At 38.1% G+C, this 72089-nt stretch overlaps 2 protein-coding genes across 3 annotated transcripts; both read right to left on the bottom strand.

Annotated features, from left to right (window-relative positions):
* Nucleotides 1–20011: 20011 nt before the first annotated feature.
* Nucleotides 20012–34140, bottom strand: RSL24D1 (ribosomal L24 domain containing 1). 2 transcript variants are annotated; one of them, XR_005008958.1, is made up of 6 exons: nucleotides 33804–33852; nucleotides 30844–30957; nucleotides 25136–25208; nucleotides 22496–22559; nucleotides 21280–21365; nucleotides 20012–20483 (listed from the first exon to the last, which is right to left on the bottom strand). XR_005008958.1 is itself a non-coding variant. In XM_036735463.1 (6 exons), the coding sequence occupies exons 1-6, from the start codon at nucleotides 34092–34094 to the stop codon at nucleotides 20410–20412; spliced, it is 492 nt and encodes a 163-aa protein (XP_036591358.1). In that variant the 5' UTR covers nucleotides 34095–34140; the 3' UTR covers nucleotides 20012–20409. The 2 variants fall into 2 exon arrangements, 1 of the variants encoding a protein (XP_036591358.1); XM_036735463.1 differs by lacking the exon at nucleotides 33804–33852 and adding an exon at nucleotides 34014–34140.
* Nucleotides 34141–42303: 8163 nt separating this feature from the next.
* On the bottom strand, nucleotides 42304–64465 carry RAB27A (RAB27A, member RAS oncogene family). Its single transcript, XM_036769636.1, has 5 exons — nucleotides 64301–64465; nucleotides 62269–62354; nucleotides 59984–60087; nucleotides 56595–56718; nucleotides 42304–45093 (listed from the first exon to the last, which is right to left on the bottom strand). Exons 1-5 carry the CDS (start codon nucleotides 64451–64453, stop codon nucleotides 44895–44897), a joined length of 666 nt encoding a protein of 221 aa, XP_036625531.1. The 5' UTR covers nucleotides 64454–64465; the 3' UTR covers nucleotides 42304–44894.
* Nucleotides 64466–72089: the final 7624 nt, after the last annotated feature.

The following is a 72089-nucleotide window of genomic DNA, read 5'->3' as shown; positions in this document are numbered from 1 at the left end:
ATTGATTTTCACAAGAGTTTGAATTACAAATTTTCTCCCCATTTCCACCCCCCCACACTACAAGATGACGTATATTCTGGTTACCCTGTTCCCCAGTCGGCCCTCCCTTCTGTCACCCCACTCCCCTCCCATCACCTTTTCCCTTCCTTTCTTGTAGGGCAAGATAAATTTCTACGCCCCATTGCCGTGTATCTTATTTTCTAGTTGCATGCAAAAACTTTTTTTAGGGGTTTTTGAACATCTGTTTTTAAAACTTTGAGTTCCAAATTCTCTCCTATCTTCCCTTCCCACCCACCCTCCCTAAGAAGTCAAGCAATTCAACATAGGCCACATGCGTATCATTATGTATAACCCTTCCACAATACTCATGTTGTGAAAGACTCACTATATTTTGCTCCTTCCTAACCTATCCCCCTTTATTGAATTTTCTCCCTTGACCCTGTCCCCTTTCAAAAGTGTTTGTTTTTGATTACCTCCACCCTCATCTGCCCTCCCTTCTATCATCCCCCCCCCCTTTTTTAATCTTCTTTCTTCTTTCCTGTGGGGTAAGACACCCAATTGAGTATGTATGGTATTCCCTCCTCAGGTCAAATCTGATGAGAGCAAGATTCACTCATTCCCCCCTCACTTGCCTTCTCTTCTCTTCCTACAGAACTGCTATTTCTTGCTGCTTTTATGTAAGATAATTTACCCCATTCTATCTCTCCCTATCTCCCTCTCTCAATATATTCCTCTCTCATCCCTTAATTTGATTTTATTTCTTTTAGATATCTTCCCTTCATCTTTAACTCGCCCTGTGCCCGCTATCTCTCTCTCTCTCTCTCTCTCTCTCTATATATATATATATATATACATACATACATACACATTCACTTGTACATATATATACATAAACATATATATATATATATATATGCATATTCCCTTCAGCTACCCTAATACTGAGGTCTCATGAATCGTACACATCATCTTTCCATGTAGGAGTGTAAACAAAACTGTTCAACTTTAGTAAGTCCCTTGCAATTTCTTTTTCTTGTTCTTCTTCTTGATTACCTTTTCATGCTTATCTTGATTCTTGTGTTTGAAAGTCAAATTTTCTATTCAGCTCTGGTCTTTTCACTGAGGAAGCTTGAAAGTGCTCTATTTTATTGAAAATCCGTATTTTGCATTGGAGCATGATACTCAGTTTTGCTGGGTAGGTGATTCTTGGTTTTAATCCTACCTCCATTGACCTCCGGAGTACCATATTCCAAGCCCTTCAATCTCTTAATGTAGAAGCTGCCAGATCTTGGATTATTGTGATTGCGTTTCCACAATACTCAAATTGTTTCTTTCTGGCTGCTTGTAGTATTTTCTCCTTGATCTGGGAGCTCTGGAATTTGGCGACAATGTTCCTAGGAAATTTCTTTTTGGGATCTATTTGAGGAAGCAATCGATGGATTCTTTCAATTTCTATTTTGCCCTGTGGCTCTAGAATATCAGGGCAGTTCTTCTTGATAATTTCTTGAAAGATGATATCTAGGCTCTTTTTTTGATCATGGCTTTCAGGTAGTCCAATAATTTTTAAATTATCTCTCCTGGATCTATTTTCCAGGTCAGTGGCTTTTCCAAGGAGATATTTCACATTGTCTTCCATTTTTTCATTCCTTTGGTTCTGTTTTATAATGTCTTGATTTCTCATAAAGTCACTAGCTTCCACTTGTTCCAATCTAATTTTTAAGGTAGTATTTTCTTCAGTGGTCTTTTGGACCTCCTTTTCCATTTGGCTAATTCTGCCTTTTAAGGCATTCTTCTCCTCGTTGGCTTTTTGAAGCTCTTTTGCCATTTAAGTTAGTCTATTTTTTAAGGCGTTGTTTTCTTCAGTATATTTTTCAGTATTTTTTTGGGTCTCCTTTAGCAAGTCATTGACTTGTTTTTCATGGTTTTCTCACATCCTTCTCATTTCTCTTCCCAATTTTTCCTCTAGTTCTCTAACTTGCTTTTCCAAATCCTTTTTGTGCTCTTCCATGGCCTGGGACCAGTTTATGTTTTTCTTGGAGGTTTTTGTTGTAGGCTCTTTGACTTTGTTAACTTCTTCTGGCTGTATGTTTTGGTCTTCTTTGTCACCAAAGAAAGAATCCTAAGTCTGCGACTGAATCTGCATGTGTTTTTGCTGCCTGGCCATATTCCCAGCCAACTAACTTGACCCTTGAGTTTTTCAGTGGGGTATGACTGCTTTTAGAGTTTAGAGAACTATGTTCCAAGCTTGGGTGGATGTGCTGCCACACCAGCATTCCTCCTTGCCCAAGAACCCCCAACCCGGACCGGACTTAGATCTTCAGCAGGCTCTGCACTCCTGCTCTGATCCACCACTCAATTCCTCCCACCAGGTGGGCCTGGGGCCAGAAGCAACTGCAGCTGTACTTCTGTAGCTGCCCCACCTCCGCTGCCCCCGGGGGCGGTAGCCGAACTGCAAACTCCTTCTACTCCCGTAGTTTTTCTCACTAACCTTCTCTGTTGTCTTTGGTGTTTGTGGGTTGAGAAGTCTGGTAACTGCTGCAGCTCACTGATTCAGGGTGCTAGGGCACGCTCCGCCCCACTCCTGGTCTGGTTGGTCCACGCAGCTCACGCTGCACTCTGCTCCGCTTCGCTCCCAGCTCGGTGTAGGATAGATTTCACCCAGAGACCATCCAGGCTGTCCTGGGCTAGAACCCTGCTTCCCTCTGCTGCTTTGTGGGTTCTGCAGTTCTAGAATTGGTTCAGAGCCATTTTTTATAGGTTTTTGGAGGGACTCAGTGGGGAGCTCACTCTAGTCCCTGCTTTCCAGCCGCCATCTTGGCTCTGCCCCTTGAATCTGATTTTTTTAATGTTAATAAAAAATATTTTAATTGATATTATGTATTTCTGCTATTGCTTCCTACAAATGGGGCATCACTCTTTTGTTTTTAATGTCCTCTCCAAGATTCTTCAGAGATTCATTTTTTGTAATAGGTTACCTAGCCCAAGAGAGACATCAGATATTTTTGAAGAAAACAAAAATTGATGATTTTTTTTCTCATTTAGGAGTCAAGTGTAAGTTCCAGACCTAATGTACTTATAACTGAGAAAAAAATACGTACATGGTAGTTCTCCCAGCCACACTGTCCTAGGTCTTAGTTATCTTCACTGATCAGGATTTTTTTTTTTGCATTGATGATTTTTCCTTACCAGCGTATAAAATCCCCCTCTGACACTACCCAGAGAGAGAGAGAGAGTGACACAGAGACAGACAGACAGACAGACAGACAGACACACACACACACACACACACACACACACATACACAGAGAGAGAGAGAAAGAGAGAGAGAGAGAGAGGGAGAGAGAGGGAGGGAGCTCATGAGGACTTTGTTCTGGCATTGAAGATGTCCCCTTGATAAAGTGTGAATTCCTTTCCTTGTCCTAGTTTGCCACACTGACACCACCTTGAAGATTATTGATTGATTCACAGCTAATCGCTTGCCCACATCCTTGGACTTGGCCTCTAAAAGAGAGAGAAGAGTCACAGAGAACAGAGAAAGGAAAAAGAACTGGAAAGTCAAATAGAAATAACATTTGTGCAAACATAAATTAAATTCTCTGAAAAGGAGCCCATGTGATCCCTTCATGAAAAAGTATGTTCCAGGAAACCATATATCATGGAGTTCCCAAACCAACAGAGGAATAAATACCTGAATCAAGTGGGAGCTAGAGCTAAGAAGTCACAAAGTACAGAGCCATGATGTGGGAGCAAGTCCAGACTTTGTCCTTCATCCTTCCAGAGGGGCCCCTTGGGTTACAACACCACCAGGCTCTATCTAAGCTTGCCTTCACACAGGGCTTCCTGTGGTCCTTAAGATGCACCAACACCTCATGGTCAAGTTGCCTCCTGGCCAGGATTCAAAGCGTCCCCCAGGACATAATAATAATGATAAGCCCCAAGGGAGGCAATTGAGGGCTGTGCTGAAGCCTCCAGGTATAAAGCCAAGACCCTGAAGCTTCTAATCATTTGCCTTCATCGTAAGAACTCCTCCCACTCATTGATATTTTACCTATAATCATTTCCCTAATGGTTAGTATGCTCTTGCTCTCCTCTCCTTAGCCTAGTGAACCTGGAACTACCAAAGAACAAACTCTCCTCCCCAACCCCAGCAGTCTTCTCCCTCATTCTCATACACTTCAAACCTACCCTAACAATGCACCACTCCAGATCTGTCTGCTCCTTCCACTGTGCCCTCTGGGAGTCCCTCTCTATAATTAATAAACTTCCTTTCATTTTAGACCTTTTCCTCACCTGTTTGTTGGGTTTTTTTTTTCTATTTACTGAGTATCCATTGAGACCTGGCTTCCCTAGATGACACTGAATACCTGGCCATCCTTTCCAGTACTTGTTGCACACTTTCTCATACACCTGACTCATTGGTAGCAAAAAGAGAGGTGGAATACTCCTTACTTTCCATTATCACTTCTGGATCCTCCATCTTCTGCCATCATTCAGCAACTTATCCTTTGAAGTTCACTCTATCCAAATGTTATGCCCACTCCATATCCTGGTGATTGTTATTTCCTTTCTTTCTCTCTTCTTTTTTTAATTCTTTTTAAAAATTTTTTCAACTTATCCAGTCCCCAAAAAGGATTTCCCCATAGAAAAGAGAATAAGAAGATAGGATTAAATGTGAAGTCAAGAATCTGCATCATGAATAGCTTGCTTTTATTTTTAAGTGTAGATGCCACACTAGATGGAGCACTAAGCCTAGAATCAAGAATACTGGAGTTCAAAGACGGCCTCATTAACTGTGTGATCCTTAGCATCACTTAAATTGTATGCCTCAGTTTCCTCAACTATAAAACGGAGATAACAATAGCACCTACCTCCCAGGATTGTCTTGAGGATCAAATGAAATATCTGTAAAACAGTTAGTACAGTGCCTGGTACATAGTAGGCACTTGGTAAATGCTGGCTGTTATTAACATTATTATAATTATTATTAAGTTTCCCTCAACATGTTATTTTCAAAGCTATCCTGCTTGTCTGAGTTTCCCACTGACCTGTGTTCTACTCTCATCTATGCATTTTTAAATGTATCAATGACTCTTTTTTCTTATTTTTCTTTCTTTTTTTTATTTTGGTAAACCCATTCCTAACCCCCTCTTCCATTTCCAATTCTCCCTCCAAAATGAAAGAAAAATAAATCTCTGTATCAGAAGTGCATAAAGTTAAACAAATGCCCGTGTTGACTTTGCCTGAAAATATATGTCTCATTCTATGCCCTGAGTTCATCATCTCACTGTCAGAAAACAGTAATCATGTTTTATCGCCTGTCTTTTGAAATTATTTTTGGTCATTGCATTGATCAGAGTTTTTGAGGTTTTCAGAGTTGTTTTTCTTTACAAGGTTGTTGTTCTTGTATAAATTATTCTCATGGTTCTTCTCATTCTCACTACCAGTTCATACAAGTCTTCCCAGGCTTGCCTGAATTTAGCCCTTTCATCATTTCTTACAGTAAAGGCATATTCCATTGAATTATTATACTAAGGATTTGTTTAAGAAAGGCCTTGTGTAAGAGGTAGCTATAAGGTAAACCTTGAAGGAACCTAGGGATTTTAAGAGGCAGGATTAGAGAGATAGTACATTCCAGGCAGAACAGCAGAAGCAAGAAATGTAATGTCATATTCAGTCATGGACAATGTGAAGTCAGTCTGGAAGAAAAAGTTAGAGTCACATTGCAAAAGGCTTTAAATGCCAAACAGATGAGTTTGCATTTTATCCTGGGGTAATGGGGTCACTCAAGTCTTTTGAGCAAGAGAAAGTGGATACATTAGAGAGAGGAGAGACCAGATGACGCAGACTAATTAAGAGATTATTCCAACAGTCCAGGTAAACAGTGATAAGGGCCTCAAACTAGACTGATATCCATTTTGGGGAAAGGGATGGATTTGAGAGATGCCATGGAGGTAGAATAGATAAGCTTGGTAAATGATTAGATGATCAAACCACACTGCTAGTGAGATGGGTACAACACTGTAGTTAAATTCAGAATCCTTATGACTATCACTCTCCATTCCCCCATCCCCATCCATGTTAGCTCTATCTCTCCAGTGTCCCTATTACACTTTGCCTTTCCCTTCCATTGTGTCCTATGGAACTCCTCTTCTAAGCTTAGCAAGCAGCCCTTCCTATTAGACTTCTTCCTGTCACGCACCTTCCACCTTCTTGAAGTCAGAAATAAATGACTCCACCTAGAAGACATGCATCTTTGTCCATTCTCTCTAGTATTGGAAATAGCTTCACTCATTTCCCTAAGACACTAAGGAAGGAGGAAGATTGGATGGATGGATAAATGAATGAATTTTAAAAAGCATTCATTAAACACTTACAATAAGCAAAGAACTGCGGTAAGCATTGAACATACAAACACAAAGCTGAGACCATCAATGCCCATTAAAAGCTCAAGTTCAAATGGGGAGACAATACATATAAGGATGGTGGTGATAGGGAGAGGTGACTTAGGAAGTCACTGCAGAGCTAAATGGCTCACCCTTTCTAGGAACAAAGGAAGTACCAATTTGATTATGGCAAGGTCCCTATGGTCTAGATAAAGGTATAGTAACATGCAGGGCAAATGGCAAGAAAATGGCTGGGGTGGAATGTGAAGCGTAGCAGCAGGCAACTAGACAGAGTAGACCACAGGAAGCATTTATCAATCAGGAGAACATGAAAGGCCCTAGGACAGTGGTTCCATAAATGAGAAGATAGAGTCACCCAGGGAAATACAGAAGGGAAGTAGTAGGCATGCTTCTTGTTCGTCACTGCCACTTCCAAACTCTCCTTCTATCACCATCACTCAGAAGCCTCTCATTCTTTAAGGCTGAACATCCAGATCTATCACCCAAGCCAGAGTACCCTCTCTTGCCTCCTCACCAGGCCATCATCCCTACTGTGGCCTCACATTTCCTTCTTCAGAATTTTGACTTATCCAATTCAACTTTACAACACCTTGTATCACTGAGATCCTTACATCCTACCAATCAAGGGTGAAAGCACAGGTCATGTAGACCAAGGATTGCAAGTTCAAATCTCACTTGGGATATTTTAAAAGGCATCATAACATAGTTAATATAGTGCTAGATTTGGAGGCAGGAAGACCTAGATTCAAATCCTACCTCATATATTGACTAGCTGGGTTGTGTGATTCTAGGCAAATCAGTTAACCTCACTGTAAAATGAAGAGAGGGAACTAGAGGGCTTTGGATATCCAGTTCTAACTCTATTAACCTATGACCCCTTTCCAGACTCAAACTTGGTATTACTAATACCATCCACCTTCATTTTCACTTACCTTTCCAAGTCCCCCATCTTCTTGGTGCCTTCCCTCTGAGATTACCACCCCCCCCCCCCATTTATCTTGTCTCTATTTTGTTTGTACTTAGTTTTTGACGCGCTGACTCCCCCATTAGGCTGAACTCTGAGAGCAGGAAGTGGTTTTTTGCCTTTCTTTGTATCTCTGTTGCTTGGACCAATGTCTTGTATATAACAGGTGCTTGATAAACGCTAGTTGACTGACCACTAAACATCAACAGGGGAAGTCACCCAACCATGTTAAAAGGCTCCAATGTAAATTTATGTTTTGTATTAGCTAGGCCCTTACTACTACACGCCAATCCACGATTAACCGTCATATTTGTCACATTAGTAAGTATCAAAGTAGATGATGATTTAGAGGGTCCTATCAAGTTCTTTGTAGAATTTCCCTTCTCTTGAAATCTCATGGAAATATTTTTGCAGATACTTCTCACAAGCACTTCAACACAAAATGAGAAAACGTCTCATGAAATTATGTTTCTTACTACCTTTAGATGCATGATAAGAACCAACTACCTTATTCCCTTCTCGAATATGAACCTAGGAGGCATCCTTCCACTTTAGCTACAACTTTGTGGTTTCACTTATAGGGAGAATATTGATTGATATGATTCAGTTTCTTCAGGTCACTTGTTGGTTGTTGTACAATTTATATTTATAATATCAAGAATTAAAGTCTATAGAGTGTACCACAAGAATGATGTGATCCTTAGCATTGTCAGCCCACTTCCTTCCCGTACAGTTGCATGTCAACCTCTCCTAGGTATTTCTAGAATTATTTTCACATGATTTTTGAGAGTATCAAATTAGATAATTTACATAAAACCTAGATGCAAACATATTATTAACAACTTACTTCATTGACAGAAACTTCATTATGAAAGGTAAATACATTTTTAAAAAATTCTGAAGATACATCGTAGGAGATCAAAAAAGATGAGAGTACAAAAATACTAAAATAAATTCAATATGAGACAACATATTGATTGAAGTTCATTAACACTAAAGTGTAATAAATTAACCAAAAATCTTCGAAAGTAAATGATTAATATTGGATAAATTTCTATTTTGAGAGTAAATGGGGGCTATACAAAAATCTCCTGAAGTACAGAGAGATAAAGGAAAAGTAAAGGGGAATTTGGAAATGCCTGAGTCGAGTATAAGCAATTGGTGTCCGAGCCTAGTGGGCTATTAAGTCAGGAGAATGAATGCTACCTGAGGAAATGTGTGCAAAACAGACACTGAAGGCAGCCTCTACTGACTTCACAATTTTGGTAAGGGCTTGTCCCTTTTACCCCGACATTCAGAGGTTGCCTAGGGAGGCATTTATGTCACCTGGACAGAAGCACAGCTTAGCGAGAACTTTTGCCCTGCAACACATGTGCTTCACATGAGCTATGAAGTTTTGCTTTTTAATAGGGTTGAATTCTTTATAAAGAAGCCTTGTTCCCAAAGGATTCTTTGAGGCATCATTATATTATTAATCAAGGCCGTGATTAAAGATGAAATGCTAACCATGTGCTGAGCCTTGCGCACAAAAAAACTTACTCTGCCCTCGGCTAAATCTTCAGATCCATAGAGGATAAGGTTAAATGAAATTTAAATAATGACTTAACTTAGACTATGCAATGCCTTTAAAAAAGGTCAAGATCCAAAAGGCAACTAATATATATATAATGTATTATATCTATAATGTAATATATCTATAACACATATCTATAATGTATTATATCTATAACGTAATATATCTATAATGTATTATATCTATAACGTAATATATCTATAACATATATCTATAACGTATTATATCTATAACGTAATATATCTATAACGTATTATATCTATAACGTAATATATCTATAACGTATTATATCTATAACGTAAGATATCTATAACGTATTATATCTATAACGTAATATATCTATAACGTATTATATCTATAACGTAATATATCTATAATGTATTATATCTATAATGTAATATATCTATAACGTATTATATCTATAATGTAATATATCTATAATGATTAAAAGCCTTAGAGATCCCAGGTGCCATTTTGGGGTCCACCCCAGAAGCTTAACTGATGGGAAGATAGATTTGGAGATGGGAAGGGACCTTATAGGCCATAAAGTCCAACCTTCTACAAGAAGCATTTCCTGAATCCTCTTAATGCTAGTTCCTTCCCTCCATTGATCATCTCCAATTTATCCTGAAAATATCTTAGTTGTACATAATTGCTTTCATGTTGTCTCGCCTGCTAGACTGTAAGGTCTTTGAGAGCTAGGACTATCTTTTGCCATTTTTGTATCCACAATGTTTACTTAGCACAGTGTCTGCTACATAGTAGGCATTTAATAAATACTTATTGACTTACTGACTGACACGGTATCCAAAAAAGATCTCAGCTGACTGGCACAGACAAGATTAAATACAACAGAGAAATAATATGAGAAACAAAGTGGTTCAGCTACAGGAATAATGCATTTGAGAGTCAGAGAAGTTGGGTTCAATTAACACCTCTGAAGCTTAGAGACAGTAGGGGGCACAGTACACAGAACTCTGGGCTTAGAGTCAGGAAGATTTGAATTCAAATCCTACCTCAAACACTTACTAGCTGCGTGGCCCTGGGCAAATAACTTAACCTCTCTCAGTTTCCTCTAGAATGAGGGTGTTGGACTCAATGTCCTCTAAGTTCACTTCCTACGAGTTCCTTGCTTACTACCTGTGTGACTTTAACCTCCCTTTAAAATGAGGTAACTAGACTAGATGATTTCAGTGGTCTCTTCTAGTTCTAATTCTATGATTATAAGGCTTTGAATTTCCTTTTTTAAATCAATCAATAAAGAAACATTGATTAAGTGCCTACTTTATGCCAGGCACTGTGCTAAGCACTGGGGATACAAAAAGAGACAAAAGATAATCCCTGCCCTCAAGGAACTTAAAATGGAATGGGGAAGACAACAAGGACACAAATATATACAAAGCAAACTATATACAGGATGAACAGGAAATAATTAATAGAATGAAGGCACTAGAATTAAGAGAAGCCTTCCAGCAAAAGATGAGATTATAGTTGGGACTTAAAGGAAGCCAGAGAAGTCAGCAGGCGGAGCTGAGGAGGGAGAGAGTTCCAACACAGGGAACAGCCAGAGAAAATGCCCAGAGCTGAGAGATGGAATGTCATGTTCATGCAACAGCCAGGAGATCAGTGTCACTGGATTTTGATACATGTAGGGGAGCAAGGCATAAGAAGACTGGAAGGGTAGGAGGGCACTAAGCTATAAACGGCTTTGAATGCCAAAAAGAGCATTTCGCACTTAATCCTGGAGCTATAGGGAACCACTGGGGTTCACTGGGTTTATTAGAGGGTGAGGTGACATAATCAGACCTTTGCTTTAAGAAAATCACTTTAGTAGCTAAACGTAGGATAGATTGAAATGGGGACTTGAGGCAGGCAGCTCCACCAGCAGGCTACCGCAGTAATCCAGGCGCAAAGTGATAAGGGCCTATATTATTAGAGTGGTAGCAATGGTCAGAGGAGAGAAGGGGGTATATTCCAGAGACATTGCAAAGATGAAATCAATAGGCCTTGGAAACAGAATTGATAATGGGGGGTGAGAGTTAGCGAGGAGTCCAGGATGAGTCCAGTCAAATGTCCAAATGGCGGACATTTGTAACAGTGCACCGATAGTAAAGATGGAGCTAGGAAGCAATTCATGTGAAAACACATTCATGGACTACAAGCTTAATGAGACCACAGTGTGACCTGGAAGCCAAAGAAGATAATGTATTCCTACGTCACAATAAAGTACAGTATTGATTGATCAGGGCCAAGATGGCAGAGTGAAGTGAGCATTTGATTGAGCTTTCCTAACACACCCCTCTAAACAACTTTAAAAAGTTCAGGGGGAAAACCAATTAAAAGTCATTTTTGCAGCCTGGGGTAACTTAGGAAGATAGAGAGGTTTGAGGATACTGGGATGGGGGATGGACAGGAGCATGGTACAGAGGAAATAGCACTGGCTAAGGGCCTTGGAGGTGGAGACAGCAGCCCCGGCAGCACCAGGAGAACCTAGCACTCAGGGATGACAAGGAGGATGAAAAGCTGATGAGAAACATATCGCAGATATTTCAGAGCTCTCTCTGAAAGCAGACAGAAAGAAATTATTCAAATACCGATGAGCCAAAGTCAGAATTACCCAAGATTCAGCAGCTACCACTATAAAGGAGCAGAGTGCTCCTAATATGATATTCCAGAAGGCAAAGGAGCTAGGATTACAACCAAAAATAACCTACACAGAAAGCCTGAGCATAATCCTTCAAGGGGGGAAATGGATATTTAATGAAATACAGGACTTCCAAGTATTCCTGATGAAAAGACCTGAGTGAAATAGAAAATTTGACATTCAAACACAAGACTCAAGAGAAGCATAGTAAAGGCCAACATATGTCAGAAATCATAAGGGTATTAATAAGGTTAAACTGTTCACATTCCTATATGGGAAAATGACACATATAACCCATAAGAACTTTATCATCATTAGGGAAGTTATAAGGAGTCTTACTTAGACAGAGGGCATGGGTGTGACCCTTTTATGTTAAAATGATCTCAAAAGAAAAAGTAAAGGTGAGAAAGAGGGATGGACTGGGAGAAGGAGAAAGGGAGAGGAAGAATGGGGAAAATTATTTCACGTAAAAGAGGCTCATAAGGAAGAATTTTTGCAATGGAGGGGGGAGCAGTCAAGCTTGAATTTCATTCTCATTTGAACTGGAAATTCACCTTACCCAATGGGTAAGTATGGAAGCAGGAGGGGAAGGGGATAAGAGAGAGGTAGGGAGAATAATAAGAGGAAGGAGATAATAATAAGGGAGAAAGTGGTCAGAAGCAAAACAGACTTCTGAGAAGAGGACAGGGTAAAAAAAAAGATAAATAGAAGAGAACAGGATTGAGAGAAATATATAGTTAGCAATTATAATTGTGAATGTGAATGTGATGAGCTAACCCATAAAACAGAAGAGGATAGCAGAATGGATTAAAAAACCAGAATTCAAGACTATGTTGTTTATGAGCAACATGCTTGAAACAAAGACACACACAGAGTTAAAATAAGGGCCTGAAGCACAATCTAGTCAAGACCTCAGGCAAAGCAAAAGCAAAAATAGACCTACTTAAAAAGAGATAATCAGAGAAATTACATTTTGCTAAAAGGTACCATAGACAGTGAAGTAATAGCAATACTAAACATATGTACACAAAATGGCATAGTATGCTCATTAGTGCCAAGTTAATACTAATAGCTAAAGGCATTTGTAGTACACTTTAAGGTTTGCACTTTGCAAATATTATTTCATTTTATCCTCATCTTAACTTTGAGATGTAGATGCTATTACTACCTCCGTTTTACAGAACAGGAAACTAAGATAAAGTGAATTGATGAGGGTCACACAGCTAGAAAGTATCTAAGGCTGGATTTGAATTGAGGTCCTCACTGACTTCCAGTCCAATACTCTGTATCCACTACTGCCTAGCTGCTTCTTGATCTTTTCTCAGTCACTGTCCTTAACCTCTCTCTGTAGCACTTAACACTGTTTACCACTCTCTCCTCCTGGATTTATTCTCCTCTTTTTTTTCTATATACTGCTATTTTTTGGTTCTCATCATTCCGATCACTCTTTCTCAGTCTCCTTTGCTGAAGTATTCTCCATGTCCTACCCCCAAGACTCTGTCTTGAGCCTCTTCTCTTCTCTTAATATAATCTCCTTTGGTGACCTCATTAACTCCCATGGATTTAATAATCTCCTTTATGCAGATAATTCCTATATGTATATTTCAAGGCTCAGTTTCTCTTCCAAGTTCCATTCCCATATCACCAACTGCCTGGATACTTCAAATTGGACAGCCTATAGGCATCTCAAACTCAACAAAGTCCAAAACAAAAATCATTGTCTTGCCCCCTAGATTGACCCTTCTTCCAAACTTTCTTATTTATGTCAGGAGCAACACCACCCTTCTAGCGACCCAGGCTTACAACCTGCTTGGTGTCATCCTCTACTCTTCACATATCCAATTAGTTGCCAAGTTTTATTGATTTTATCTCCATAACGCCTATCACATTTCTCTGAACTTATTGACTGCCAGCCTAGTTCAAGATCTCAGCACTTCTCATCTAGAATAATAGCTTCCTAATTGGTTTCCCTGCCTCAAATCTTTCCCCGCTCTAATCCATCTTCCCCAACAGCTGCCAAAGTGATATTCCTTAAGCCCAGATCTAATCACATCATCTCTATTCAATAAAGTCCCCAGTGGCTGCCTATTACTTCTAGGGTAAAACACAATCTCCTCTTGTCAGTTGAAGTTCTTCAAAACCAGGCCCTAATCTATCTTCCCAAACTTAACATACATTACTTCCTCATTATTCCTTTTCATTCACTCTTTGGTCCCACCAAATGGGTCTTTTTGGTCCCACCAAACCGGTCTTCTTGATATTCCCAACATGCTGCATTCCAACTCTCATCTCTATCTCCCATTCCCTACACCTGGAATGCATTACTTCACCTCTACCTCTTAAAATCCCTAGTTTCCTTCAAAGCTCGGCTCAAGTCTCACCTTCTAAATGAGGCATTTCCTGATATCCTCAGCCACCAATGTATTCCTCATTAAAAAAAAAACTCTTAGGAAAAAAATGTGTATCTTGCATATTCTCACTTGTATATATCTTGCATACTGAGCCCCTTCTCTATACTCACACACCTACTATCTAAATTCAGACCCTCATCACTTCTTGCCTAGATTATTGCAATGACTCCTTAATTGGTCTCTTTTCTTCAAGTCTCTCTCCACTCCAGTCCATCGTACACAATGTTGACAAAGTAATTTTTCTCAATTAACTCCAAGCAGCTCCCTAGGCATCTCCCAAGCATCTACAAGCATTGCCTCTAGGATCAAATATTAACTTTTTCTATTTTGCCTTTAAAGACTTTAACAAGTGGTCCCCAACCCATCTTTCCAATCTTACTGTATGTTACTCTCTCCTGTCATCCAAGATCCAGCCAAGCTGGCCTTCTCTGTTCCTCACACAGAAAACTCCACTTCCTATCTCCATGTATTTCCACTGGCCATCCCCATCCTTAGAATGCTCTTCACCCTCATCTCCTTCCCAAGGAATCCCTCTCTTCCTTCAAGACTCAGCTCAAAAATCACCTTTTACATGATTTTCTTGATTCCCCCAAATGCTAGTGTCCTCCCTCCCAAATTATTTTGAATCTAATTCCATTATATTTATTTGTTCTGATGCTCTTTACAATTATTCTGCATATACTTATATATATATATATCCCTATTAGGATGTCAGCTCCTTGTTTTTGTGCTCCCAGTGCCTACCCTGATGCCTCACTTGTAGTAGGTTTTTAATAAATGTACGTTAACCGATTACTCTCCCCAATAAAAAGATCTTTAAGGGCAGTTGCTGAAATACAGTAAGCTATTAATAAATGCTTAGTTTAATCAGTATTTTTCAATTTTTCCATCCAGCTACTGAGAACCATTCTGAAACCACTGCAATGATTCCCACAGATGACCAGATCAGACATAGATCTGCTCCTTGCTTTATACTGTACAATAATGAAGGAAATCCCAAATGATTAAGCCAAAATTGATCAAACTGGTGGTGTGTACATACCAGAAGAGGTTAATGGAAACAAAATAACCTCACTAATTCTGTCTAACACCAAAAGCTGAAGGTCTTCATTAGGTTACAAACTTATTTTTAGAATCCTTAAAGAGGAATTTAGGACCCAGAATTTATATTTGATAGTTTACATGACATTTTGAATATCATTTCCAAAATAAACAGGAAATCAAAGCCCATCATGGATATTAATTAACACCAAGTTATGAATAACCTATTAAAATAACTTCTCAAATGCCTATGGGTTTGATTTCAATGAATTTTGCATGGGCAAGAACTAAGCAAATCACATTAATGCACAAAAAGAATGACAGTAAATTAACCGTAACATTGGCTTTTTGATTAACTTTCATTGTGTCAAAAACACAGAAAGGTTGGAGGTTCAAAAAAATTTATCCAAAACACGTTAGCTATGTAGCTATGGGCAAAACACTTAACCTCTCAGTACTCTCAGGCAATTCTGTGAGTATAAACTGCAGAGTTGCTATCTCAATGGAGGGAGTTGCCACATTAAGAGTTCCCTATAAAGAAGAAATCACAGGCCTAGCCCAAAAAAGTATGACTTTTCCACCTCTCTATAACATGGTATCACATTCCCACTCTCTTCACTAAATTGTGGAAGGAATTTCAATGAGAGGATAGAGAATATTTCTTAACATCATTTTAGAAATGGAAGAGAACTTAGAAGTCACCTAGTGCAAACTAAACTTATTCATTTTACAGATGTAAAAACTGAGGCCCCAGAGACATTAAGTGACTTACAAGGGTCACACAGTTAATGGTAAAGCCAAATCACTAATGGGAGGGTAAATGTCCTCAACATCATGCAAATTGTGTCAATTATTTCAATAGCCAGTTAAACCATCAGATGCAGAGAGATGATTGCCCTTTGCTTAAAGATGTCTCTCATTACTTCAGTTTAAAAGTCTATTTTATGACAGATCTAGGATACCTTTTAACATGGTTTGATTCTAAAAAGTAATGATGCTTTGAATCAATTTCACTTCTTTGTAGCAGATCAAGGCCCACTTTCACTAGTATGCATGATATTTCTAACATATCTCCCTTTGATATCTCCTCTGTGCTAAACATGATACCCCTTAATAAAGATGTCCTTCACTAAAGTGCTACTTTCAAGGCTCAGCAAGGATTACAGGTGATCCTGATTTCTCAAAGTCTATGGCAGCAGCTAGAAAGTACCAAGCTAGAAAGTACAGGGCTGAGTATCTGATATGCAGCATGTCTCCATGCAGAGAATTCTGGGGAAAATTTTCAATCAAATCATTAAAGAGATAGTGAAAATCTAGAAAAGAAAGCAGTAGTTACAAAGAGGCAGTATAATTTCCATCAAGAATGGCTTATGACAAGCTTATTTCCTTCTTTTTGACAGCTATTAAACTCCTAGGTCAGACGAATGCTATAAAAATTGATTATTTAGATTTTACAAAGCATTTGAGTAAAAATAAAACACCTTTGTACCAGTGACTAGTCTTACAGACAAGATTGAGAAGGGGCGGGGGGCTCAACAATTGTATAATCAGATGGAGTCAGAATTGGTAGGGTGCCTTAATGATCTAATATCAAGATTCAGAGTGCACGTGCTATCTTGTCTCTAAGTATTTAAAAAGGATGTATTTTTCTTGGGTATCCCCCAGGGTTCTGCCCTGGGCCCTCTTCTCTTTTTTCCTCTATGCTATCTCTCTTAATAAGTTTCACTGGCTTCCACAGGTTCAATTATCACCTCTATACAGATGATTCCCAGATCTATTTATACAGCCCTAGTCTGTCTCCAGTCCCACATCAACTACCTCTTGGACATTTTGAACTGGATATCCCATAGGCATCTCAAACTCAAAACAGAACTTATCTGACCCCCTACCTACTCCCTCCACCCCAGTCCATCCCCTCTCCAAATTTTCCTATTACTTTTGATGACATTATTATCCTCCCGGTCACTCAGGCTCAAAAATTCAGCGTCATCCTCAACTCTTCACTGGGGCTCAAGTATCCCATATAGCTAACCTCTTGTCAATCCTCATCATCTGTACCTTTTGCAGAATCTCTAGATGTCTCCACTCAGTCACCAGTACAAGCCCTTATCACTTCTAGCCTGGACTACTACAGCCTTCTAATTGTTCTCCCCACCCCAAGTCTCTCAATTCAAGCCTTTCTCCACTCAGCTGTCAGCCATTTCCATAACCTCCCCCAATAAACCTGTAGCTTCCTCTTAGCTCTAGGATACCTTATAACATCCTTTAAAGCCCTTCACAACCTGCTCCCTTCTTACCTTTCCAATCTTCTGACATTTTATTGCCGTCCTCCTTTTTCTATTCCTCAAACACAACTCTTATCTCTTATCTCCATACGTTTATGCCTACTCTCCCCCATGCCAATAATGTTCTCCTTCCTCACCTCTTTCTCCATTTGCTCCAAGACTCTGCTCAAATCCCACCTTCAACAGAAGGCTTTTCCTGATCCACTCAAATGCTAGAGCCTTCCCTTCTAACTAGTCAGTATTCTATATGTGCTTAATTATTTACACTTTGTTTCCTCCATTAAAATGTAAACTTCTTGGCAGGAACTATTTTTTTGCCTCTAGGGTCTAGCACAGTGACCGTCATACATAGTAGACACTTAATAAATGTCTACTGACTGACATCAGGTGAAGAGGATAAGCTCCTGTCCTGTTTGGCTCCAGAGGGCAGAAACATGAACAATGATGGAAGTTACAAAGAGGCAAATTTAGGTTTAATTAGAATGGGCTGCCTCAGAAGGGAATGAATTTCCCCTTCATCAAAAGTTTTAAAACAACTCAACGACCCTAGATATATTATAGAGGGATTCATTTTCAATCCATAACCAAGCATTTAACAGGCACTTGGCTGTATTTGCCAGGCACAGCAGATACAAAGAATGAAACAATCCCTATTCAAGGAGCTTTCTGTTCTAACATTCATTCCAAGTAAAGACTGCATGAGGTAGCCATTGAGGTCCCTTCCAACTATGAAAGAGATTCCCTACCTTCTCAAACAATGGAAGGTAATGAAATGGAACTTTTTTTTTTAATGGTTCAATATGAACAGTCATTGTCTAACTGTGATGCAGTACAGTTCAGTGCTTCAATTTTCCTGTCTCCTCCCAGGGCAAGCTCTTAGCTTTAAACTTTTTCACATTTTACCTCCTCACTTTACTTGACATCTGGCTCTTCCCTGAGGATACCATGTAACCCTCTCCATTAGACACTGTTCCTACCACTCCCTCAAACTCATAGGGACAGTAATGCTAGGATATTCCTAAAATCCTTAATGTCCTTTCCATACCATTCCCCTCCTACAATAGCTCAATGTTTTGGGGGTTTTTCCTGAGTTCCATGCAATGTTTTTATAACCCTCTTCCCATCCTCACTAGTCAGTCAACTAACACTTATTAAGCAACTTCTGTGTGCCAGGCACTGTTAAACACAAAAAACAGTCCCTGCTCCCAAGGAGTTCTATTAATGAAAACAAGTAAACTAGTTAGACAAGAGGTACACAGGATCAAGATTAAGGAAGACTAGGAAAAGTGTCTTGTAGTAGATGAGACTTCAGTGGACTGAGGCATAAAGGAAACCAGGGAAGCTAGGAGGTGGACAGGAGGGAGAGCATTCCAGGCATAAAGGACAACAAATGAAAAGGCTGCCAGGAAATGCAACATCATGTGCAAGAACGGCAAAGGAATCTGGCTTCACTAGAATGTTGAATACAGAGTACTTGGATGGGAGTAAGGTGTAAGGAGAGTGGAAAGGTAGGAAGGGCTTTGAAAGCAATTATCTTTGATCCCGGAAGAGGGAGCCACTGGAGTTTTTTGAATGGGGGTGATAGGGTCAGATCTTCCTTTTAAGATCTATTTGACAGCTAGGTGGAACACAGATTGGAATGGAGATGAGCCAGGTAGACCCACCAGCAGGCTATTACATTAGTCCAGGCATGAGGTGATGAGGGTGTTTACCAGGGTGGTGGCAGTGTCAGAAGAGAGAAGGGGGCGTATATGAGATATGAAATAAATATATAAACTACAAGATTTGACCAATGATTGGGTGGGGAGGGGGGAAGAAGGAGTAAAGGGCACCTAGATTGGAGGCACAGATGACTGGGAGAATGGCAGTGCCTTCAACAGTAATAGGAAAGTTCAGAATGGGGGCAGGGAGGAAAGGGGCAGCTTAGGGAGGAAGGTGAGTTCAGTTTTGGTTATGCTGAGTTGAAGATGCCCTTTGGAAATCCAGGTCAAGATGTCTAATAGGTAGTTAGAAATGTAAAACTAATGATGAAGGTTAGGGGCAGATGAATAAATCTGGGACTCATTTTCACAAATTTAACATTGGAGGTTGAACCAAACTCACTAAGTATGGGGAATCCCTAATGCTTTCTCCTGAGCCTTTCCTTTTCCCTCTATGCTGTATCATTTGGGTTCAATCACCATCAAAATTGTGTATGTAAGCAGATGCCCATTAGATAGCTTCCTAAGTCTGAATAAAATGGCAACTTACCTTATATGATAATAATTTTGCATAATTTGCATAATTCAATTTTCCTACACAAAAAAAACCTCTAGAAAAAAAAGGTATTAGGATGCTTTCTCTAAAACCATCCTTGTGCTAGAAAAATGAAACTTCTCTAACCCAGAATCCTAAAATGGGACTTGAGGACAATACAAACTGCAAATGAACAAGGCTTTAGTGATGAATAACCCTGTCTTCAACCAAGCTATCCAACAAAAGAATACAAATGGGCAGCTAAACCACAGCCAAAGCAACTAGAATATTTGTGCTCAGTTTATAAAATGAAAGTATTCTGTATTCAACTCTATTAATAAGAGAATAGCAAAACAGAACAGTAAAACTTTAACCAATAGTAAACAAATAAAATAATTTATAACCAATTACTGTACAAATTGTTAATTCAATAAACATAGTTATATTCCATTCCTATGACAATAAAGGGAAGACACTTAAAAGAAATGTTTTATTTTATACATCAGTGACTTTAAAGCACAATGTAATTATAGCATTAGATAAATGCTGGAAGTCATTACCCAAATGATACAGCCATTTTGTTTCCATGCCCTTCTGTAATTACAAATAGCACTTTCATGACTTAAGAGGAGAGTAGCCCTTCAATATAGCTTTAACCTTGACATACACACTCTAACATCCCCATAATTTGATAGTTTACAGATAATAATGTAGAAGAGATGTATATTTAATGCTCTCTCATTTTACTGAACTAATGTGAAAAACAAATCAGTAATGGACGAGAGTTCCTAGGCTCTGCAAGGTATTTTCTAGAGAAATACGAAGTGAAGGTTGCTGAACATTTTGAGATTTCTAAGAACCATCTTCCATCTCCACCTCCTGTTGTAATTTGAGCACCATCTTTTCTTCCAATTGTTTTCCTTTGCCTTAAAAAAAAAAGAGCAGGGAAAAAAATCATCTTTTGATCTCAAAATTCATAACAGCATTCTCAACAGGAATTGTGTACTTTGAAATATGTGTTTGACTATTTGAAAAAAGTTCTGTTTCTATGAAGTCAGCTAATACCAGTCAGATATTATCATCTACCAGTTATAATCTGTATTACCTAGAAGTTTTTACTGTGAACTAAGGAGACTTCAAACTTCTTGTTATACTAGTAATTTTTATAAGAATATTCTTTGAAAGGAGTGGGCCATCAACTAGGCATTAGAAATCTTGTTGTTATGCAGAAGTAACCATTGAATATTTGTTATAACAGAAGCTGACCTATGGTAGGACTTAAGCATTCTGGATTCAAACTAGAGCCTGAAAGCAAATTCCACCTGTCTTTGCCCTCTACAAATCATTTGGGGTATAAATGTATATTAATTTACCATACCCCAAATTGACCAAATGGTTCATGTAACAAACTCAAGTAACTAAGAGTAGTTCAATGAACTCAAAGACTGCAGTTTAAAATATTACTCTTTGACTAAGAGCAGATGAGCAGGCATAAATTATATTTGTATGAATATTATCAGCATTACTAAGATGTTTTGTATAATCGAGACTCTGCAATAAACATATTCTTCAAGTATCACAAGTACATCAAATTTTTACACATCAAATCCCTTTATAGATGCAACAAGAGCTCGATAAATAATAACAACCTGCCCCCCTAGTTTATCTTTCCAATAAATTCAATCTTTGCATAAAAAAGAGCACACCATGTACAGTGTTTACCTGCAAGAGGTGCCCGGATAAGATGGATGTTTTGCTTGACTTCGTTGATAGCCTGAACTTTCTGTAGTTCTTTGCTCTTCTTTAACCTAGGGTAGGAGATAAAAAAAATACCATCATAATTTGGAATAATAATTTCAGTACGATGCAGTAGTCATTATATACTGCCCAATTTTTATTAGTAAGTGAACCAACACCAACTGGGAATGCCTATTTAAGTAACATTAAATACTAACTCAGGCATTCCTGAAACAGCAACATTACTGCACTCAGGGCCTACTCCCCAAGATTCTTCAATCAGTCCAATCCATGTTGCCTGAACATTTATTCTGGCACAGAATGTTATTTAATTGTTCTATGTGGTTAGCCCTTGACTTCCAAATGAAGCGGCAACACTACCTGACAGCAATAACTGTGTCATCTTTGTGCTGTAGTTAAAACTTTATATAAACTTTTAAATTTGGCTTTACTAGCTTAAAACTGCACTAAGACTTTTGGGACAGCCTGTAGACAAGGTATTCACTAAATACTTGGTAAATAAATCTATATTGGTGAACTGTTAAAAAAAATTATTCCCACATACAGGAAACACGCTTCCTGACAATGCTAGCCTTAATGGACTTCTACAATCTTTAATTACTATTGCCCTTATATATGGCAAGACTTTAGAAAGTGTTTACTTTACCATACAATTAGAGCTTTATTAATTATTGCCCTCTTCTCTAATTATATGCACATATGATAGACTTGCAAGATTCTTATAAGGAGGGACTGTCATTCTATTTCTTGTGAAACTGCCAGAGCGTCTGAAAAGCAAACGTAAACAATATAAAAATCCTCAGTTCATGGAATGAATGACACTGTCCCCTTTCTGCTAATTCTTACAAATAAAGGCTGAAAGTGAAGTATTGTTGTTTTTTCTTTAACCCCTGCAATGAGATAACCTTTCTAAACAACATCAACAACTCAGGGAGTTTCTGCAACTCTTGCTTTCCAATACTACAGCTTGATAAACTTCAAATGATTCCTTAAAAACACACCACTTAAAGAACATAATAAGTAGCGGTTAATACCATAAGAGCAATATTAAACTTGGGTAACTGGTTACAGAAGGATTTCAAGGCATTAAAACAGAAACAGGATATAAAATATTAAAAACATTCATCAGGATAATGTTATGTAAGGTGTAGCTCTAATTACTTTATTCAAATTTTCCCACCTGTTCATTATAAATTTAGCTTGACGTTTTTGTTTGATCTCTTCTACTCTCTTCATGGCGTCAACTGCAATAAAAAAGATAAAAATATATTTACAAAACTCTAACATAAGCATATGCTTTCAACCCCTGTAAGTCAAACGCACCTATCCTTTAACACAATTTTTTGGATTATTCCTTCTTTATTCCTTCATTATCCTAATTTTGAAAGCACTGAAATTGAAAGTGAATTCAAACATCACAACCACAAAAAAACTGGATAGTGTGGGCATGTAATGACATGTTACCTATTCTTGATTAATTATTTCTCATTAATTCATCCTTTCATAAATACCATTTCTCTAATTTTTTAAGAACCTCAAAGGCTCTTCAGTTTTGATCTTAAAGAAATACTGTAACAAGGAGAAGACACACTGTAGTTGCAAAGTATGTGAAGGCCTAACGTTAAGGAGAGGTAAAGAATTTGCTTTACCAACCAATGACACCAGTATAACAAACAGAAAAAAGGGAATTATAATAAAGAATATATTTATTTATTTATGCAACAGTATGTGCACTGTTTAGCTTAAACTTGCTTCTTAATGGCATCATGAATGCTATTTAATGACCATATTCAAAAGATCTAAGTTATAAAGCATGTAAAAACAAAAATGGAGCTGCTGTCCCCAAGAAGCAGTAAGAAAATACTGCAAGGACTAACACACTGACACTGAAACCTTGCAGTACAATTTTACAGGGTAAAATGGAAGGTGTGCTGGGCTAGAAAACCACAGAAAATCCAGATTCTTGTGCCAGCTGTTGCCTACTGGCATGATTTCAGACAAGTCAACAAACCTCAGTGAGCCACAACTACCTCTTCTGCAAAATGAGGATACCTACTTGACTACCTCCAAGGATTAATGTTAAGATCAAACAATAAAAATAATATATGTGGAAAAGCTAGACTTGAGAATACAGAAGAGAGGTGAATCACCACTTAGAAGTACAAGTGAAAGTAAAAGCATTAACAAATGAGAATTCATGCTGCTATATAATTCCTGAATACAAGATTCAAAGGAAGGAAAAGCAATGCTTAGGGTAATGTACCAGACTACAAACTAAACAGTACATATTTGGGACTAGATACTACAAAAAGTACTTTCAAATTCTGCAGCCTGTTTGGTCAAAGAATACCATCTGGGATTCTGACAAGCACATCCCTCTCCCGAAACATGAGATTGAGCAAAATATTTGCAAAGCACAACCTCTAACTTCTCTTATTTTTCATTTACTTCAGATTCCTCCATCATTTGCAAGTTGTAAAAGAAACTAGCATATGTTTGGAAATAAATTGAAAAGGAAATTAACATGTGAAAAAGCACAGAAGCTGGTATCAACACAAAGTTTTCAGTTTTCTGAAATAACAACAATAACTAGCATTTAGAGCTTTAAGGTTTGCAAAGAACTTTTAAAAATTATTTTATTTAATCCTCATAACAACCATGGGAGTTAGGTGCTTTTATTATCCCCACTTTACAGAGAAGGAAACTAAGGCAAAGAGAAGGTTAAGTGACTTGCCCAGGGTCACAAAACTAATAAGTGTCTGAGGTTGTATTTGAACTCAGGTCTTCCAGACCCCAAGACCAGCATTCTATCCACCTCACCACCTAGCTGCCTTGAAGTATATGAAGATGATAAAAATGAAGCACAGAAAACTGCACAGCTCAGAAAATAAGATGAATTAGGACAAGTTCCCTGTGGCTAAATTTAAAGTGAGTGAATCTAGAAATCCCCCCTACTCCCTATTGCCCCCTCACTCATTTTTTGAAAATGAATACTTTCAAGTAACCACTTGCCATTGTGATAGCACCATGTCCAAAAGAAATAATTTCTTTTATTTTGCAAGCATTTCCAGTACTTTGGTGAAGACCTAGCTATCTTCAGACAAAAACCTTGAAATCTTGGAAAGAGACCCTAATAGGAAAGACCTCCCAATGAAAGTGCTATGAATGTGGAGAAATTCAGACATATTCACAATTCCCACCAGAAATGCCCGTACAATAAGGAAAGGGACACAACTAGAAACTGTTTAGTTTTATGACCTGTCAGATCAAGATCTATGAGCAAGGGACTCCTATTTTACATCAATTCTTTCTTGTCTTCAAAGTTAAGCCCAATTTTCCTAAAAATGTAACAAAAACTACGAACTTCTAAAAAATCATTAAGTTCATTTGAAATTTAATTTTAATGAAATGTAGCTAATAATTTTATGAACAAACCATATTATACATTTTTACACTCCTAAACTGACAAAATGGCTTTGGATCAATAAGTAATATTAAATTAATAATATAAATATTCCAGTTTTCTTCCCTCACCTGTCCCTAACCCCCGCCAAACTCAAAGGTATTTCCCCACAGCATCAAATTTCTTGTTTTAAAGAACACCTGTATGTAAATTCTCTACATTATCTACATATTTATACTTTGGCATTAAATAAATTAAGGCATTACTTATTAATTTCTCTGAACCAAAGGCAGCTAAGATATAATCACTTACTATGTCATAGAGAGGTTACAATTTGGTGGTTGAGGGAGTTCCTATGTCAACAAAGTTTTTGTGTATATATCAAATCGGTATGACTTGAAAAGCCCTGCATGTTACCTGTTTTATTCCAAAGCTCTCTCTGGTATTTGACAGGTTCATTTCTACGTTTTTCAAATTCAAATGAATTATCCTGTATAGAAAAATGAAAGAAAAATAATGCATTTATGAGATACAACGTTTACCTTTAACAAAGTTAAAACAGTGTCTTTTACAAACAGTTCAAACTATGTCAAACCAGACACATTAATTTCTTATTATATAATGACCCTAGTAGAAACATTTTTATCCATTCATGCCACTATATGTGAGACACTAGGCTAGCTATAGGCTAGCTATAGAAATAAAAAGAATAAGTCATAGTCCCTGCCCAAAGGGCTTCAGAGGAGAAGGCATTAAGACATACACAACTGAAGAAAATACAAGGAAAAACTGGAAACAAAAGGCACGGAGAAGAGTAGAAGAATACTTGCAGGATACTTTGTGCTATGGGAGAACAAAAGGTCTCACTTAAAAGAAGGAAATCTGAGCCAGGTCTTAAAAGATGGGTAGAAAAATGAACCTGGAGGGTTCATTCTAAAAGGATGGAGAGAAGGTCATTCTAAAAACAAAGAAGGAGCATGAGTCAAGGCACGAAGGCAAGAAAGCAGTAGGCATCATCTCTGGCTTCTTTCAAATATGATCTTCTACAAGAAGCCTTTCCCAGTCCTCTTCAATGGCAGTGCTTTCCCTCTAAGACTACCTTGAATTTATCCTTTACATATCTTTATATGTAGTGCTGTCTCCCCCATTTGAAAGGGAACTTCCTGAGGGCAGGGACAATTATTGCCTTTCTTTGCATCCCCAGGACTTAGCACAGTGGCACATAGGAGACAAGAAATGCTTATTTACTTGCTGACTTTAGCTAAAGTCTAGAAAGCACAAAAGGGGATAATGGAAGAAAATGCTGAGATGTTAGGCTGAACAAAACTGAAGGGGTCTCAAATAGCAAAATAAGAACTTTAGGCTTTATTTGGCAGGAAGCAGGGAGTCCAGTAACAGAATCTTTTTGAACAGAAATGCAATGGAATCAAAGCCAGACTTAAGAAAAATTAATTTGGTAGCAAATTAAGGTTGGACTAGAAGGTAGAGAAATCAAAGGCAGAACAACATTTAAAAGACTAATGCAAGAGTCTGAGAAAGAATATTAATAAAGGCTTAGGATAGTAATAGAAGAAAAAGAGAAAAAGGGTGTATGCAAAACACTTGAGGGGCAAAATCAATAGTATTTACTGACATGATGCAGGTAAGGGTAAAGTCAAAGATGATTTACACTGACATTTAAGTCTGAATAACAGCGAAGAAGGCAGTGTTATTACCAGAAAAAAAAGTCAAAAGAAGATTTGAGGGAAAGGATTTTCAGTTTGGTTTTGAAAACATTAAGGTGGAAATGCCACCAGAAGAATAAAGTAGAGATATTCAGTAATAATAATAATAATAATAATAATGAGACACAGCTCTGGAAATGAAGATCTAGAAGGCACCTACATGGAAGTATTAGTAGAGTGCTGAGCAGTAAAAGAAGACAGTATAGTGGAAAAAATATGACACATGTTCTTAGCCTAAAATGGCCAAGAAAGCAGAGCCAGCAGGAGATCTAGGCATGAACTTCAGCTCTGACCCTTACGAGCTGTTTGATCACTGCCAAGTCACTTAATTTCTCTGAGCTTCAGTTCCCTCATCTGTAAAATAGGGATGGTCATACATATGCTACCGACTTCAAACGAAAGCACTTTATAAATCTTATACAAATATAAGTAAAATATTATTCCCCAAGATCAAGTGTAAGGAAAGTGGGCCAAGAACAGAATCAGAGAGAATAATAGTATTTAGAAAACAGGAGGGGCCCACGAAAACTGGAAAAAAAAAATAAGTAGTACCAGGAGAGTACGTTATCAAAGAAGTCAAAGGAAAGAAAAATTTCAAAAAGGAGGGTCAGGTATCAGTGCTATAAAATTCAGAAGCAGGATGGAATTTGAAAAAAGACCAACTGATGTAGTAATTAGCAGTTCCCTGATGAGCTTTGAAGAAGCAATTTCAGCATGTCAAGGGAGCAGAAGTCACGTTACATCAGCTTAGTGGGGAATCAGAAGTCAACTGGTCAGACTACTCTTACAAGAATTTTGGCAATAAAGGAAAAACAAATGGAATATTTAGAAATGTGGATATGAAAGACTTAAGAATTGAGAAGAGGAAAGACTGAAAATACAAAAGAGGAAGGATAGAGTGAGATCTAAAACAAAAGGAAGGGATGGTATAGGGGAAGAGGAATGAGTTCCTCTGAGTGAGGAGGAACAGAGAAAAAAATTCTAAAGTGGAAAGGAAGTTGAGGGATGTGATAGTTCAATGTTAAAAATGTAGCTAACGCATCATTCTGAATATATTGGTCCTATAATCTATTAAAGTTAGAAAAGAACAGAGCAGAGAGCTGCAAATAAGATCAAGTCAATCTCAAAATATTTTTAAATCTTGAGAGTTGAAAAGTATGATGAAAGCTTCATTATTTATTACTAGACACTAATGTAAATACTGATATTGAAAAATAGCATTCAAAGGAAATCCACCAAGGCTAGCACTTTGCTTCTATTTGTGACCTCTCATAAATGACAAATATCATTGCTACATCCATTTATACAGAATTTAACACTATTAAAAATCTTCAATGATAAATATTGACAGGCTTAGGAAAAAGAAACATATTGGTAATATCAATTCATTGATGGTTTCTTCAGCATTAAGAAAAAAAAATTTCTAGAGAGTACCCAAAACACTGATTTCAACACAAATTGACTAATGTTTAAAAAAAAAAGGCAGGCGATTAAAATGCCTGTGACTGAAAACAGTAAGTTAGGTAGGGGAAAGGGTCATAAAAATCATTTTTTGAACAAATGGCTATCCCAGTTATACAGACTAACATACACCAAAAGTGATCCCTTCCCTCCAGGGAATTCTCACTTTGTATCTCTCACCTAACTCTATACTGTGTTTATTTGGGGACATCATACTTTCTCAACAGATTAAGAGCTCATGAAGGCAACGATAAAGTTGTCATATTCATTATACGCCCCCCGCCCCCCCCCAGTACCCACAGCAGTATATACTACATAATAAATCACAATGCATGATTATGATTCAATTCTACAAGTGGATGATTGTAACAAGTGATATCATCTGCCTTCACAGATTCAACTATTGTTTACATATAGATGAGCCCGAGTGGTTTGTGGATTAAGAGCTGACCTAGTGAAGAAGACCTAGATTCAAATTCACCAAACAACCAGGCCGGGTAAGCACAGGCAAGTCACCAAACTTGTCAGTGCCCCGGACAACTCTCTAAGCCTCTAACTTGGAGGGAAGGTGATGATCTATTTTAGGAAAGGAAAATCCTCCCAGAAAGTTCCTACATAGATGAAATCAATGAATCTGTAAAAAAGTGGATATCATCCACCCAAGTTTACCCAGGTCTCTCAATCCTACACAGTGCTGTCTAGATTGACTATTCACTGTGAACTCAAACCAAACATGGCAAATATAAAAAATGAGCAGCTTTATACCCAACCAGTATTAACATAATGCCATAACCTTCCCAAGATTCTAAAAGAATATGAACTTCAGTTTAAATGTCCTCTTAACTTTACGCATCCAGTGATTGCCAGACTCATGTTGTTCTTTTCTGTATCTTGAACATCTAGTCCTTCTATCACAAAAAGCAGGGGATTAAGAAATTCCAAGGTTTAATATACTTTGAAACTGAGGCCCCATCATCACAATATCTACAGTAAATAGTAAAATAATCAATCTAAATAATAAATCCCTATCCTAATTTTGTGTCACATGACAACATTTAATCTAAATTTCACTCGCAGGCTTACAAATGACAAATTTAATACTGCTGAAGTAACCACTACAATAATGTGCTTTTCCCAGAAAAGCCCTACAGATTTTTTTCAACTAGTTTAATTTCTGATTCTGAAAAATACAAATAATCGTAGATGAGGAGCAGCCTTGACTGGAAAGAATAATGTTTCCACAATTAAAATACGAAATTAATATTTTTTAAGAAGCTAATACAATACTGCAATTGTGCCAATAATTGGAAGCCTGGCTGAATAGGGAGAAGAAGGAATTATAGAGGATTCCCTGTCATATGTATGTTGATGGCAATAAAGTGTTGTCCACAAAATAAGCAAACTGTGCCCCAGATGAATAGAACAGAGAAGTCTTTTAGCACAGTAAAGGTTAGAAACAAACTGAATTTAGTTTTGGTCCTGTGTTCCTGTTTCCTAAGAAGGTGGTCAAATAACTTTTTTTCCCCTAATATTTTTATTCTTAAACCTTCAGACATCATGCCATACTTCACTGTCTAATTATGTCCTTAAGACATTTTAAGTGTTATTTTTAAATGAGAGCCTGTTCATCAAATAAGTCAAACCTTACTACAATCAATTTGTCCAGTGATACTTAGACAGCACTTTCAGGTTTGCAAAGCACTTGAAATACATTATCTCATAGTGAGAAGACATAGTAGAGGTATCACTTTACATAATTTACAGAACCAAATAAACAACAAAAGCAGGGCTCTGTTGTAGCACATTCTCTCTGCAAAAAAAAAAAAAAAAAAACCCTTGAGGAAGTTCTAAGGTGTGAAACAGGCAACTATGCATTTACTCCATCACTATGACTTAATTTATGTAATAATTAGGGGTCACAAATTCCACCTAAGAACAGATCAGAACTTACAATATCAACGCTTCTATGGAGAAGTTACCTTAGTTTTAGCCTCAACAATTTAAGAACTACAAGTCTGGGAACAAGTCGGGTTGGATGGAATGGTGCTCCTTCATCTACCTACCTTCTCTGTGACTGACAGGATCTAACTTCACACATTGACCTATACAACATGTATAGCCTCTAAAATGACTTTCAATTATGCTGATCCTCTTAGGTTTTTCTTAGATGTTCTTGCTAGTTCTTCATTTATTTTATTTTTTCATTTTAGAATGTTAAATGCAGAAATTCACTCTTTAGTACCTCAAGCACTTTGCCAGAAAGGCATTGTACCAATCCCGAAATCCTCACCTAATAAGAATTAGATAGGATTTTCTTTTCTTTGCTTAGGTTTTTGTTTTTTTAACCCAGATCCTTCAACAAGAGAATATCCGATATGCCACTTACTGATCTAGAAAAATTCAGCCCTAGGTTAAAACACACTGAGCTCTCTGTATCCTCACAGTAATTAGTAATAAATATCAGCAGGGTTCTTCACCAGCTTTGCCTGGTTAGAATACTGCAAGTTGCCATGGATGGACGCAACGCTCCTTAAAAATCATCTAATGTGACTCCTCCTTATCAAATAATTCCTAGAATGCAAGTTATCTAATATCAAATCTTGAACTGGAGAAATTATCTACCAAAATTAATTATCCATGCCACAGCTCCCCTCCATTTTCATAATGGCAAAGCATCTGAATTACTTTAATGACTAAATATAGCAGAGTACTCCTACATACCGTAACTTAGCTGGCTTTTATTTCTCTTATTAAGTTCTACAGAATTATAATATTTAATGATTTCTAAGAATTACAGATCATCTAAAAAATCAATAGAAAGGTAAAACTAGGCAATCATTTTACAAGAAGCCACTTGATGACCAATTCTATCACATACTACTAAAATAAAAATCAAAGTTTTGAAAAATATCCAAACTACTCCCAGCCCATTGTACTCACCACTGTAAGTTCTTTGCCAGCTGCCTTTCGGAAGGCTTTAGTCCATCTGACCTTACGAGGATTGCGCTTCTTTTTAAAGTTTTTATGGCATTTAGATTTACAAAATCTGAAAACCTGAAGAAAAAATAAAAACAAAACCAAATAAGTTAGCATTAAGGCTTCTCCTGAAACAAAATGTTATTGTCCCAAGCCAAACACATAGTAAGGTGAAACTGAGAAACAACAACTGCTATGCACTTGTTTCCTGTCACCCACTTCATTTTAAATCAATCCGGGTCTACACGCTAACATGTGACTCTCAGAAAAAAATCTAGGGAATAACCCACTGACAAGCTGGAATCACTAGAAATATGGCCCCAACATTTACTTACTCATGCTAGGCCAGATAATTATTTTTTTAAATAGTATTTTTTACACAGATTCAAATATCTAATCTGAAAACTCACTTGAGTATCTCTCATCTTAACAAAAAGCTAAATAAAATTTTAAATTAACCCATTTTTAGTATTGCTATTTTGATAAATGAGAGGCATCATAAAATGGAAAGTGAGCTAGAATCAGATTCATTAAGTCCTGGATTCAACTCCCACCTCTGGCACATACTCTTTGTCTGACACCTGGTAAATCACTTAACTTCTCAGTGCTCCAGACAATTAATTCTCCAAGATTAAACTGGAGAACAAGAGCTAAACTGTACTGGTACAGGAAGTACTTCATCTGGAGCTCCCCATAAAGACGAAATCACAAGTCCTGTTACCAAAAAAAAATGTTTTTTGATAAATGTATGCTGAATTTACATTTAAGACTGCTCATTCACAAATCTGATTTAAAAATAAACAAAATTTTCTACTAGTCTCTTAACATGACTAATAATCCAATTTACTTCCTTCTGTATTTGAACATAGACCAATGCCCCTAAAACTTTGTTAGGACATAATTTGGTAGTTTAAAAAAAAAAGTGCTATTAAAACCATTCAGTCTTGTGTCTTAAATGTAATTTGTACTACATTCTGCAGGAACAATGGCAGAAATTTTTTATATGTACTTAATTTTTGTGGAGTTTTGCAAATAAAATGAAATTTGGTTTGTTTACTGCACATTACTGAAGGCGACTCATAATGAGAATAGGTTAACAGGCAAGCAAGTAGTCATACTCCAGGAATAGTTTGAACTGGTGAATTCCAAAGTATTTAGAAGACACATGAATAGATGATATCAATCATCATACCTCTATAGCATTAATACAGAACTCTGTAATTTGAGAACTTAAAACAAACACTCCTTAGCCCTGAAACAGTCCTATCACAACAGGTATACCAGATTTTCATTCTGCATAAAGCATATCACATATCAAAAATAAAAGTTTCTTATACACAAAAGCAAAATATAACACTAAGATTTATTTCAGTTCCCAATATCAATCAACAAACATTTACTAAGCCCTACTACACCAGAAGCTGTAAGTACTAGGGGTACAAAGACAGCCCCTGCCCTAAAGGAGCTTACAACTACTGAAGGAGAAAACCACAAATAAATACACAGCAAGCTATAGACAGGATAAGTAGTGAATAATCAACAGAGGAAAAGCGCTAGAATTAAAAGGAGTTGGCTTCCAGCAAAAGATTAGACTTTAGTAGGGACTTGCCAGGGAAGTCAGTAGATGGAGTTGAGGAGGAAGAGTATTCCAGGCATGCCCAGAACTAAGAAAGTGTAACCAAGAGTCTGCATCAGGGAGTAAGGCACAAGAAGACTAGAAAGGTAGGTGGGGGTTAAGTTATGGTTGGCTTTGAATGTCAAACAGATTTTTTATTTGATGTATTTGAGGCTATGGAGTTTACTGAGGTAACGTCATCAAGCCAGAACTCTAGGAAAATCACTTTGGTGGTTGAATGGCGGATGGAGAGATGGCTTTATATTCTTAACCTTTTTCTCTCATAGAGCCCTTCTTGAAAAAATATTGCTAAGTAACTGAAGGAAATGCTACACTTCAGTTAGAAGTTAGTGAAAATAAAAACACAATTTTTCCCACTTCAAGGACCCCCTGAAATCTATGGATGTCATATGAATATAAACATGTTCTTATAACACAGAATGTTGTTAAATTTACACATGACCATCTTCCTTTCCTGCTTCACCTTCCCAATTTTACGCTCCTTTTTAAGTATAAAGAGGTGACAAGGAAGAAGAAAGAGGACAAAATGCAGGAGAAACAGTTCCACTATAATCTTCCCATCACCAAGTTTCACAAACTTGTAGGTACAAAGTGTACGTTCTCACTTCACTTCTGAGGAGGACGTTATCGTCCCCAGTGCCACCTGCTACAGGAAGCCTTTCTGCATCGCCCAGGTATTCGCACTTTCTCCCTCTTGGAAGTACTTTGTTCTCTTTTATACAAATTTTGCACTTACTTAATTGCCCCTAAACTCCTTGAAGTAGGAGTGGTTTGGTTTTTTTTGTCTTTGGTATCCCAATAAATCGACACAAAGTACATATTAACTGAATTGCCGTTTCCTCCCCCAATCTATTCCATTCCCACCCCCAAGCAGAAGACAGGCTCCTCGAGGGCAAGGTATATTCCATTTTTCGTTCTAACCCCCGCCCCTGGCGAGTGTCTCGTACAACGCAGGAACTTGAACTGTATCCCCCAAGGAGGATGTTAGTTCCTGAAGGGCCATTTCATTTTTTGTTTCTCCATTCCCTAACTTTAACCCTGTATCTTGCCCATAAAAGGGACTTGATATTTACTAAACCGAATTGCTGAGTGTTTCAATTGTCTTGTCCTGTAGCCCCAAGTGAAAATAAGAGGCTCAAAAGGAGGCCTTCTCTAACTCCGTCTCTGGGGTGGGAGGTTCCCAGGACCTGACCAGCCCGAGACTTGACCACAGCCAAGGACCTGGACACAGCCAAGATTGGAGTTCCCCAGGATCTGAAAAGCCCCGCAGACCACCGGCAGCACCCACCAGTCAGGAGTAGCGCGGAAGCCCAAACGACCCAAAATACTACGGCAAGCGAGCGAGGCCCTTTAAAGAGCGCACAGTCACGTGTGTTGGAAGTGGGGGAGGGAACCTCTGAAGGGCCGGGAGACGTACGCCAGAGCCAACACGCGCTCGCGGCAACGAGCCCACACCTCACACCACCTCCAGCCACTCGCCCGCCATCCGCGGCCTCACCTTACAGTCATTGCGGACAAACATCATGCCGTGTCCCGGGTACACCGGCCCGGAACAGAAATAACACTTCTCGATGCGCATCTTGAAGTCGAGTCGCCGCCTTTCGTAGAGACCGGGGCGCTCGAGAGGAAGTGACGATGAGGACTTTTCCGGAAGTACGTTTCTTCTTCCAGGGCTTCTTGGAGGCCGCCCCCCCCCCCCCCCCCGTCCCCCCGATGACGCGGCAGGAGGGGCGGGCCCTCTGGCGCCACCGTGTGAGCATTGCTGAGGACGACACTTGGTGGGACTCTCCTACGCTGCGCCCCCTGGAGGGAACTGCGGAAGGTTCAGCCTTGGAAGGTACGTGAATTCTAGAGGTCATAGATAGCAGAAAAAGACCTCAGAGCTCATCCATTCCAGCTTTTCAGAAGTGAGAAGTTGAGGCACAGAGATGTTATAGATTCAGAGTTAGACGGGATGGTAGAGTATCCTTCCCTCTCCTCCTCTTCCCAAAGAACTATCCCATATGAAAAATAATATTTTTAAGACAATAAAGAGAAAAAAATCAGCAAAACTGATGGATACATCCAAAAAAATAGCACATGGGCTTCACACCACTGAAAAGGAGTGGGAGTATCATCTTGTATCTCTTTGGAACAATGCTTATTCTTTATGATTTTGCAACACCCACTTTTGATTTGTGTGCATGCTTCTTTCTGTGTACATCACTGTAGTTAGCCAAGATGGCTCAGGGAGTGGGCCTGGGGTTAGGAAGACCTGAGTTTAAATGTGGCCTTGGACACTTGCTGGTTGTGTGAGCCTGGGCAAGTCACTTACCCTATGTTTGCCTTAATCCACTGAAGAAGGAAATGACAAACGACTCCAGTATCTTTGCCAAGAAAGTCCCATGGACAAGTCGTACAAGTTATTATGTATATTGTCTTCTTGGCTCTGCTTACTTCTCTCTGCATCAATTTATAGAGGTCTTTCCATACCACTCTGTATTTGTCTCATTCATTATTTCTTGTAGCACAGTAACATTCCATTCCATTCATGTTTCACAGTTTGTTGAGCCATTCCCCAGTTAATGAACATCTACTGTGATCCCAATTCATTGCTATCACACACACACACAAAATGTGGCTATATATATATATATGTATATATATAGATAGATAGATAGAGAGATACTATAAATAATTTGGTGTATATGGGGGACTTTCTTCTTATCAATTGCATTCTTGGGGCATAAGCCTAGTAGAGGAATCCCTGAATCAGAGTATGGCTATTAGTCACTTTATTTGCATAATTCCAAATTGCTTTCTAAAATGCTTATACTGCTTCACAGCTCCAGCTAGGATGCATTAGTGTACCTATCTTTCTACAGCTCCTCCAACATTTACCATTTACATCTTTATTCATCTTTGCCAGTTTGCACAGTATGAAATGAAACCTTATAGTTTTTTAAATTTGCATTTATCTTATCATTGGTGATTTGGAACAGTTTCTATATAGTTAATAGATTGCAGTTATTTTGAGAACTGCTCGTTCATATCCTTTGACCACTTATTATCAAAGAAGGGCTTTTGGTCATATATGTGCATATAATACATGTGTTAATTGCTGATAATATCTTTGATACCAAACCCTTACAAGAGAAACTCCTATTCCAAATCCAGCATCATTTTCAGTCTACCACAAAGTCACATACGGTAGCAAGCAACAAACCCAGGATACCAATCACCTGAGTCCTGTATTCCAAATACTGTACAGCTGTTTCCACTCCTTCAGTCTTCCCAATGAGAAGGTAAATTCCTTTATTCCTATGAAAGCTAGCCCGGGGCCACCAGCTCAGTGAAGGCAGGAGCCCCAAGCCCTATTCAAAAATATTCATTAAATACCTACTATATGAAGGGTACCCTATTATAATTTGGGGAAATACAGGCCAAAAAGAAAGAAAAGGGACATGGGCAAAAGGATCTTATATGATCCTTTGACTTGTAAGCTTGGTGGAAGCTCCCTACTCCACCTAGTACTATGATACACCAATATGGAAGAGCCAACAGCCCTGTGGCTTAGGTCTAGTTCAGCAGACTGCTGGGTGCAGTCAGAAAATTTTAATAAAGAATGACCCTTGTCCCTGGAAGGCAGCACAGAGGAACAAAGAAGAGAAGACACACTAAGAGAAGGAGAAAGCTGCTTTCCAAGTCAGAGCCTCAAGCAAGAATTATGTCCTAGTGAAGCCCCAGCACTTGCAAAGTCAGAGTTATTCTTGACTTCCCAGTTTCCCAGTTTGTTGACAAGTCCTGATATCTTACATGTCTCCTCCTTTCCATTCACATCCACCATCCTGTGGCAGGCCCTCATCAATTCTAACCTTGGCTATTGCAATAGCCTCCAAATTGATCTGCCTGTTTCAACTCCTACCTTTCTCCAGTCTATCCCTTACACCAGGGCTGTCCAAAATGCCACCACCTACAAGCATAGAAATTTACACAAATGCTTTAGAAAATGAAGCCCAGCTATCTCAGAGCTCTCACTAAAATGGCAAATCAAAATATGTTGTCTATTGTTTCAATAAAAACCTAAGGTTGGACAGCCCTGCCTTACACTGCTGCCACAGTGATATTCCTAAAACACAAGTCTGACAGTACCCCTCCTCTGCTCAATAAACACTACAAGATTCCTATTTCCTGGAAGATCAAATACAAATTCCTATGTCTTGAAATTAAAGCCTGCCTTTAATAACCTGGCTCCAATTTACACTTCCATCCCTATTATATGTTACTCTTTTTCACACACTCTACATCCAACCAAAATGGCATTGCCGATCATCACACATAACACGTCTTCTCCTTTTCTAACTTTACATGTCCACATGCCTGGAATGTATTCCTTCCTCAGCTCCACTCTTTGACTCCCCAGCTTCCTTTGAAGCTCATCTTAAGTACCGCTTTCTACTTTGTCTTCCTTGATCTCTGCCCCACCCCCAGATGCTAGCACCTCCCCCCACCAAAGATAATTACCTTGTATACACTTTGTATGTACTCATTTCTGCCCGTCTTATCTTTTCTGGTATAGGATTTAAGCTTGAGGACAAATTGTTTTTTGTCTTTGGATCCCCAGTGCCTAAGGACATAGCGCCTGGCCCATTGCAGGCAGTTAGTAAATGCTTGCTGAGTGAGCATATCACAGCGTAAGAAGGGGAGGCAGAAATTAAGGGACTTCTACCTAGAGTCCCAGGGACAATGCTCCCCAAATACCTCTCCGGTTACAGTCCTCAGATCACAGAGAGGAACCCTCAGAGGACATCATCGTACCCGAGTAGGAATCCTCTCTCTGATAGTTACAACTGGTCATCCAGCTTCCTTCTGAAGGCCTCCGGTAATAACGTACTCACCACATGTCTCCAGAGTCCATTACACATTTGGATCCCTTCTAAATCATTAGGAAATTTTCTTTGTAAACATTTGAAATCTACCTTAATGCCTCTGTTGTGAGCCCCTTCAAGATCCTTTTGACTCTTACATAATTCAATGTTAGCTATCCTTCCAGTTTTTTTGTGTGTCATCTACAAATTTGATAAGCATGCCATCTCTGCCCAAAACAAAGAACATGCCACAGTCAAGAAAGAGATGAGGGTCTCCTGATTTTGAGCCCAATGTGCATTCCATTACAATATGTGGCCTCAAAATCTAGTACAATCTAAGTGTAAAATTTTTTTTGGTTTTTTTTTGTGTATGGTGAAGATAAATTTAAGACAGAATGAATCTTCTCAAACATCAAGGAGTGTCTCCTAGTTCTAGTATATAGTGCTAGTATATAGTGCTAAATAAACATTTAAGATATGCTGTAGAATTGAATTTGAAACAGTCCTAGGGGATTTGGTGAAACAACCCATGCTCACTATATCCACTTCTCTCATGGTTTTGTAGAAAGCCAATGTAGTAGAATGGAAAGGGCACAGGACCTGGAGAATCTGACTGAGTTCAAGATTCCTTTACTAGCTGTGTGAATTTGGCAACTCATGTTTATATAATGCTTTATAATTTACAAAGTGCTTGTCTGGCAATAGCCCTGTGAGGAAAGCAGCACACATACTACCATCTGCATCTTATAAAGTTCATTGAAGTTAACTGATCACCCTGCTAGTGCCAAAACCTGTTTCTGAACTCAGGTCCCTGACTCCAGTTATAGCATTGCTTTCTATTATACCATATATCTTCAAGCCTCAATTTCCTTATGTATAAAATTAGGATAGTAATACTTGAACCATCTACTTCATAGGAGTATTGTAAGGAAAGCCTTAAAGTGCTAAGAAAAAACTATAAGCTATTATCACAATTACTGAGGAATCTCTTCCTCTTTCTAGACTGAATAAATCTGTTAAGCCTTTCTTCTTCCAACCAGCCCTATCCATTGTTCAATTGGTCTTTCACCACTACACAGCAATATTTTTATTCCTCTCTGATCAATTCCCTATTACTCTTCATGATAAATGTAGCAAACCTCTTCTCTCCTCAAGAAACCAACTCAACCCCTTTCTCACGTACTTTACTGAGATCAGAACTATTTTGGGTATGCTGTGATCACCTATTCTCCAAACCTCAAAATCTCTCCCACCTTACCCATCCTATCCTTTGCTCCAATCTCAGAAGGTAAGGAGGCACTCTTCTTCAGTACAGACCTCTCCCACGTGTCCTTTATCCCATCCCTTTATGGCTCTTTTAGGAATCTACATCATCAATCATTCCCTCTCCCTTTCTTATCTCCAATTTCTCCCTCTCTGCTGGCTCCTTTACATCTACCTACAAACATGCTCAGTCTTCCCTACCCTAGAAAAGTACTTTCTCCTTAACCTTGCCAAATCCCTCAAGCTATCACACTCTTTCTTCTTCCACCTAGAAGAGAGCAATGTCATGAAAACTCAAAGAAGAGAGAATGTCCAAGGGGAGAGGCTGACAGCAGTGTCAGATGTTCCAGAGAAGTCAGGAAGGATAAGGATTGAGGATAAAAAAAAACCTTACGTTTGGCAATTAAGAGAGACTTGGTAACCAGAGAGAGCAATTTTAGTTGAGAAATGAGGTTGGATGAGAACAATGAGAGAAAAGGAAGTGAAGGCATTGATTTTAAACAGCTTTTTCAAGTAACTCAGAGGAAGGGAGAAGACACATAGAACAAGAGCTAGCAATGGCCTGATGTCCTGGATCCATTCCTATGACTCCAGTTATCACTTCTATGTTGAGGACTTTCCAATTCATCTAGCCCAAATCTCTCCAGTCAGCTCCAATCCAAATCCAAAAATCTCCAAATGTTTTTCATGGGCATCTCCATCTGGATGTTGCACCATCACCTCAACTCAATATATCCATTGGAGGGAATTCATCCCCTCCACCTCTAAACTTATTTCTCTGGAAAGCATCACCATATTGCCAATCTCAAAACCTCAAAGACATATTTTACTCTTCCCTCCTTACTACCACCAATCAGTTACCAAGTCGTTCTAATTCTAGCTCCAAAATACCTTACAAATCTCATACATGTCTCTTTTGTACTCACATAGCTACTGCCCTAGCTCAGGTTCTCATCGCACCTCATCTGGATTATCACTCCAGTACCTACCCCCTCTCTAGTCCATACTTCACACAGCTTCCAAAATAATATGACTAATACAAGGAAATAACCACGTCATTCATCCTCTCAAAAACCTTGTCTCTAAATGGAGCTGTGGCTCCAATTGCCTATGGGAAAAAATATAAGTTCCTTAGTCTAGATTTAAGAGTTTCCAAAATCTGGTCCCCACCTCTCTTTCCAGTCTTATTTCACACAAGGGACTTATTTTCCCTTCATACACTCTACATTGCAGGTAAACTAAAGTGCTAGCTGTTCCTCGGACTCACTATATTATCTGCTGTCTATGTGTATTCATGCAGGCCACCTTTCATAGAGATGCACATAGAGCACATTCCTTTATCGTTACTGGTCTTTTCTCAAACCTCTCTGAGGCATGTATTACTGTTGACTAACCTCCTCTTGGATGTTCTCTCCCTTCTGGGTTTTCACAACACTGCTCTCTCTTCCTTCTCCTTCTACCGATATGATTACTCCTTCTCTTTCTCCTTTGCTGCGTCATCATCCATAGCCTCCTGTCTCCTAACTGTGGATATAACCCAAGTCTCTGTACTGGGGCTTCTCTTTTCCATCCATGTACTCTCATTTGGTGATCTTATCAGTTCCCGTGGGTTTGTCATCTCTATGCAGATGATGCCAAGATCTAAATAAATCAAGCCATGATCTCTCCCCCAAGTTCCAGTCTCACATCATCGACTGCCTGCTGGACACTTCTAGCTGTACATACTGTAGGTATCTTCAGCTCAATATGCCTAAAATAGAACTCCTTATGTTTCCCCATCCAGCCTATTCCCCTTCTTAACTTCCCTATTTCTGTCAAGGGCAGAATCTTACTTTGTCACTCAGGTTCATAACCTTAGGATCATCATCTACTCTCCCTTCATCCTGCACATTCATTGAGTTGCTAAGTCTTACTAATTCTTCCCTAGTAAGAGCTCATATTTTCCCTTCTCTCTGTTCACACAAACACCACCCTAGTTCTAATCCTCATCACCTTTCACCCAGCTGCCCTGCATTCACCTCCTTAATTAGTTTCCAGCCTTTCTCCTCTCCATTCCATCCTCCACATGGCTGCCAAAGCGCTCCTTGTAAGGCTAGGTTGGAGCGTGTCACCCCCTGCTCAGGAAGCTCTAGGGCTTCCGTGTTGCCTCTCAGATCAAATACATACTTCCTCCATCTGACATTAAGAGCTCTTCACAACCTGGCTCCAGCCTCTTTCCAGAATTATTAGGTATTACTCTTCTTCATACACAGTCCGGCCAAACTGGCCTTGCTTTCCCCCACACACAACACTGCATCTCCTAGGTCCATGTCTTTGGGTGGGCTATCTCCCATGCCTGGAATTCACTCCCTCCTCACCCTTGCCTCTTAGATTTCTTAGCTTCCCTCAAAGCTCAACTGAAGTACCCACCTCCTACCTGAGACTTTTTCAGATCCTTGACTGGCCCAATTACCTTATATATATTTTTGTATTTAAAGATTTGTGCGTGCGCGTGTGTGTGTGCACGTGCGTGTGTGCGCTGTCTCTCCTGATAGAATGTATGCTCCTTGAGAGCAAGAACTATTCATTTTTGTCTTTGTACAACCCAGTGCTGAATACAATGCCTAGTATGTAGTAGGGATGGAGAATGGACCCATCATTTCAGTGAAAGAGATGAGGAACTTCCTCTGTTGATATAGGCCTGAAACATAGTCTTAAGAAAGTTTCCTAGAGCCCCTACCCAGGGTCAGATAGAGGCTGGTCAGAGACAGTCACATAAATAGTATGTATCAGAGGTGCTTGAACATAGCTAGGTCTAACTGGCTCTGAGACTAGCTCTCTCTCCTCTATCCCACACTACTTGATCCGGTGATTTCAGTGTGCCTCTCATGGCACATAGTAGACAGTAAATACTTACTGACCGATTGATTGATTGACATAGTTGTCTCTCTTCAAGGCCAAGCCCAGATGCCACCTCTCCCATGAAGCGTTCCCTGCTCGTACCTGCTAAAGATAATCACTCTCCAGATTCTCCCAGATCATTTTGCCTGAAACTCTCCTTTGTTGCCCCGCTATTGTACATTCTCGCATGCTTCCTTGAGTACACGTTGTAATCCTGCCTACCTGAATACAAGCTACACAAGGGTAAGGATTGTTTTTTTCAGCTTTGGATTCTCATCAGCTTTCACAGTGCCCTGCACATCAAAGTTGCTATAAATCCCTGGTTTTTACTCTCCCTTTCTCAACCCTCTTTATCTCCATTACATTTTTCTTAGAGGTCACCAACCAGAAATAGACACAATAATCCAGGAATACCTGAAATACACTTTTGTAACAAGTCAGGTGTTCTGTTTCCTTTGCTTTCTCTAATAATTTCTCCTTATTATGCCTAGCATTCGGTGGACCTTTTTAGTCAGTATTTTAGGGGACCAGACTATGGTGACTTTCTTGACTTGGAGATGTATGAAAAGAGTTAGATTATTCTGCCCTAAATCTGGTGCCGTATTTACCTGGCCACCCATCTGGTGTTTAATGCACATAAGAGTTGTCACCTTGAGACTGGCGTGTTTTAATAAAACTTAAAGAGAAGGTTCCTTTCCAAGGAATACCCTAAATGAACCCTTAATTAAAATTTATATACAACTAGAAATAAAGTCAAATTCACATACAAACTTGATAGATCTTTTTTAATTATGCATAATATGTACAAGTGACACAAGGTTAAAGCTGTTTCATTAAAGATACATTTTACGTTTTTTATAAGACTATAAATAGAAAAATATGTTGTAGGACAAAAATATGGCACTTTAATATCAAACCTAAACAAATGACTCCCCAAGAAAATGGACATCATTTATTTCAGTAGCTAAACTTGGCTCTTGTTTGGGCACATAACACTTTTTTTAAAAACTGCATGAGATTTAAGCCTTAACTTTCCTTTAAGGCTAATGGAGTGGGCAGCTAATTGTGCATGTAGTTCTTTAAAATTAAATATTAATGTATGACCACATGTAACCTGCCTTGAGAGATGAACCAATCCCAGACATGTGCCAGCAAGTTACATACACAACATGAAAGTATAGCATATGTATATATCTATTTTAAAACATACAAATTATCTTACAATATGCATTCTGGTTTATACTAACATCATTTACTCTACCATAGCACCTTCAGAAGGCACTGCTGAGTAAACTGAACCTGATCCACTGATTTCAGAACCCATTCCTTGGAATTGCACATTATAACAATACAAAATACAGTATATGCACAAGCCTTCACCTCTCTCCACTTCTAAAAGAAATTCTCTCAGACATTTCAGGTACAAATCAGAATAAAAATTTAGTATCTATATGTTATTTATAGCAGGGAAGAAAAGTACATCATACTTTAGAAAGCAAGAGACAGGAGGCAAGCCCTACACTTTACTGCATATAAAATTCACCAGAAAGGTATTCTGTAAAAGTAATTATTTTTTTCATAATTTGATTTTCTCAATTTTAACCAAACATTGCATGGTCTATGTAATACATTTTATTTTTAATTTAAAAGTATATTAAATATTATCACAGACTAGTTGGCCACTAGATTTTCTAAGGAGTTTACATTTCTTTATTGAAATTTTTAATAAATATTATTCCCCTGAAAGAAATAATTTTGATTTCTGTAAACAAATAGCTAAGAAAATGCCTAAAAAGAACCTGCAAACCACTTTAAATTTGGTATAAAAACACTTTGGCAAGGTATTGGAATTACATGTCCAGATGCACAGTGCATGGTGACATTGACAAAAAAAGGCTGCAAAACTTGATTATAATTTTTTATACTGAATTGAAAATTAAATGAGAATCTAAAAGCAGCAAAAAAAAAATGCCTTCCACTAAAATAGCAAAATCAACATTAATTCTTTTGATTCTTCTAGTAAAGAAATAAGAAAGAAATTTGAAAACATCAGCTACATATTGCCCAGGATTTAAGTGGAAGATTACTTGGTTTACAGGCAATTAACTCATTTAAAGCATAACCAGTTGGCAACCAGACCAATGTTAGGAATTTAACCTAAATTTGAAAGAAATTTTTCAAAATGTTTTCTTGTTTACAAATAATTTCAGTGCCAAGCACCAGCTATCATAAAACAAAAAAAAATGCTGGCTAAATATAACTGTGTCAACCAAAGTGAATTAGGCCTATAAAATACAACTATGCTGACTGTTCTCTATGGTGGAGACACAATGAAGAGCCAGAAGCACCAATTTTGCCGCTCATATAACATTGAGGCGAATACCCAAAATATTAAAATAAGTTTGGCTTTGGGATCTTGGTCCATTTAACCCAGTCACATAGCCTGGCACATATTCCTACTGAGACATAGAGGAGTCGTATGTAAGGTGAACAGCAACCTGGGTTTCACTGCAGGGGGGAATTGGGGTAAAAGTCCAAAAAAATCTCTCCTTTGCTTCCTCCTCAGCAGAACTAGCTCAGACCCACTTGCTGTTTGTTTAAGGTGAGGATGAGCAAATTACTTCCAGCTCCCATCACAGTAGAGCTAAGATTACACAAATTACTGAACAATACTGGAGAGGCCAAAGGTGCAGCAAGTTTTGCCCTGCATTTCTGCAAGTATCTCCAGGTCACTCTCCCCCTTACACTTGAAACAAACTGGACGTGTATATGTATGTGTGTGTGCCCTCTAATTTAACATTCAAGTGGCATAGATGATATTTCATAATTTCATATATGGTACAGTTGGAGATTTTTTAAAATCAGCTTCACAACTGTAGCTTACATACAAGTAGAATACTTGGTTTTGGTTTTTGGTTTTATAAATACAGTCTCAGGAATTCCCTAAATAATTTTTTTAGTTGCTCATAATACCACCATACAGGACATACTCAGTGTCCCTACCCCAAGTGTCTGTAAGTAGCTGTGAAAAAAATTCAGGACTGGAAAACCTCTGAGAATTCCTTCTAGCGATAAGTTCCATGATCGTATTAGTGGATCTTCTGGTAACACATGCAGTTTTATTGACTGTTACTGCTGCAAAATGCTGGATCCCTGTATGAATGACTATCATGGAATAAGCCTTATAAATACACTTTTCAATTAAATCCCAGGCTGAATAAATTTTTTTTAATTACCCAGCAGCAGTCAGTTAAATCAGTTAGGAAATACTACTTTCCGGTTTCATAATTCCTCACAGAGATCCATTCAGCTGCAACTGTACCACATAGAAACTATTTTTTAAATTACATAAGAATATACAGGTTACTTGACTCAGTTCACTTTACTTTTTAGCAGCCACAGCCACCCTTTTCTTTGTTTTCATTTAAATGCTCGGCAGAGTTGTGGCCATTGGATCGAACTACTCCTTCAGGGATCCAGGACTTGTCCACACACCGTTCCATTCGTTTCATTATCAGGTCCAGGAGCATTTCAATTGCCTTACTTATGTTGGTGCCATTGGCCGCACTGGTTTCAAAGTATGGGATTCTGGAAGACAAAACACACTTGGGTTAATGCCACGTGGTTCCCAGACTATCTCCATTTCCCATTTTATTACTCAATTTGCATAGAAACACAGTACAAGTATACCGACAACAACAAGGATTTTACATAATGCTTACTATGTGCCAGGCACTGTGCTAAGTGCTTTTCAATTATTATTTCATTTGATCTTCACAATAATCCTGCAAGGTAGATGCTATTATTATCCCCACCTTATAGTTTAGGAAAGTGAGGCAAACAGGGTTAAGTGACTTGCTCAGGGTTATACAGCTGTTTGAGGCTGAATTTGAACTACGGTCTTCCTGACTCCAAGGCCCAGCGTTCTATTCACTGTTCCACCAAGCTACCTATAAATTTTACCCAGATGGTTTCTCTCAAAGAAGCAAAAGAGACAATAAAATAAATGAAAATAAACGTCATTATTTCAGAAACTTAGGTAATCCACTCTGCACACGTGAAAAGAGATGTAAAACTTGTTGGAATTCTGAAAGGCATGCAAAAATTTTTTCTTACCCTAACCCCATTTTGGGGGGCAGGGAAAGGAAGTAATGTTAAAACAAATTATAAAGATATAAATATGGACACTACTTAATCTGTTAAGTAGCTTTTAAAGATCTAAAAGTTATTTTCGTTAGCTTGGAAATCTTTCCATCATACAGGCCAACCAACCCCTGTAGGGGAAAGAGCCAGGCTTTAGTGGGGCACCTACAATGACTGTCTTCACCACCCCTAAAAATGAATTCATCTCAGCTAGTTACAGCTCTGCTCCTAATTCCAAATCCCATGTTCTTCCTACTATACCAGACAACAGTGTGGTATAGCCAAATAATACATCATTCAAATAAATCAAGCAATTATTACAAATTCATTTTAAGCATCTTTAGTTTCTGTTATAAATCTGCCAACTATCGAACTTCAAGAAATTTAACATCTTTTTGTTATATTCAGTACAGAGATTTATGGACTATTACTCTTTGCGAGAAGTGGGACAAAATTTTAAGAACATAGGAAATTTTATTATTGTGGAATCACGGAACTTAGAACTGAAAGTGATCCCAAGAGATTCATCCCAGTACCTTTAGCTTGATATGGCATTATTTCTATATGGCAGCTGAGGTCCTTGTCCAAGGTCACACTGCTAGTAGGAAGCAGAACAGAATGAGAATAACCCAGGTTGCCCGTTTCCTTACTTCCTTTTGTAAAATGAAGGAAGTCATTCTGTTTTCTCAACTGGTGTCCTCTACCACGTCACAATAATAAAGAAAACATTCATTTTCAGAAAATTAATCTGGGGAAAAAGTGGTGGAAGGAGAGAGAAGGACAGGAAGAAGGAATCTCATCAGATATAACTTTGTCCACATGTAAAGTTCATTTAATTATTCTCATTTTCTGAGCCATCAGCAACAGTTTCTGATTCTTTTTAAATCTCATTTTTATCCTCTTCGTGGACTTCTGAAAAGAGAAATTTTACCCAACCATTTTTTCTTCACTTGATGTATTCCCATGCATATGGAAAAGTCCTTCACATGATGCAGAAGATGAAGGGGTCAGAAGCAGAAAAGAAGCGAGGGGAAGAAAGGCTGAATGGCCTAATATGGCCCACATTGGAGGTTTTGCAAGAGGTACAGCAGAGGTGTGAGAAGAAAAATCAGCCCTGTCCTAAGAAATGCAAGCCATGTTTTTAAAGAAGAATATCAAAATAAGACTTTCAAAAATGTTATCCAATATTCCAAAAGAAAGATACTGAGCAGAATTTCAGACTACATTCCTATTGCAGTTGAAAATGTACGATGTTTAGTGACATTTGAACGTGACTTTCCAATAACAAGTCCTAAGCATATTGTTGATTTTGTAACCTAGTAAAATACAGTAATTTTGCTTTTAGAACTTATGACACAGGACTTCAAACTAATGAGGTTGTTCTGTGGCTTATTTCAGGGTATCCCAAAAGACTAAGTGCAGCTGTAAGCTATTAAAACTTAAATGTTTTTATTATAATCACACTTCATATATTCCTGCTTTTGAATCTTGGATTCAAAAATTTTTGAAGTTAGCAAAAATGAATAACAATAAAATTCTTCCCATTTCTAAATATATTATTTCATGTTATTCTCCTCTGTATTTATAAGTTGAAATACTCCTAGATTTCTCTTCTGCTCCCCACTCCCTGCCAAAAAAAAAAAAAAGAAAAAAAAACAGTCGATTGTTATATGAGTCATCTGGTAAAGAATGACTGAAAAAAAAAATACATGATTTGATGTAAATTCAGTGGCTACTGAAGAAACTGGCTTTGGCATCTCCCTACCTTTGGGTAAGCTTGTATGTGCAGGGAGAATAATTGCAGCTATTGTTCCAACATCTGTTGCAATGAAATACATGAAGCGGAAGACAAACTTCCCAAATAACTTAACAGGATCCTCCAAACCAAGTCAACACTGACACTTAGTGACATCAGTGGGAAAGTGAGGATTCAGGAGAGGATGAGGAAAAAATACTGCAAATACAGTCTGAGATTGGAGGGGAACTGTCATGTCATGTCACGAAGATTTTCATCCAAAGGAGAGTCATAAGACAGTGGCAAGTTCTAAATAACACTTAAAAAATAAATTAAATTGATCTTAAGTGAGAGGAAATAAACTTATTATCAATATAGGATTTTTTTCTCAGTAAATGTATATGTAAGACCATAGAGGGCAAAGGTCAAAATCAATACCAAACTAGTCAAACCAAATTCTAATGACAAAAAGTGGAAAATAAACTAAGGAAATGATACCAGCACCAATTTCAAAGTATAAGACTAGTCATGAAAGGAATTTAATAGAAAAACATGGTGGAGGGGTGGAGCCAAGATGGCAGCTAGAAAGCAGGGACTTGCCTATGGCTCTCCCCCAGGACCCTCCAAACACCTGTAAAAAATGGCTCTGAACAAATTATAGAACTGCAGAACCAGCGGAATAGCAGAGGGAAGCAGGACTCCAGCCCAGGACAGCCTGGATGGTCTCTGGGTAAGGTCTACCACCCATGGAGCTGGGAGCGGAGCAGAGCAGAGCCCAGCGTGGGCTGCACCCAGACCAACCAGACCGGGAACTGGGCAGAACAGGCCCCAGCACCCTGAATCAGTGAGCTGTGGCAGTTACCAAACTTCTCAACCCACAAACAGCAAAGACAACAGAGAAGGCTAGTGGGAAAAGCTGCTGAGACAAGAGTGAAAGGAGTTTGCCTTCAGCCACTGCCCAGGGGGCAGAGGAGGTGGTGCACCTACAGAACTACAGCTACAGTTGCGTCTGGCTCCAGGCCCACCTGATGGCAGATCACAGTGGGAGTGCAGAGCCTGCTTAAGATCTGAGTTGGGTCCAAATTGGAGGTTACTGGGGGAGGAGGAATGCTGGTGTGGCAGAGCTTGCTGTGAGAAATAACTCTGAAAACAACAGCGCATCCCCTCAAACTTGGAAGAAAGTACACTCTACACTAGAAGCAGTCATATCCTGAAGAACAACTTAAGGGTCAAGTAGTTGGCTGGGAATATGGCCAGGCAGCAAAAACGGACTCAGATTCAGACTCAGACTTTGGAATCTTTCTTTGGTGACAAAGAAGACCAAAACATACAGCAGAAGAAGTCAACAAAGTCAAAGAGCCTATATCAAAAGCCTCTAAGAAAAACATGAACTGGTCTCAGGCCATGGAAGAGCTCAAAAAGGATTTGGAAAAGCAAGTTAGAGAAGCAGAGGAAAAATTGGGAAGAAAAATAAGAATGATGCGAGAAAACCATGAAAAACAAGTCGATGACTGGCTAAAGGAGACCCAAAAAAATACTGAAGAAAACAACACCTTAAAAAATTGACTAACTCAAATGGCAGAAAAGCTCCAAAAAGCCAATAAGAAGAATGCCTTGAAAGGCAGAATTTGCCAAATGGAAAAGGAGGTCCAAAAGACCACTGAAGAAAATACTACCTTAAAAATTAGATTGGAGCAAGTAGAAGCTAGTGACTTTATGACAAATCAAGATATTATAAAATAGAACCAAAGGAATGACAATGTGAAGTATCTCATTGGAAAAACCACTGACCTGGAAAATAGATCCAGAAGAGATAATTTAAAAATTATTGGACTACCTGAAAGCCATGATCAAAAAAAGAGCCTAGAGATCATCTTTCAAGAAATTATCAAGAACTGCCCTGATATTCTAGAGCCAGAGGGTAAAATAGAAATTGAAAGAATCCACAGATCATCTCCTGAAAAAGATCCCAAAAAGAAAACTCCTAGGAATATTGTTGCCAAATTCCAGAGCTCCCAGATCAAGGAGAAAATACTGCAAGCAGCCAGAAAGAAACAATTTGAGTATTGTGGAAACCCAATCAGAATACCACAAGATCTAGCAGCTTCTACATTAAGGGATCAAAGGGCTTGGAATATGATATTCTGGAGGTCAATGGAGCTAGGATTAAAACCAAGAATCACCTACCCAGCAAAACTATCATGCTCCAAGGCAAAATATGGACTTCTAATAAAATAGAGGACTTTCAAGCTTTCTCAGTGAAAAGACAAGAACTGAATAGAAAATCTGACTTTCAAACACAAGAATCAAGAGAAGCATGAAAAGGTAAACAAGAAAGAGAAATCACAAGGGACTTAGTATAAGTTGAACTGTTTTGTTTACATTCCTACATGGAAAGATGATGTGTATAATTCATGAGACCTCAGTATTAGGGTACCTGAAGGGAATATACATACATACATACATACATACACACACACACACACACACACACACACACACATATATATACCTGTGTGTATATATATATATATATATATAGAGAGAGAGAGAGAGAGAGAGACAGAGGGCACAGGGTGAGTTGAATATGAAGGGATGATATCTAAAAAAATCAAATTAAGGGATGAGAGAAATGGAGAAAGGGAGAGATAGAATGGGGTAAATTATCTTGCATAAACGTGGCAAGAAATAGCAGTTCTGTTGGGAGGGAAGGGAGGGAAGAGAGGGCAGGTGAGAAGGAATGAGTGAATCTTGCTCTCATTGGATTTGACCTGAGGAGGGAATAACATACATACTCAATTGGATATCTTACCCTACAGGAAAAAAGGAGGAAGGAGATAAAAAAGGGGGGACAATAGAAGGGAGGGTAAATAGGGGGAGGAGGTAATCAAAAGCAAACACTTTTGAAGAGGGACAGGGTCAAGAGAGAAAACTGGATAAAGGGGGATAGGAAAGGAAAGAGCAAAATATAGTTAGTCTTTCACAACATGAGTATTGTGGAAGGGTTTTGCATAATGATACACATGTGGCCTACGTTGAATTGCTTGCCTTCTTAGGGAGGGTGGGTGGGGAGGGAAGAGGGGAGAGAATTTGGAACTCAAAGTTTTAAAGCAGATGTTCAAAAAAGAAGTTTGTGCATGCAACTAGGAAATAAGACATACAGGCAATGTGGCATAGAAATCTATCTTACCCTACAAAAAGAGAAAAGGGGATGGGGGGGCAGGAGTGGGGTGACAGAAGGGAGGGTTGAGTGGGGAACGGGGCAATCAGAATATATGCCATCTTGGAGTGGGGGGGTAGAAATGGGGAGAAAATTTGTAATTCAAACTCTTGTGAAAATTAATGATGAAAACTAAAAATATTAAATAAGTAAATAATGATTTAAACTCAAAAAAAAAAAAACATGGTGGATAAAAGATCCCAGAAATTGCTTTAACTAAGAAACACTGGAGGGAGAGAAAAGCCTGATAGCCAATATAAGTATCAAACATAAACTCATTTGCAAAATGTTAACTCATTTGTTAAATGTTAAGAGGGAGAAATAAAATTATGAGAAGTATTGCCTCATAAAACTGCAAAAAAAAAAAAAAAAGAAAAGAAAACTCGGCCAAGCCGAATCATTCCATTAACATTTATATATGAAACTGGTAAAAGAACAAAAGGCAAAAAAAGACCATCTGACAACATTTCTGTGATGACCTATTTTCATCATGTACTAGAGAAGTACTAAACACTTCAGTCTATCTGCAGTCACATGAGGAAGTGTGACTGGCACTAAAGAAAACGAAGCTAGGAAAAAACAGCTGAACCAGACCAGAATACTGACAAGAAATCTATGTTGAGGAGACACAATTTTGAAAGCATTGAGGAGTTCAGTTTCAAGACAGTCCAGAAAAAGTAAAGATAGTGAACAATTTGACAGCATCAAAAAAGGTTATGAAGAGAACAGTCTTAACCCACATGTGTGCTTTCTCACATCTGAATTTATTTTTATCAAAATGATCTATAGACACATCAAGGGTAAAACTCATGAAAAGAGAAGGAAACAGGCAGGCCCTCATGAATAATTTTATACAACAGATTATATCTGCATAGTCGCACAGTTGATGAAGAATGTAAGTGATTTATAAGGTTATTTTTAAAATTTAAAAATAACATTTTACTAAGTTGAGCAAAATAGATCCTTTAAAGGTTTTACTCCAATATAAGGTCTCTCATGTATACATTGAGATCAGAGGAGATTCCCTGATAAGTATAAGCAGAGAGAAATTTCTCTAACCATTCACTGGTTATAGTGAATTCACGGGCTATATGCAAAAAATAAAGAGATACGTGTTCACCAAATGTGCTTACCTCTAACATAGATAATATCCTGCACAGTATTTAGATAGAAGAGAGATTCCCTTAGATGGGGAAATCCTCCAGAAGTTATTGCTTGCATGTGATGTTATGAGGCATCAACCCCCCCCCAAAAAAAACCGTAAGATTTTCTCATGATCTCCCCAAAGTAATTAGCCTAACATTCCACACAGGAAAAACTAAATGGATGAAGAATCCCTATTGTCCAAGCAGATCTTGTTATGTAAGTGGGTGGAAATTTCTTGAATTAGTCCTTCAGTACATCTATCTTAGACAGGTGTTGAAGATGGATAGTGAGCTGGATCCAGGATTGAAGAGGCAGGACAGAGCTGGCTGGATTAAATTTGAGGAATAAACTGGTACTTCCAATGGTCCCAAGAAGCTCCTCAAAACAAAAACCCATCTTTTTAATACCAGTGTTCTTCCAAGGCTGCTATGTGGTGACAAATCACGAAAAACTGGTCTCCAATCAAGATCATAAGATTCAAAGATGCATGGTAGGCACAAGTAGCTTGCAACACATTAACAATGTTAACTTATATGAAAGAAGTGTCATAAATATATCATCCAAGATATGTATGAATAGAAAGGGAGATGGGTCAAGAATGATGGATAACAGATGGATAGCACAAGGGTTACACAGATACCCACAGAATGGGTTCTTTTTAAATGTTTAGCTATTTATCCATTTTCTCCCATCTTTCTTTCATATTGTATTATCATGCAGAAATATTTTCCTATATTCTGTAGGGCTTTCCACAATTCATATGTTCTGCAGTGTGTATATTCTGTTTCAGTGAATCTGTATAAAAGAAAAACTAGCTGTGTTTGAACCTACATATTTGTCTATCATTTAGTATATAACGAAAGTAATTCACTGATTCATCCTTTTGCAAGTCTATTACCTGTTTAAATTCTAGCTCAAAAAAAAATAGACTTGCTTAAAGAATTTCTGCTGGGGGAAACAATATAATGAGCTTAAGAATAATTGTTTTTAGGTCAGAAACTAGTGATGTTTAGACTGAAGAAGACTTAGGGGGTACCCACCTGATATTTGTATTCCAAGTATCAGACTTGTTCTGCTTGGTCCTGGAGAATAAAACTAGGAACTGCCGGTGGATGTGCAAAAAGGCAAAGTATTATAGGGATCCACAAAAACACTACACACTCAGTCCATTTTTTCTGATCTTCCTATCCAGAAGTGAAACCACTGAGAGCACACACACACACACACACACACACACACACACACAGTTGCTTAACATGTTTGATTACTTGATCATGTTCATTAGCTAGTTCTTCATGGTAGTTTTTTAAAAAGACAACTTCTGGCTTTAGAACACTAGGAAGAAAGTCTTGAATTTTCTTCTTGCTGGGTTTCCTACTTCATTTATACCAAAGATGGAATTTATTTTTTTTTATAAAGAAAGCTACATTTGTGGTATTTTGAAACTCCTGTTTCATCTGACAGTGTTAAAAAACAGAATCAAAAATGTCTTCTTTCTAGTTTCTACAGAAATAAATGGATCCTACTAACAATGGAATGGATGGAAATATGTCCACCAACTTCTCCATCAGAGTTTCTTAACCTGGGATCTAGGATCCCAAGGAGTCCCTGGATAGATTTCAGAGGTCCATGAAGTTTGATGGAAAAATAATCACATCTTTATTTTTACCAACCTCCATATGAAACTTAACATTTCCTTTAGTTATTTGAAAACAATATTCTGAAAAAGGATCCACAGGTTTCAACAGCTTACCAAAGATGGCCATGACACACAAAAACGGCTAAGAAACCCTGTCTAGATAACTGTACCCTTCTCCCACCCACCCTGGATTTAAATTAATCTTGTTCTTGCCATTAAGAGTCCTGTTAACTTGTTCTCAAGTACACAGATTGTTCCAAAAGTCTTAGTTCAGTTTTAAACTATCAAAGCTTAAAACTGCAGTAAGATTTTTGGAACACCCTATATAAAAGCTTCAGTGATACTAAGCATATTTTTTTTATTTATTGCATAATTTCTGGAATTACTTTGGGGACACGATGGCATTTTATTCTATAAGTAAACTTATTCTATAATTCTGTAAGTGAAAAATGTTTAGAAAACACACAAAACTTCCTCAAAATAAAACTCCAGGCTTTTTTCTTCTTGAATGTATCATTATCGTCCGCCTTAGCTTAAGAATTCAAGCCTTCAATCAACTACACACTTTGTATTAACATAGAATTAGTTGTATTCAAGTATATACTGGAGTTTTGTATTATTCACTTCTCTCCACAAGATGGTGCTAATGTAGTACTGCTTTTTGGTTAACTACTCGTCTGAAAATGTTTTATCTTTTGAGAAAAGGTACATTGATGTCTGCTTTCAGAATATTAAAAAATAGTACAAGTTTCTGGGGAAAAGGAGCATGATTTAGAAAAGATAACAATGATATAAACTATACTTGGTCTTTCCTTGTTGCCAATCCTTTATAACTTACTTCCCCAGAGCACCACCTCTATTGACTCTTCTAAATCTCTAGATCCAGTCCCATCTTCTCTCTTTCTGCACCACCCCAACCTCAGCAATTAATCCTAACTATTTTGATGATGTCATGGCCATCCTCAATATTACCCAAGATGTCCTTCTCTACATCAGTCCTCTCAAACATGCTCAAGGGACCCAAAAGGATGTTTGAGGAGCCTGCTTCCAGGAATGGGCCCTCACTAACCAGTCCCCCATGAGTCTCCTAAGACCAATTCCTAGATTGGATTCTTTCCAAATTCCCGAAGATCCTCTCTGCCATGCTCATCTCCATCTTCCTGTACCATTCCACCCGATATCTCCCTCTCCCCAAGATGCTTCCCTCTTTCCTTTCAAACAAACAGCTCTTCCCTCCTCTCTCTCTCTCTCATCTTGGGAAGAAAAAAAATTGCATGACCCAACTATCTTAATGGAATCATAGACTGTTGACTTTGGAAGGACCTTGTAGACCATGTAGCCTCATTTTACTCCTTCCTTTCACTGCCTCTATTTTCTTACCATCCATTTCCTCCTTAATCCACTGCAACTTGGCTACCGTCTTCACCAGTCTACTTCAATTACTCAAACTACCACTAATGATTTCATAATTACAAAATCCAATGGACTTTTCTTATATCTCATTCCCTTTAATCTAAATCTTTATCTTTTCATTACTACAGTAGACTCCAGATTGCTCTTCCAGTCTCCAGTCTATCATCCTCCCTACCTATGCTGAACACTGCCCCCAACTAATATTCCTTTGAAAAAAAAAAAACCACTGATTTCTCATCACTCCCTGCTCAAAAACCTTCAATGGCTCTCCAGTACCTACAGAACAAAGTCCACATTCTGTAAGCTAACATTCAGGAGGCAATCTGGTATGGTGAATTGAGAGCTAACCTCAAAATCAGAAGAAAAAAAAGAGTTCAAGTCCTGTCTCTGATGCCTAATGACTATGTGCAAGTCACTTAATCTGTTAGTGCTTCCAGAAAATTCTAGTCACAGGGCAGGTGCCAAACTGTATTAGCAGAGAGAATTCTCTATAGCAATAAAACCATAGAATTGGTCAAAAAAACAAAATCATAGTCCTACACAGGCTAAACATATGCTGCTGCTTCTTGGCACACTTTCCCCAAGTAGTTTCTGCCATTTCCAAAAATAAAATGAGCAAAGAATGAAGTAATAACAGAGTAAAATTCCCATCCTAGCCCTTTAAGCTGATTAAAGATTTTTTTCCCTTAGCAAGATACTTTCTTTCACACACACACACACGCACACACACACACACACACACCCCCCCTACCTTTTGCCTCTGTGCTGCCATACTCAGGTAGAGCTTTCCATTCAATTAAATGAGAGAAATTTGAGACCTTCGTCAATGAAAAGTAAACTTCATTTTTTGTAGGTCCTTTCACAAACAGTAACAGAGGACTCCTCTAAAATCCAGTCCATAAACTCCTGGCCGCTCAATAAGATAGACCAGAATCTCAGAAAATATTTTGTTGGCCTATCCTCCATGTCACCTCATCCTAAGCAAAAAAGGATTCTTCCTAACCAGTCTCCCTTTCTCCACGATCTCCTCCCTTCCCTACATCTTGCACACTTTGCCCAAACTACTCGCCTCACCTAGTCTAGTCAGTCATTCAGCTAGCATTTAAGTATTTACTATATGACAGACACTATGTCAAGCACTTAGAGATACAAAGAAGGGCAATAAACAGTCCGTGTACCCCAGAAACTCACATTCTAATGGGGGAGACAGCATTCATAGAACTATGGACAAACAAGTTCTATGTGATGTAAATGGGAGGTAATTTAAGAGAGAAGACACTCTAGATTTAAAGCCAAACCATGGTTGGGAAGCTTGACTGCAACTCCTCTGCCCTTGTGCTTCTAATTTTGATTCATTTTACTAAAAGATGGGATTCCTTTGATCCAGAGGAACAGAAAGCACCCTAGTTCCAGAATACTTACCTGTTTATGCCCTAGGGGAAAAGTAGGAGCAATTACAGCCCCCCTTTGGACGCTGGACAGTCTAATAACAGGGAACAGAGGACCCTGAAAGTAAGGATTACTTTGTCTCAGCTCTACCCTGGCTTAATATTCTCCTCTCTACAGGGCTCCATCAACCTAAGAAAATAAAATGGAACAGAACATCCCATGAGCCTACTTCCTTCTTCTATGAAATCCATTTCAATAGGATCTTAAAACACGTAGTCTGATGTCGATGTCTCCAAAGGTCAACATTATAAGAGGTTTTTACTGAGCCTCCATATTTGTATGATAATAGTCACCTTTTAAAAACCCAACAATTTCCTTTTCACCTTGTCACAAGAAAAGCTCACCCATATTTTGCAGCAAGTTCCCTGGCTTCCTCTTCTTTTACTACTCTCTGGTCTTCCAGGTCACTTTTATTACCACAGAGCACTACATCTGGGCTTTCACAATATGCATGCATTTGGAGTTGGCCTATCAATAGAAAAATAAACACAAGAAGTGGTTATAGGTACATGGTAATGCAAACAGCTTAATGCTTCAAATACTTCATTAAATTGTAAAATTCTGGATTGGAGACAAGGAACAAAATTATTTTATGAGAGTACACCCTATAGATTACAAATATTGCATGAAGAAGGGTTTAAAATTTTTCAAACTTCCTCTTCTCAACACACACCACAGAATTTATGCTCGCTTATACTTTTATTAGACAAATGATTAAAAAAATAGGTGCTGATTAGAGCAATTTCTACTGCTACTGTTCGTTGCAACTTAAAACTGTTTTTTTTTATATTCATTCTCAAAGTTTTTACTAAAGCAATCAAATAAAAATTACTTTCTATCAAATCCGTTTCTGTCTGAATTTTTTTCCACTGAATTTTCGTGTTTCCCACTATATATCTTTCCCACTGGGTTACATCTAGAACAAACAACTGGGAGGGAGAGAATTAGCAGTCACAGCAATAAAATAAATCGTGGGGTCAAATAGAACCCTCAGGAATTCTAAAAGGCTAAAATAACTACAATTTTTATCCCTTGGGTTTATAGGTTTTTTTCTTTGTTGTCCTGCCCGACATCTAGACACAAGAGAAAACATAACTAAACCACATAATAATAATGTCAAGTAGCCAAGAATCACAATCTCCCAGGGAACAAAGTTGTTGTTTTTTTAAAATTACTAACCCTAGAATGTCAGTCTTATGACATAGACACTTTCCTAATCCTTTATTGCCACATTTTCTTTCAAACCAAAATGCTCCCTTCCCTTCTTCTCTCTTCTCTGCTATTATCTTATTTTTCTCCTCCTTTTCTCTCTCTTTGTATTCTTGTACTATATTGTTCAAACTCTTTTCAAATTCCCTTCCTCGTTTTGTGTCATTCCACTGTTTGCTATTCTCTAGTTTCATTAATGTAGCGCTTTGAGCACAGAAGAATATATAAAGGTTTTATGATTTTATCAGCGTGGGAGATTCAGTGTGGGAACTACCTGTACCAAGGCAGATTGCAGACCATCCATGACTTAGTTAAGTTCCAGGTAAATTTTTGAGACATATAAAAGTACAGATAGTAACTGTCCGAGGCAGGATTTGAACCCAGGCCATCCTGTGACCAAGCCCAGCACTCTTATCAGCTATACTAAGCTGCCTTTGTATATCAGAATGCAGTTTTATTATCAAACTGTCTTCAATCACTAAGTGTTTTGGGTTCAAATTTTGTCCCTCCCACTGGATTCTCAGGGCTTTCTAGGTAAGGCCCTTATCTAATTCTCCCTCAGTGTGCTAGGAGCTCAAATCTTTATTGGTTGATAAAGGATACAAATATTCTATTCTTTTGGAATTTAATGTTTAATAAGGTCATGTGTCATACAGGTACTTGCAACATATTTCTGAAGAAGTTATCATTTTTAAGAACTGTGATAACAAACTTTCTATGCCTAGTTCCACTAAAGAAAGTGGCAGGTTTTGAATCCTCTTAGCTGAGATTTCTATTATATACACTGACATCAGAAATTTTTATAGGATTTTTGAAAATTACTATATGCATATATGTAGTATATGGATAGGCAATATATTTGTGGTGGGACAGAGGTAAGAATTGCTTTCAAATACCCAGAAATTCTATTGTTTTGGACTCCGAAAACCCCAGAGTAATCACAAGAGAATTGTTTCGGATTCACTACTGTCAGGAATTTAATGTCACAAATGCCCCCATCCTGCCTATCATCTATTGATTCCAAAAGGGCTATAAGGCAGATAGCGAAACTATGCACCCACACCCCATCCCATCCCACTCCAACACCAGGAACAGTACACCTCTGAATAATCAATAGTGGGTAAATATTGAATGAATGCATCACCTCTAAATGATCTCTAAGATGCCTTTCACTTTAGGTCCCACATCTGAGAATTATCTCCATTTTTAAGTGGAGACTGAGGTCTGGAGAGGGTTGGTGACTTGCCCAGAATCACAAAGATGGTGTCACACTTAGGAGTCAACCCACATCTTCTGACTCTTGTACTTTTACTGCTGTTGTTGTTCTGTCGTTTTCAGTGGTGTCTTTGTGACCCCATTTGTGGTTTTCTCAGCAAAGATACTTGAGTAGTTTGCCATTTCCTTCTCCAGCTCATTTTACAGATGGGGAACCTGAGGCAAATAGGGTTAGGAGACTTGCCCAGGATCATACAGCTAGTAAAGTGTCTGAGGCTGGATTTGAACTCATGAAGATGAGTCTTCCTCATTCCAAACCCAGTGTTCTATACACTTTGCCACCTACCTGTCCAGTAATCTTATTACTATACTATAATATCATGCAGAGCAAATATTTTTGAGGTTTTTCTTTTCTCAGAATATAGAAGGGATTTGTTTACTTGTTCATTTCAGAACTCTAACTCTAATAGAAGTCTCAGTGAGAAAGCTCCCTCTACCAATGCAAATCATTCATTGTTCCACAATTTATAATCCTAGGCTGACTGGGCTTCTGAAAAATTAAGAGACTTAAGATATGTGCATGAGGTCACACATCCAATATATGTCAAAGGCAGCACTTGAACCTATGTCTTCCCATCCCCGAGGCCAACTCTCTATCTACCATGTGCTGTTACCTTTTAGAAGGAGGAATTAGAAAATATAGCAACATTGAATTTTTTAAATTCCAGCATATTCTACAGCCTTCAATAACTATTTAAAATACAGCCACAATAATGGAAAAAATACACCTAACTTTCAACTAGCCATGATAACAAAAAACAGGAAGAGCAGAGAGAGAAAGCTCATTTTAATCTATATCATCAACTACTCTCCTCCAGAAAACCATCTATCACAGCTAACCAATAACTAAACTGACAAGTGTTTCAACTACATCCTGCATGAGCAATTTAGTTTAATAGTCATCATTGCCAAGAAATCTAAACAATAGAAGATATGGAATCTTCTGGATCGTTCTTTTAAATGAGTTGTAGTCTTATTTTCTATCATGGTCTAGGTTCAGTCCTACCTGAAAAATGCAACATAGATTACATGATTTCTCAAAGTCTTTCTAGCCTTACATTTCTATGATTTTTTATCTAGGGGAAGAAAGAATAATTATTGAAAAGTCCAAAGTCAGGTGGGGGAAAAATAAATGCTTTAATAAGTTACAAAACTGGGTTAATTATTGAGTTAACATAGATAAGCATCTTCCTCTAGGTCATATATTAGAAAAAAAGAATATAAAGGGAGATGGAAAAAAACTACTTACTTAACCAGTTTCGGACATTGAGAAAACTTTGTTCATTGGTCAGATCAAAAAGGAGAAGAAAACCCATCGCATCTCTGAAGAATGCAGTCATCAGACTACGAAACCTAGAAACACAAAACCAAAGCTAGAGGTTAGTAGTCCCTTCATGGGGGGCCACTTTAAACTATGGTCCCATAGGAGTTGCGATGTTGTCCTGAAGATCATTTGCCTTCAGTAACACATGTAAACATAAGACTCAGATGATTCTGCACAAAAGTATTACACCAATGTTGCATTCATTTATTATCTTTCATATAAACTTGTTTAGCTATTTACCTGGTCACAAAGCTTCTCCCCACACAAAGACTAGGCAACCTAGTCAGTCCACTTAACAGAGATAACAAAAACTAATTCCTGAGTCCATAACTTACCTAATAGTTTATGATAGGGCCATAATCATTAGGCAAAAAGCACATTTTCCCCCAATTACACGTGAAAACAATTTTTAAAATTGATTTTTAAAAATTTTTGAGTTCCAAATTTTCTCCCTCCTTCCCTCTCCTTTCCCCCTCATTGAGAAGTTAAGCAATTTTATATAAGTTATACATTTGCAGTCATGCAAAACATATTTCCATGTTAGTCATGTTGTGAAACAAACACTGGTGTATATTTTTAAATTTAATTTTTTTTAACTAGACCTGTGATTTCATCAGTTTAAGAAGCTCCTGTCGAGGAACTTCCTGTACCAACATACCTCTGAAGTTGACAGTCTTCGATAAGTTGTCTGAGGTTAAGTGACTTGCCCAGGATCTCACAGCCAATGTCATACGCAAGACTTGAACCCGTTTTCCTGACTCTGAAGCAAGCTTTCTATCTACCACACCACATTTCTTTATGTGTATAATGTTATAGGCATACATACACCTATGCTAGAGGACAGAGAGCTGGACTTGGGAAGACCTAAACTCAAATCTTGCCTTGGACAATTGCTAGCTGTGTGACTCTGGGCTAGCCACTTGACCACTCAGCCTCAGTTTCCTCATCTGTAAAATCAGGATGATAATAGCACCTTCCTCCCAGAGGGGTTGTGAGGATCAAATGAGATAATATGTAAAATGCTTTGCAAACGTTTAAAGTGCTATTTATATGTGCTACGTATTATTACAGTTGCTGTAAAAAAAAAAAAACCTTGGGATAACATTACAACAAAATACTGACACCTACATCATATCTGTGTACATGTGTGTGGGTTTTAAGTTTTACAAAGCCTCTTACATGTTTTAATCTCATCAGTCTCACAACAGCTTTGTGAGGTAGGTATTACAGACATCACCCCAATTTTACAGATGAGAAGACTGAGGTTCAGAGGGAGAGAGAAAGAGGTTGAAGGATTTGTTCATGGTCACATGGCTAACAAGTATTGAGGTACAATTCTAAGCCGGGTCTCTCCTAATTACAACATTCTTTCGATTATTCCTCACTGTTAAAATGTATCCTCTGGCTTCCAAATTGAAGCTTCTCCCAAAGGCTACTATCACAGAGTTTGGAGAGTACCAATGACTCAGTCACTAACCTCACCTATTTCCTTCTGTTTCCTTCTCTCTCCCAAGACTTTGAGCAACATGCAGCTCTCTGCCACATCCCCTTTTCTGCTGCCCCCCATCTCAACCACCAGGCTTCAAGGAACACGTGCAAAGTGAATTTAAGTCATCCAACCAGGTGTGCTAGGTTTTCTTCAAATATTTATTTCAAATAACTATCATTCCAACATTAAAAACAGCTATTTTAAAAACAGATCCAATAGCAAGTAGGCTCAGAGAGATAACAGAAGCCAGCTCTGAACTGAAAGCAATGTCATGCCAATGCTACATGTACCATTCCTGTTGGGTCTCTAGATTCTGATAGTGAGAACTCTGATCCACTAGAACTTCCAGGAATTTTCAGCAGTTGAGTTTTAATGATGCAACTGCATTTATTCAAACACACGCACGCGCGCACACACACACACACACAACCCCATTAGCAAAAAAGTAGTTAAGGACATGGTGTTAGGGAAACATATTAACATAAAATGCCTATAAGAAAAAGAAAAAATTCTGAAAAGATTATTTTTCCCTTTAGACTCAAAGAAAACAAAACCATCATTCTCATGTCAGTCTGATGAATTTCCTGGTCATTTCGCAGCACATTCTTGGCCCAGGTTCATGTCAGGTAACTAGCCAGTTCTCTTCTGATCATGTGATTGTATGTAAATCATTGCTTGCTTTGTGTTCCTCTCATGACTAGTACATGACTCCAGGCCTCACCTCTCTTGCCCTGCTGTGTCCCATAACTGCAGGTGGATTCTCTGGCCTCTGCCAACTGCTCCGTCTGGCCCGTTGGCCCTGTATACCTAGAAGAGGTAAATTTCACGAAGTAAAACCTCAAAACAAAATACCTCTTTAGTGAACAGTAAACAATTACCAGGAGCAAGAGCAAAATCTGAAGGTTATCCAGTTCCCTTCGAGAATCTGAACAATTAAGAACTCCAACTTAGAATCAGTGAGGTTAACATTTAATACCAAATAATGAGACCAGCTAAGATTTTAATATTAAAGTAAAATTAAGCTCTCAACTGGACTCATTACTTGAAATTGAGAGGAAAATCCATAAAGAACTAAAGAAAAAAATTCCCCAGAAATTGGGGGTGGACGAATTCTAAATGCAGCAAGAGAAGTTGCTTTGTACAAGGTTTTAAAGTTAACTGAACTGGGTAGAGAGAGCATGGTATACTGGATTTGGAGTTTAAGAACCTGGCTCTGATATTTACCGTAGGTGAGAGTGAGCAAGATGTATACCCTCCTTTACGCCTCGCCGTTGCTCATAAATGAAAGCGTTGGACTAGGTGACATTTAAGATGCTTTCCCAGCCTTAAATCTTATAAAACCTGAGGACACATCTGAAGACACCCACTAAAAGTTCAGCTTTCCAACTAGCCTGACCAGGGTGATAAGAGCTGACTTATGAGCCCAGGACCCCTCTAAAACCTCATCCCCCAGATGGGGCACAGGGACAGGAGATATTCTTCCTCTTTACTCTGTGAAGTGGTACATGGTGGGGGAGGGGGATAATAGGGGTGGAAAGGTGCTCCCTAGCAGACACTCAAAAGCCTGCTACCTTATCAGAAGCTTCCTGTTTGTGGAGATCCCCCTAAAGATGATGAACCTGCTGACTCAGGTGGATGGAGGCAGCTAAGTCCCCCACTTCAGATAAGAGAGGGCTTTCTTCCCCACCCTATTCCCTTCCTGTGATTTTATACATTAAATTTCAAAAATAAATATTATTGAGCTAGGAGTTTAGAGTTGATTTTTGTTTCTCTCCCCCTGTGGGTTTGAGGGGGAGGGAGGTGGCTTTGGGGTTTGTTCTTTTTACCAAAAAAAAAAAAAGGAAAATGATAGGATTTGAATTGTTTTTAATCTGGTTGGTTTTTTTTTTAAACATTCTTATTCACCCTAGGGATAAGAATGGAATCAAGGGGCAAGCTATGATGGTTTCTCATTCTAGTAAAGTAGCGTCTGAGAACCTTTTTAAAAGGCATCACAACAGTTGCTGGGGCTAAGGGTGCCTTGCACCACCAGCACACAGCCCATATTGCTGTTGTTGATACAAGTATAGTGGGGGACTGGTCAATGGGACCCCCATCCTCACAGTATGAGCACCCTCTGAGGATGGAGCTCTCACTGAGCAATTCCAAAAAAAACACTGCTTGAAATTATTTATATCATTATTGTTAATGGTAGTATTGACATTGTCATGCTTTGTTCTGGTGATGATTCCTTATAAATGATACACAAATGCTAATGAATGCTTCTTTAGCAAAGCAAGACCCATAATTTCAGACACAGTGGCCAGAATGTGCATAATAAAAGCTAATGATTCAGAGAATGTTGGCATTGGCATGTACCTTAAGGAACATCTAGTCAAATCACCTTCACCTCATTTTACATATGAAGAAAATGAGTTTCAGAGAAAGTGATTTGCTGAGGGTCACATAATAAATTAGTGATGGGGATCTTAGTATCTTGACTCCCATCCCATGCTTCTTCAATTAAGCATTATTAGCTTTTGTCTATTTGGCTATATTCATGGATTTTTAAAAATCTCTTTGGAGAGTTTTTTTTGGATAGTCTTACTCAAATGAGATAAATTTATTACTTTTGCTTCTTTTTTTTTTTACTTTTAGATGCCATCTTCTACCCTCTCCCCATGTCTCCAAAGTCAACAAAAAATACAAGCAAACCTAAATGTTTACTCAGAAATTGTATTCTTAAATAGCACAGACAAGGATTTGGAACTCACCACTCTCTTTTCCCTGAAATCAATGCCCACTGTTGTGATAAATTTGGAGTTAAATTTGCCATCTGTGTACTGGTAAAGTAAGCTGGTCTTCCCAACTCCAGAGTCACCCAAGGCTAAAAACTTGATGAGATAATCATAGTCTCCATCAGACATAATGAAAAACTCAGTAGTTTACCTTCAAAAGACAAAATACAAGAAGAATGTTAGCATTCTAAGTATATCAAAAGACTGAGCCTAACAGTGGATTCAACAGTGTTTATTAACAACCAACTATGTGCCCAGCATTACACTAAAGGCTCTAAAGGAATATTAAAGAAACAAACCTCTGCCTCTGAGACCTTACCTAATCAAGCGCGTGCATGCACGCACACGCACACAAGCACACACATATATATGAAATATGTAAATTACCGTGCAAGAGAAGGAAGCTTTTTTAATTTAATAAGTATTTTATGAATCGGTCAGAATAAAAAGTTCAAAGATATAAAATAATAATAATAACTCTTGTTCTCATGGGGATTTATGGCTTACAAAATATTTTCCTCACAATGACCCTGTGAAATAGCAGCTAGTATGATAATTATTATCTTCATTTTACACAGATGAGGAAATGGAAAGTCAGAGAGGTTAAGTGACTTACCCACAACAAGATGATAGCCCTGGAGTGTTACAAGTAAAAGCACCAATGAACAGGAGCAGAAATAGAAATAATGAAGGAAAAAAAGGCCAGAGAAGGGATGGGTGTGATGAAAGAGACTAAAAAATAAAACTCTTGACATTATCATCTGCAAGTAGGTCCAACTTCTCCCCTTTCTCATCTCCCATCAGTAAGAGTGTCCCAATTCTATATCCTTGCATCTGTTAGGCTTCTTATTTTGAATACTGTGAAAGTTCATGTGTACCCAAAGACAACAGGTATAATGGAATGTGCATTAGATATGGAGTCAGAAAACATGGGCACATATCCTGTATCCACCACTGAGAGTCTGTGTGATCTTAAGCAAGACATTTATCCTCAGTTTCCTCATCTGTAAAGTATAGATAACACTTTCTTTGCCAACCTCACAATGTTTGTGAAGAGATCAAATGAGATTACCAAGCACTTGTCAACTGTAAAGCCTAGATAAATGTATTAGGATAACACAAAGCATTTTGCAAACTGTAAAGCTCTATATTAATATAATTTCTATTACTCTGTTCAGTTGGGGTTTTTTATTACAACTAGGATGACAAATTCTCATGAAGGATAAATCTATATATTTCAAACTAAACTTTGCATACAGAATCCTTTTTTTCCCCCTTCACTGTGAACTATAAAATTAAGGGTCAGCAAGCCTTTGCACATGTTCCAGAAGATGGTATGAAAAACTCATCTCCCTGGAAGACCACCACTTCTAATTAGGCCTGAGGTTCAAGTTCTAGGTTTGACTCCTGAGGGAAGGAGAGAGAAGGTGAGACAGAGACTTCAGTAACTGAGTGACTAGGAAAAAAAAATATAATTGGTCTCCCTTATACTTTTCTTGATACTCTTCCAAGAAGGTTGTTGACCTTTGTACCAAGTATTCCTAAATATCACGCAAAATTGAGTCCCATTTTCTTTATTTGGGAATATGTTTGTTTTTTTTTTTTACCAGAATGGCTGTTTCTAGTTAGTCGTAATTATTCATTTGTAGGAGATGATTTTGTTCTCCAAAGTACTTTGACATTCCAAAGTCAATCTATTTGGAAATTCAACTGAACCTTGCTTTAGGATGGCTTACTTTTTCTTACCCCATGTCTCCTCCACAGAAAACCCACATGAAGCTCAGGGAATAACCTAAAATACTATCCCATCTTCAACATTTCTACTTTTCTACACACACACACACACACACACACACACACCGTACGTTAGAGACTTCACAAAGAAAGTGCTTTAAAGGTTGTTAAACTGCTTCGTATTTGTTGTTATTCTCCCCTTTCCACCAAAGTACTTATCTTCATAATCTTTATTTCTTGTGTAATTACTTCGGTCTTCTATTCTTCTCATTAAAATTGAGGTATTAAGGTTGTTATCTTTTCTCTCTTATCTCAGCTCTAGCTATTCCTTTCAATATGTAGAAGAAGTACCAGTTTCTCCTCTTTTTCCACTCCTCTCCCCAAGATCCGGGTACAGACACTTACCCAAAACTTCTCCGACCTGTCTGAACGGTGAACCTTTGCCCGACTACAATGTGTTTCTGGACACATACCTGCTACCCAGCAGCTCCAGACTGTTCAGCTATCTTGCATCCTGTTTCTCATACCACTGGACAGTCTACAAGGGCAGAGCCTTTGCAAACATTTGTAATTCTATTTACCCAATATGAATTATAACACTTTGACTGTAAGGGTTTTCTATTTAACTGGTATGGCTTCTGTATGCACAGGTGTGGCAAACCAGTAATAATGCATGATGGAGCCACTGGTTCTTTCTCCCTAAAGATGTCATATCTCCACCACTATATCATAAAATTATTATATTATAGAGTAAGAGAAAGAACATTTTAGTAGAAATATCCTGCTAGGAGAATTTAGTAGAAATATTCTAATATCCTGCAACTATAACATCACATTTGGCCCTAAAAGGTCTAAAATAAGAAACTGAGATTTGAAAATTAGGTCCTTAAAACTATCCCCTTTACAGAAATAGAGAGCGTATCTAGTTCGGTTACAAAAATGTTGCCAAAAGAAATAAGCAAGACAGCCTACATTGGTTTTCTTTAACTCACCTCTGTCTTTAACTCATTTTATATATTCAGGAAAAAGATAACCTTAACAATATTTCCACATCACCCAAGTTAAGAGGATCATGTGATGGGAAACAAATTTAACAAACATTACACTTCATGCTATGCCAGGAACCCACAGGAGATACAAAAATGAGTAAGACACTGCCCCTGCCCCAAATAGTAATAGCTCAGATGTATATAGTGCTTTTCAATTTACAAATAAGTCTCCTTACAACAAATCTGTGAGATAAATAGTACAAGTGTCATTGTTTCCATTAAACGGGTGGGGAAACTAAGACTCAAAAAAGGTAATACAGGGGATCAGACTTGAGTAAGCAAGATACAAAAATGAGTAAGACACTGTCCCTGCCTATTATAACAGCTCAGGTTTATATAGTGCTTTGCAGTTTACAAAAGCATCTTCCTCACAACAAACTCGTGAGGTAAAAAGCACAAAATATTATACCATTTTACAGCTATGGAAACTGAGGCTCAAAGAGGTGTACTGGCATGGGCAGACAGCTAGTAGTAAAGTTTTAGAGCTGGGATTCATGCCCAATTCTCCTGCCTCCAAATCAATGTTCTTTTTCCTACTCTACAATGTAAGGACTGTATGATATAAAGGTGTAAATACAACATGAAATCTATAGTACAGGGTAGGGCAGAGGCATGATGGATATGTATTATAAAAGAAAAAAACGAGTTCAAGGGGAGTTTTGAAGGCAAATCACATCGGGAAAAAAAAATTTCATGGAAGAGACAGAGCTTGAGCTCAGCTTTAAGAGTATGTGAGAGTTTAATAGGTGAAAGACGGATGGAGGACATTCCAGGCAAACACACGAACAAAGGCTTTGAGGTAGAAAAGCATGGGGTGTGTTTAAGAAGCGGTGAATAATCCAGTTTGGCTAGAATAGAGTAGGGGAATGGAAGTAGTGAAAGATAAGGCTGCAATCTTGTGATGGGGAGCCTTAATGCCAGGCTAAGGAATTTGGACTTTAATCAGTAAGCAACACAAGGGCTTGAAAGCCCTGGCGTAAAATGATTAATGATAGACTTAGGAAGATTAATCTGACAGTGTGTAGGCTGATTTGAAGAGCTGGAGGCAGAGACCACTTAGGAGACATCTACCAGTAATGAGGGCCTAAACACAAGTGGTGGTGATTGTGGAAATAGGAATGAAAGATATTGTAGAGGTTTCTCCGTTTTCTGTAACATACCAAATCTACTTTAACAGATTGCAAAGATTTAAAATGAAGATTTCTCTAGACTGACAGCAGTTGGTAAGACTCACCCAATCCTACTATCTGAAGAATTTTACATACAAGTATGGGCAGCTAGGTGGCACAGTGGATAGAATGCTAGGCCTGGAGTCAGGAAGACCTGAATTCAAATCCAGCCTCAGACACTTACTAGGTATGTGACCCTGGGCAAAGTGACCTGACCCTGTTCTCCTTAGTTTCCTCATCTGTAAAATGAGTTGGAGAAGGAAATGTCAAATCACTCCAGTACATTTGCCAAGAAAACCCCAAAAGGGGGGTCACGAAGAGTCAGACGTGACTGAAATGACTCATCAGCAACATGCTAACGTCATCGAATAACATCTTTAATATTTAAAATAACACATTAACAACATTTTTTCTACTTGAGTTATTAGTTAGATGTAATAAACCAAGTTGAAGTCACCACAATCCACTAATTTAAAAAGTTACGAAGGGGTTAATAGGTGGAACACCTTCACCGACTCAAGCTGTGCTATAATCATGCTGCACCATGTAAGTGGTAATGTGCATATCATGACTGCTTGGGTAAGAGAACACTGAGCTGTGACCTAGGTTCCTGTGTGAGTGGAAAAGGATCTTCCTTAGAGAACTGTAGGACTTTGAGGGAGGAGGTGGTTGGGAGAGGCAAGCTGGAACATCTGAATAACTATTGGGAGTCCAAAGAGCTACAGACATGTAGAGGAAGCTGTCTTGTCAATTGTCCTTTGACTTCCAATGACTGCAACCCCCGAAACTGCTAAGGATAAATTCTTTTCATGTGAACAATCTATCCTTGGTGAGCTGAGATTTTATCTCACTCCCAGCTAAAGAGTTCTTTCACTCTTGTGTATTCTTTGGCCTGTTTTATTTGAATAACCTCCCCAATTTCTGTTTACAGCTTACTTTGACAAAGAGGTTTACTAGATCTTGTCACAATTGTTTGAATAACCAGTATTTAGTAGGAGGAATGTAAGCTGGTGATGGTAAGCTAAGTATTACTCTCTCAATAAGCAAAATCAGAGAAGGTGGCATTTAAACTGGACTCCAAGGTATTGTGTACCAGACCAGAGATTTTTAACCTTTTTTTCTTGCACAGACCCCTTAAGCAATCTGGTGAAGCCTATGGACCACTTCTCAGAAGATTTTTTTAAATTATATGTGTATGTATATGTACAGAGAGATACATATAATTACAGAGGAAACAAATTATGATGAAAAAGAGTTATTCAAAAAAAGAACATAGGCCCTAGGTGAAGAACTCCTGCCCTAAACCAGTCATTTCTATTTAGAAGTTTGTAAACACTAAGGAGTTCATGATGATGGTCCAAGAGGCTAATGCTAAAAATTCTTCAGTCTTACCTTAAGCAGTAAATAATTGCCCAACTATGCTACGGATATATTTTTACTTTATCACAATATGCATGTGCATGTTTGGAGTATCATAGGTTTTTTTCTGCAGTGATTCATGATCATGCACACAATGATTTTGGTGTGTGTTCAGTGATTATATCAAACTTAGCTTCTAAGTCTCATTATTACAGTCTTAGAGTTTCTCAGTCTGTCATCAAACTGTTTCCAAACCACTACAGGGGCTTAACATTCCAGTGCAAACTGATTCCCAGTGAATGATGAGATGCATGTGCAGATCTTCATTTTTATTTTGAACACTACACCAGAGTAGTTTCCTCAGTCCTCTATAGCCCTGTAATCACACCTCACTGTCAATTACATAATCAAGATGTTATGAATGCTTATATTCTTGCAGCATAGAAGATACCAGGATGTTTGAAAACTATGATTGGTGGATATGTGTATTACAAAACCATCCTGAGACCATCACAGATCACCATAAATATTCTGCAGAAACAAACTCTAGAGTGCTTCTCATTGCAATATTAGGACTATTTTTCAATTTAAACTTATCTTCCACTTCTGTTACTTTTTTTCTATCTGGAGAATATTCACATGAACTCTCTGGCAACACTGGTCAATTGTTCAGTTGAGTTTCTGTGAGAATATAGCTGTCATGCCAGTGGTAGAATAGAAGAAAGATTCTTTCCTTACAAGAATTAGTTTATATGTAAATGATGTTAAAAAATGAAATAATATATGTAATTGAACTTTAAGTATACACACATAGATGTATATGTATATGTGTGCATGTGTGTATGTAAAATTTAATGAACAGCTAGGTGGTACAGTAGCTAGAGTACCAGTCCTGAAATCAGGATCTTCCTGAGTTCAAATCTGGCCTAGTCACTTAATCCTGTTTGTCTCAGTTTCTTCATCTGTAAAATGAACTGGAGAAGGAAATGGCAAACCACTCCAGTACCGTTGCCAAGAAAACCCCAAATGGGATCACAAGGAGTCAAACATGACTCAACAACAACAACATGTAATTTAATACAATGCTTGTCCTTGGCCAATAAAAAGGTAAATATTTTATATCGTAACTAATCATTTTTGTCAACTGGTGATGTGGCTAAAAATAAAAAATGAACTTTCATCTCTCAGCAAGAGGGCACATAAAATTTTCTTCCATTTTCTACTTCATATTTATGTAATGAGTATTTTCATTTTATTCTTGTTTATTTCTGTTGTTGTTATTGCTTAGTAGATTAGTCGTGCCCAACTCTTCATGACCCCATTTGGGGTTTTCTTGGCAAAGATACTGGAGTGGTTTGCCTTTTCCAGTTCATTTAACAGATGAGGAAACTGAAGCAAACAGGGTTAAGTGATTCAACCAAGGGCACATAGCTAGCAAGTGTTTGAGGCCAGATTTTAACTTGAGTCCTCCTGACTTCAGGGTCAGCATTCATTCAATCTACCGAGCCACCTAGCTGCTCCTATTTATTTGATTTAAATCAAAATACAGAAACAAACTCAACATCGAACTAGATTGAAGGCTGTTTGGTATTGGGCCAAATATTATCATAAATCCTAAATTCACATTGAAATTAAGTTTATATATTGCTATTATATTAAACATCTTCCAAATTATAACTTATCACATTAAAATATTAATATTCAACAACATTCATAAAATTGAAGAAATTTAATATGAAGTCATAAGCATATGAGTTCTTGTTGGATTCCAATTCTTATACAACATCCTACCAAAAAATTCATAATTATTTCATAATTAGAGTGTAATGGTTTTATATTCATTTTCTTAGCTATAGGCAGAATAAAATATTTTATATTTAATAATAATGTGATATAAAATTTAATTTGGAGTTATTTTGGACAAAATTATAGTTATGATAAGTATTTACTGAATAAATGTAAAAGAATATTATGAGTAGTACATCAAATTACTCTTGGGGTTCACAATGCTTTTTGTTGTTGTTGAAAGGGATTTGTGAAACAAAAAACATTTGGGACTACTACCCTAGACTATAAAGACCATGGTGTGGTAGATAATATAACTGTAGCCCAATATCCTGCTTGGAGATATGATAGGGAAGAAGACCCAGCCAGAACCTTCCTGCTGCCCAGAAAGGCAGAAATCACATTCTCCTTTGGAGAAGGAGATCTAGATCAGATACATATCCATGCCACATGCAGTCTGAGCCATATCTTTATTGGACAGCCACCCACACATCTTTCATAGACAAGAATCGTCACATAGCTAAATTGTAACTAACAGCTTGTCATAGCAGCTCTCTAGGGGAACTGGCCCTAAGAGCTACTAGCAAGAAATATAAAAAGCCCAAGGATCTTGCTTAAAGCAAATACAGAGAGTGGGGAAAAATTTGCAGTGATTTACATAGAGTACAA

The sequence above is a fragment of the Trichosurus vulpecula genome, chromosome 8, assembly GCF_011100635.1.
Source record: "Trichosurus vulpecula isolate mTriVul1 chromosome 8, mTriVul1.pri, whole genome shotgun sequence".
Classification (NCBI taxonomy): domain Eukaryota; kingdom Metazoa; phylum Chordata; class Mammalia; order Diprotodontia; family Phalangeridae; genus Trichosurus; species Trichosurus vulpecula.
The sequence above is the reverse complement of the archived record's forward strand: the minus strand, read 5'-3'. Positions and strand labels throughout refer to the sequence as shown.

Bases quoted from the DNA above. Each gene is read 5' to 3' on its own strand.
- RSL24D1 (XM_036735463.1), bottom strand. From the start codon at position 34,094: ATGCGCATCGAGAAGTGTTATTTCTGTTCCGGGCCGGTGTACCCGGGA. The intron at 30,958-34,013 runs GTGAGGCCGCGG...TTTTTTCTTCAG, and splicing joins TTGTCCGCAATGACTGTAAG to GTTTTCAGATTTTGTAAATC. The intron at 25,209-30,843 runs GTGAGTACAATG...TTTTCTATACAG, and splicing joins CTGGCAAAGAACTTACAGTG to GATAATTCATTTGAATTTGA.
- RAB27A (XM_036769636.1), bottom strand. From the start codon at position 64,453: ATGTCTGATGGAGACTATGATTATCTCATCAAGTTTTTAGCCTTGGGT. The intron at 56,719-59,983 runs GTAAGTAGTTTT...TTCTATTGATAG, and splicing joins CAATGTCCGAAACTGGTTAA to GCCAACTCCAAATGCATGCA. The intron at 45,094-56,594 runs GTGAGCTTTTCT...TTTGTCTTCCAG, and splicing joins GAACTTGCTGCAAAATATGG to AATCCCATACTTTGAAACCA.